We start from the raw sequence: 60,948 nt of genomic DNA, 5'->3' as shown, positions 1-60,948 counted from the left end.
ATTTTAATATATATGTCATATGCATATATTACTTAAATAAATTTTACAATGCGATAACGTCGACAAATTTTAGAAACCAAGAACTCATTACAGCACTCTTACGCCCAAATATACTTCGAATGAGCTGGAAATGTTTCTGATAAAAATTCAATGAGTCCTCAGTCTCCTTTGGGAATCAACTGTATTTTTGACCAAAGAGACGCTCACTGCTGTAGAACATTAGAATGCAGAACATTACATCGACGCGCTGAGATAGCGGAGAGTTTGAAGATATGAAAGGACGGTAATAAATCTTTAGCTGGGACTTAAGTTCCGGAGTAAATCTTACCACGTTTTAGCAGTAAGTCCAGAGCTCACTGCGAAAAAGGATCAAGCATACCGACTTGCCGGATAACGTCCTGCATGGCGTCCTCACCGCTGCTACCGGCAGCTGCGTAGCCCACGAAAGGTGCTAAATCCACTTGCGACAAGTTTAAAATCGACTCCTCCGCCCATACTGATGTGTTTCGGTTTAATCCGCAAAAAAGCTGCAGCGAGCGATTCGTCAGAGATTAATGCAAATTTCGATGATCAAGTTCATTTATTTTTGCACGGTTGATTCATTTCTGTTGTGTCGTTATATTAAGCTTATTTTATGATACATCTTTATAATACATTAGTTTTTTCCTTTTTTTGTACTTTTTAAATTATGTTTTTAAATGAGATTTGAAATGGCATATATTTTAGCTACACGTTTTGAGCTACATTTTGTATTTAAAAATTATAAAAAATTACAGCTATATACATATATAATTTCCTAAATTCTTATAATGTATGTATTTAAAAATTCTCGAGTGAATTCGTGGCATTATATTGTTATGGCAAATAGTCGGCAAAAAAGATGCGTAAAATATACTCAATAGAAAGTTGCGTGGGAGTTTCTGGTGGACGGAGGGAAACTTTGACCGGACTAGGAGAGAGAACAGCATGATTTAGATATCGCCTTCTTGTGGTAATCAATTTCCATTAACAAAGTCTCAGCACAGTTAGAGAGAAAGAGGACTGCAGGTAAGGGGATTCGAGGAGCAGAACCTGAAAACGGAGGGAAAGAAAGCACAGAAATAAAAGGCGGATCTTAGAAGACACCGTGCTGTAATGAGATCTTGTAAATTTTTATCTTAAGAAATCATTGCCGCCCGGGAAACGGAAATTCTTTTCTTTAAATGCCCTGTCAGTTTCAGTAATTGCAAACCGTAACGAAGCAATCGCGCATTTGTGCTCCATAAACGAAGGACAAGAGTAGAATAGAGTAGGGCAAATGTGTGACAATATTTTTCAAAACAAATAACTAAGAAATATAACAATTAACGTGTTATAAAATGCATTTTATATGCATTTAATTATTGCAGTGAATTTTACGTAACTACTTGTGGGGAATAAATGCAATAGACTTAATGCTTTGTCACGTTAACTAATATTATAAAATATTTAGGGCATATTTTTTGTTAATATTTTATCAAACATACACACACACACACACACACGCGCGCGCGCGCGCGCGCACGCACACACACACAAATCATATCCGATTTTTCGGAATAGCAATAAACAAATCTTGAGTAAAGAGGAAAGTGTCGACGCGTCCCCAAGTTTTCCAGATAAGTTTGTGAGCCGAGAAAATTGAAAAACTTCTCGGTAAAATTGTCCCGCCACTACGACTTGCACTAAACTTAACCACCTCGTGCTCAATACATTCTAAAAACTAATTAAACTTTAGACATACACACAAAGAGTCCTCCCTAGAACAAGTTTCTCTTGACCAATTCTGCGAGGTGGATTGAGCAGCAGCAGCAGCTTTCAAAACTAAATGTATGAAAAAAGTACATAAAAGAACATTAAGAAAAAGTGAGATATTAAATAACCTAGTATATATAAATTTTTTATTTGATCTAAAATTTTAATTAAAGTAATTTGCTGCTCTATTAAATTCTTAAATACAATCTTCCTTTACTTTAAGATATTTATGATATAGAATTCATCGATTTTATATTTTATTCGGCACCGGAAAATAACAGTGAATACATAATGAATAAGTATAGATTAATCTGATGAAGTCAACTAATTCATATATATATATATATATATAATCCGTGTTTACTTTAATAAATCCATCAATTATCGAGTTTAAATCGCCCTAGAATATAAATTCTGTTGGGCATTCTAAAAAATATTTATAAACTTTACTTATCTCGTAAACGGGATATATATCTCTTGCGAACGAGACTAAACGAGACAATGCGAGAAACACATCACTCTTATGGATGAAGAAGCGAGGCAGACGCGATAAATCGGCCGAAATTCGCGGATCGCTTCGCTTCGCCGGTCCGGCAATTAAGCGAAAGCCGACGGTATCGAGTGGCAAAATATTTGCAGAAATGTGGTGGCATCGCCGATAACGGTCGGTAACTCGTTGGTAGCCGTACTAGGAATGTGAGATATGGGTGGAACTCGATCGACGTCCAAATGAAGCATGCTACAGAGTCGGCAAGTGCCTGGCTGGATATTATAGACCTGTGAACGAGGCTGAGGGGTGGTTTCGCGCTAAATTGAAACGCTCGAAGGTAACGTCTAATGAAAGCACAAGCGCGGGAGCTAATATCCACCCCACTAGAATGTAATAATTTCAGAATGGTACTTCAGAGAGAGCTATACTTGTACAACAAAGGTTAACCACGCGAACAGCTATTCGCGATCGCGTAGCGAGAAATCGTCGAGTCTAGCGCGAAAAAGTACCGGACCAGGTGCGCGATTTATTACGAGTTATTGAAGCGAATGATCCGCATGATCCGAGAATGAGAATCATTGAGATGGGATCGAAAGATAAACCTGCATGACTCTTGATATGGGCTCGCAGACTCTCGAAAGTCAGATCTGGTTTTCGGATCTGTTAGAAAGTAAACGATAAGATAGTCAATTGTGTATTTGCTCAGCTATTTGACATTAGGTAAAGACTGCGATGTATCTATTCGAAAAGATTTAAATTTATATTGAAGTATTGGAGATTTTTTACATTTATTAAAACACACGATGTACGATTAAACAAGTAGAATAAAAAATTTTATTTTTATTGCGATTTGCTACAATTAATTTAAAAGGGAAGAATAATTATTTAAGAAATAATATTAGAAGATTCTAAATTTCTAATGATTCAATATATATTTTGTGCAACACAGCTATTTACAATAAGCAAGACAATTTTGTCAAGATTTTATTTAAAACAAATAAGTTTACAAGTTTTATCGACAAGTTGATAATTATTTTATTGGAATATAGTTTTATTGCTTATTCAGAAAGAATGGAAACGTCTCTAAAGCATTGAGTTTCATTGGCTCGGAAGAATAAGCAAGTTATATGATGTAACTCAATGTGATTTTCAAGAAGGTACTTCTTTAAATTAGAGATGTACTGAAATATCAAGATATATTTCTGAGATATATCTCGCCACACCTATGACATTTTCCTAGGCGCAAGTGATTTGTCTCAAGATATCGTTGAAACTTAAATGATCAACATACGCACTGTATTTATTTATAGATATAAAATTCATTCTTACGGTGCGCATATGTATATAATTTAATTAGCTCGAAAAATATTACAATTTTTAATTATTTATGTAATTTATCGAAAGAGAAATTTAAAAAGCACTTCCTCTATTACGAGCAACAAATTTTAACAAATTAGATTATTTTTCTAATCAAGTAAGTTGATTGTCAAAAATGATTCTATTAACTGCAAACACAAAATATTGAATATTAGTGATAGTCATTACGATCAAATAAAGCTTAATTTTTTTCGCATCGTAATATATATTTTTATTGCAGCTAGCAATGAAGTTTTACGCGAGTAGCTGCCGGATAAACCTTGATAACTGACAATAATCTACTCTAGACGGATCGATAGTTACGAAAGCCCGGTATAAAAATAATATCGAAGAGTCCGGCATGTGTAAGTGCATCCGTAAAATGAATTTTGTTGGAGGACCATCTCTCTCGTAAGCGTAAGCGCTCGCGCGTGCGTACGCCAACGGGGCGGAGGGGACGTGAGAGCATGTAGGTGCTGTAAGCACAAATTGCCACAAATTGGAGAAAATTGAATGAAGCTTACAGCTTAACGAAGGCACTAAACCCTTGCGGAACGACCTATCTCAACATGCAGCCCATTTTCGTGATAAGTGAGGAGATGTCGTGCGTTTAAAACACTCTAAACAGAACACTGCTGTGACATTATCGTTGATATTTGTACCGCGAGTATTTCCAAAGATTTCCGTATTTGTCGTAACGATGAATTCATTGCAACACGTTGTCGATCGTGTACGCATTTGAAACATGGTATTGAAAGAGAGTTATATTTTCACGTGCTATATTATTCATATTATGTTATAGATAAAAATGAAATTTTATGTCGCACTAACAATTTCGCCTTATAATTGATACATGGATGTATAAAAAAATTTCATTTTTATTCATTTGAACTTATTACTACATATTATTATTCCGCCTAGCAGTTCATTTACGGCACTTTGGTTTGAGGTTTCATTTTGACGAAAATATGTTAATGGAGTGCCTGAAAATTATTCACATTTCATTGTTCATTATATATGAAATAGTTGCGCGTAAGTGAACGCTTACTATGAATTTCTTGTCCAAATATAATTTTATTTCAAACTTTCCGGTGCGTCCAAACTTCAATTTAGATGTTTATATTAATTATGAAATAGGATAACAATTCCTTTGCACCATAATTCCAATAAATTTTTGCATTAAGTATAATGCTGCTTGCTAAAAAAGTATGTTATATTTGCGGACAATATGTTTCAACATTATTGTCGAGACTTTTGCAATTAGTATATTATAAAGAGCTTCAATCCGAAAAGCGAACACTTGTCTCAAACGACAAAAGGTTTTGATTTTCCAATAGAAAAAGGTCGTTATTGAAGTACTTTGCCGTTACTGAAGAACTCCGAAACGACCGTAACCAGTGGAAACTGGGAGAGAGGGTTCGAACACAGAACAAAGAGAGGAAGAGAGAGCAAGGGAGAGAGAGAAAGAGAGAGAGAGAGAAGCGGGAAGAGAAAGGTAGGAAGAGAGGGATAGAGGACGAAGTTGAAGGAAAAAAAAAAGAAAAGAAGATGGGTGGCATGGCGGTTTGTAACAAAGGGGGGAGACACTGACTAGAGTGAGAGGCGTGCGAGACGTGGAATATGTCTGGCGTATGTGGAGAACCTTGTACACTCCCCCGGGATCGTTATGGGGGCATTCCGGCTTCTGGTATGTAATATCAGAAATTCCTGTCTACCTGTGTGTCGCCTGTTGCCGGTGCGCGATGTTCCAATTGGAGCGGGCGAAACGCGCATCCGTGCGATGCGAAAGTGGTATTACTTGTGTCGGCGGGGCTGGAGGGTGGAACGAAGGGCTGGATCATCAACGTTCAGAAGGATAAAATTATCCTGCACGACGAAAGTTGGTTGCGAGAGATTCGCTTAAATTACTACTTCCACTTGATGCTTATCGAGAAAGAAACACGTCACGCGTGATATGCATTTAGTTATTTTGACATGGTGAAACGCCTCGCATTAGAAAAACTAATAAAAGGGCCTCGCGGGGTGTGTTGCAATCTTTCGAGGCAATGCAGCGAATAATATATATAGAGAGGACTTTGGTTTCGTCGCATGGTAGGGTAGTTTTAGCCAGAGGCATCGGTTGTCTGCATTCGACACATTGTCAATTTGCCGCTGCTCGTCTCGTCTGTTTAAAATCGATCGTGCCAGAGCACACATACCTGCCTACCGAATACATTTTCGGTTTACGAGTGCTGTAGACGTCATTCTCGTTCCCTAACAATGCGCTAAAAAAATAGTCGCTTTGTTCAATTTCTGTCCATCGCCAGCATATGTTGGGTCATTCATATTAATGCCTTCGAGGATTTTTGAAACTGCACATTTTAGAATTTCAATAGAAGCTATTTTTATTAGCTTTTATATTTTCCTTGATATTTAGTGAATGAGATCAAACTTTGCAAAAATAAGCTTCTCCATTCGTGAGTTTCTCCATTTCTTGAGCATATTTTCCATCGAATGAATAAATGTGTATTTGTTTTTTAAAAGGAATACAAAACAAAATTAATTAAAAGAGATAATTATGATTATAATATTTAGCTTTAAAAAATTTTATTTTTATTATCAATTTTATTTTGAAATTATCAAAGAATGTATCAAAAGAATAAAATAACATTTTTCTTATTTTTATATTTTTTTAATAATATAATAAATCGGAATTTACTTGCCATTTATTTCACAATCTATGAATTTTTTTTCGAAAAAATTCAGGCAGTAATTTTATGTGATATAAAGAGAAAAAGTAAAAATTCAAAGTCAATTCAGCCGTTATCAATTGCCAGCGATCTTGCTATCCTGACTATCGCAATCACTGAAAATGAGAACCGCAAACGCGATGCATTTGAAGTATCATGTGACTGAGAATTCCGCACGGGTGAGCGACGCATTCCGCGTGATATCTATTTCATTATAGGGGAGATTCCACAGTATTTTTGCAATTATATGCTGTGATCATCGCCACTGGTTACACATGTTATACCGTTCATATTGTGTTTGCGAATATTGTCGCAATATGGTCGAAATTTCTCGGGGACGGCCCGTGATCGAATACTCGGACCAGCGACGTTAATTATCTTTAATCCAATTAGTTATGTATTTGCATATGCCGACTACGATGTTTTCGAGCGTTCGTGTCTGCGCTCATTAGCGCCGTGGATATGATGCAAATGAACGAAAAATAAGTTTGCAGATGTGACGCGTTCCCTGTAAAGCATAATTAAAAATGCTATCCCTGTTACTCGTTGCATACTTTAGATACACGAAAGGTGGTTCCGTACATAAGACCATTATTATGTACGGTTTTTCATACATTTACGATTATTTTATTGCATTTTTTTCAATTATCCCACAGATTGAATGCAAAATAAAAATAAATTACACAAAAATATCATAGAGAGCGAGATAAAAAATTGAACAATGATTCAGTAAGGAGATCGTATTTTCCCTTAATGAACGTCATGAATAATATTAATAAAAAAAATGCAAAGCATACACGTGGAAAATATTAACTTTGTCAATTAAAATCATCGTCAATTATTTCTAAATGAGCAAAAGAATGTATAAAACTGGGACGGTGCAGCTATTTCATCATGTTTATTAAATTTCTTTGACATCCTCTTGTCTCCTTCGCGCAAGAAGCAATATGACTGTGTGGTACGCACGTTCATTAGAAACTGTATGACATAAGCGTACTATCACTTTTTGCAACTCTTTTTTGTATTTTTAAGTGCTTAAAAGAATATCTTCAATCATATAAATTTTTGACGAGATATATTGTATATAACTCTAATATACATATATATATATATATAAGATATATACATAACTCTATTGTAAATATGGTAGATTATAACATTAAAAATTTTAATGTTAAAAATTTTTAATGTTATAAAATATTTTTAATGTTTTAAAATCTACCATATATATATATATTTACAATAGAGTTATGGAATATGAATTATCCATTTATTTCGGAAAGAGAAAAAAGTTTACAAAAGCATTTAATGTAAAATTTGTTACCATGTCCACACACAACTCATATACCTATATGTATTTATGTAGGTATATACGAGTATACTAAAAAGATAAAAAATTTTGATAAACTTTTGATACTATTTTTTTTTTAATCTATTGTAAAAGTTATCGATATTTATTATCCATATTAGCTTTAATATCATTTGTGTATAATGTAGGTTTGTTAGAATAATATAATTCTCGTAGAAGTGTTAAATTTTACAAGTAACACGTTGCATGAAAAGATGGTTAATAAATTTACGCGAATTAATAATTAGAATTACTATTGAAAAGCAAATAAAAATGGCTGTTTGAATGTTGAATCTGTCATTTTTAAGCAAATCTTAGATTTTAATGCACTAGTACAATATTTGATGTAACTATAAAATTAATGTTACATGCATCCTTTATGTTGAAATAGAATGGAATGCTGTTCATGTAGGATCCGCGCCGGCGGGTCAGCAAGCGTTGGGAGCTATCGTGACTTCCGTTCTCGCTGCACGAGCTCCCGCGTTATAAAAAGGGGTAGCTATTGAATTAAAAGGACGTAGCGAATAAGGCGGGCTGCAATGAGAAAGCGAGATCGCGACCGAGCGAGATTTCAGCGTGAGCGTGAGCACGCGCGCGAGGGAGGAAGCGTAGCGAGAGGATGTGAAATGCCGCGATGCGAAGTAGGAAGGGTGACGGGGACAGCGATAGAGTGACGGGGATCGGGAGGAGGGAAGAAAGGCGGAGGAAATGAGAAGAAGAGGGCTCTCTCTTCTCCTTCGGCCGGTCGTCTGCTCGCATCCCTTCTCTTTCCCCGCACTCGCCGACGAGCGTCCGCCGTGCGCGCTCTTGCCGGCCATAAAAATAAAATTTCAATAAATCTCCACCGTGCGAAAACTAGTGGGGTATTCAGAGGGCGGGCTGCTCCCTCATTGGAGCTGCGTTCGCGGCGGTAACCGCCTACCGCAAAGCGGAGACGACGAAAGAGACCGTAGCCTGGATAGAGTTTACCTCGGGATATGGGCAGCCCTCGCAGGTTACTAGCTATTGCGACGCAGGGACTGAAAATTCGGCGACAGTATCTTCGGATTTAAAGCTCTTCGTCGCTTCCTTTGTTCAACTCTATCCGCTCCACTGTATTCGTTTTATTTTGATTCTTTCATTGTTTAGCGAAATCTCGGCCTATCGTACTGTCTCTGTCCTCTTCAAGCGTGCACTTACTTAGCTTCACCAAGGTTAAGATGGATTATCGTCCAATTAAGCTTAAACATTGCGCTCTCGTTGGTGTAATCAGAGCAATTTTCGGTAATAATATAATTAAATTCTTCTGTAAAAAAAATTTACAAATGCAGAAAAAAAATCTAAAAATATAATATATATATTTTTCGCAAATATAAACTCATTATATAATATCAGAATTTTAAATTCTGAATTTTAAATTCTGTCTCATCGCGATCACTATTTTAATATTCTATTATCAATGAATAGGTAATAATTTTTGAATAAAGAAATTGGTATTTTTATTCTTCTAAAGAGAAAATAAAATGTTGATTGCAAGGATTTTTGGAGGAAGGCATTGCCATGGCTAGCTACCTTCCTGAATCCTGTACCTATCGTTGAATCTGAAGGATAGGAGCGATTTAATATCACGCCCACCAGCGAAGAGCACGAGAGGGTAGGGTTTGCACAAGGGGTGAGCGCAAGCGAGAGATCGGCGGTGCGCTCGTTCACACGAGCAAGACGCCTATATCCCCGCCAAGCCAGCGTGAGTGGGGGTGTTCGGATATGGCAGTCGACCAGTTCGCTGTTTGCCTTCCTGGGGCACGGGCCGGTCTTCAGGCTCGTTTGTACACCCAAATATTCATCCAGGAAGATCGTGTGTCGCGCCACCAGTCATAGTTTTTTTTTCGTCCGTAGTTTCTTGAGTTGAGGGTGAGGTGTTCGCGGTGTCGCGCGGATTTCCATTTCCGCGTGCTGTATCGGAGCTACGCTCCTAGGGAGCGGCATGCTCAACAATATCACCGCCGGCGGTTCCGTACATGGTATCTCCGGTAAGTATCATACGTACTAAGCCAGAGATCTGTCGAATTAATCCGCACCGAGATAATATTTGGGTATATTTAACGGTTTCGTTAGTATTACATAATCGTCCGCGAATAATCCGCTGTGTGCCGGGGTTAATTTTCTCGCCTGAACCCTTTTTGGAATCCTGAAGCTGGCCGAGATTCGCAATAATCATTCATTTCTGTTGTTTTCTTGTATATTGTGGTTTAAATATCATCGTGAGAATAGGAACACAATTGAATATATTTTGGCTTACTTTCAAAATAAGAAAAATTCAATAAAAAATTATTAATTTAACAAATCAAATGATAGATTGTTTATTGCGACTCACTGAGTGCAATATATCATTATTATATATTTTATTTTACTGTTACATTATTATATCATCAAGTATAAGCTTATTTCGATCAGAATTCTTGGGGAGTCGTCGATCTCTCGCCGACGGTACCATGCGCGTTGCTTCTGATTTGTATCAGCATTCCGTATATCGCGTTAAAAGATTCTAATCGGCGTGAAAATTTTGTGAAGTGGCAATTTGATTGGATTAAGTATAAAAAGTCTCCAGATTAAACTCAGTGTCAATCGCAGATTCCATTAATCTTGATAATATAGCAACTTTTATCAATGTCAGTGGGTAAAACCATTGAAAGATCTAAATTTTGATTTCTAATTTGTAATAAAAGTGTTGCGGGAGATCGAACAATATTAATAATAATATATTTAATTTTGTTACCCCGATTTTGCAACAAGCATATCATTAAACAATTATTGGTGCCTATTGTGCGATTGCTGTGCATTGTGTGAGGAAGTAGAAATTGATACTAAATTATTTTTACGAATCTCCAGTTTTTATACTTTTATGTGTGACGTAGAATGTAACGAGAGAAAACAGTGACAGTATGATACTGATGTAATAATAGTGTCAATTCTCTGATACGCGAGAATCTCAAATTTACAGTGCGGCGCGCAAAGTATCGTCATAGCATCAGGTGTCTCGTAAGAAACGTATTTCTTCATCATTTTTATAGCGCCAGCTAGTTTTACCACATTTGAACTCTAATCTTAACTTTTTAACCTAATTTACATTGATCTTTTGCTTAAGTAACGTGGCATTATTATATTAATGCATTACAATTAAAAGTCAAGTGATTTTATTAATTAATCAAACACTATTACGAATATTATTGATCTAATTATAAGTATTATTAATACTCATAATTAGATTAGTACAAAGTGTAAGTTTAGAGAGTTAAAATCCATTGGAAAGAAAGTTGACCGTTAAACAGTTAGCCAAACAGTTGTGTAAGTAATTAATTCATTCACAAGTTATAATTTATTTATAAATTTGATTACAAATAATTCTGAACTTCAAAATCTTTTATATGCAATACTTTCTCTTTCTCTCTTTTTTTTTATAAAATATATAGTTTTATTAAAATTAATGACCATGCCATAGCTAATTAATGCCATAGCTAAACTTATAACAAAAATATTAGTATATTTTGTCGCAAGATGACAATTACGTTCAGTTAAATATGTAGAAGTTGCGGTTAAACTGTAACTATTACCGTCGATAGTGAGTCGGTGATTTTCCATGAGACGAGAGTCATTTCCTGTGCAAAGCAGTGGATTAATAAACTGGATATGTGATACTATTACGACTTGCTGCCGAATAATTATTACCACAATTTGATTATTGGGTTTTAAACTTTTTATCAATCAAGAATTTTATGAAATTATTTTTTTAGATTTATTTTAACGTTTACGTTATTAATATTACTGTAATTCTATATTTTTTGCCATTTATAAAAAAAAAAGTAAATCCTGAATAATTTCGAATTTCGTTTAAACAATTTGACTTTTGCATATTATCCGTCGGCTGATGTAGAGACTTTTGCTCAATTAATCTACTATGAATAATTTCATCAAAACCATGAATTATAGTTACAATATTTATTGTATTAGTAGAGATATTTATAGATTCACATTTTCTACATAAATTTTTTTTACTTATGTATGTTGAAAATTCTTCAATGCGTAAAAAGTTCTTCAATATTTTCTTTCTATAAAAAATTAAAGATATTTATTATTTTTATTTATTAAAAATATTTGCAATATATATAAAATTATAATGCACGTAACACTTATAAATTTTTTAAAACATATTAATATTTGAAATAATTAATAAAATGACTAGACTTTTATTATATTCATATAATTCTTGATACCGATCATATTTTCTTTGTATCCAGTAAGGTTGTAGATTACATTAAATTATGGCATTTTGAGTTAGGAGAATCTTTTATTCACGATTAAGTTTCTATTATCAAAATCGAGAAAAAAAGACAAAATTTGCATGAAAAGTTACATGGAAGAAGAGTGTGATGCACCGGCAACACGTGATGCGCACGTCTTCGTTCTCCTTCGTCTCAAGAAAGCCGCTTCTCGAGTTTGATGATCTTAATTACCTCAACACTGATTACATTACGCGAGAAGTTGAGGAACGATTTAGAGAGTTAGAATGTTGCAGGTGGCGAGAACTGAGTAAAGCGTTACACATTAACCGGATTAAAAGAAAGTCATTGTTTAAGTTTTTTTATTAAACGTCAAGCGCTAAGTGTTAATTTTTCTGTGATATTTACTCCGTCACCATGCAGCTTATACATTTGTTTTTTATTTTATTTTTAAATAACATTGTTACGATTATTGAGTGAATTAAACATCAACAATGTGTCAATATAGAAGAACGTCGAGGAATTTTCTTTTGAAATTATTAAATTTTAATTTTGTTCAAACGATTGCAATCATCATATATCGTACAGTAATTATAGTCGAATTTGCAGCAGATTATTAGCCGTCGGCTTTGCATTCTAATAAATCGCAAATTGCTTATCGCAAAATGAGATCAAACATATACTTATTAACGACAGTTTGATTCGCGACTGCATCGATACGTCTTCAATTACCTGCCTTCAACTTACGCGATACGGAAAATGAAATTTGGCCCTCGGAAACGTGTACGCATTTCGCGTTCGCCATACTTAAAGTATGTCCGTTAAAATTTTTTATGATATACGTTAATTGCATTTGGGTTATCCATTGAGTCAAGGTGGGCACAGTTCGCGGGTGTGACATGCGAATAAATACGTCTGTCACGACATTTCCAAATAGTAATGTGATTTATGACTTTATTATTCAGACGTTTCTGCACACGGAACGCGGTTGTCAATCATTAAACTTTTGAAACGTCGATAAATGCGCGACCAAGCGCGTTATAAAATTTCTTTTTCTACAGTCACTTCATGTATTCTGAATAACGGCGGTACCATTGTATATGAGTGTAGTTAAAAACACACGTGTACCACGGATACTTAGCTGCATCGCAAGCGAACCTTTGGTGATTAGCGTCTTAATTCGATTACAACGTTCGATAATCCGATCGATTAATGCGGGATTAAATAATCATTCTCAATCATTAATAAGCGAGAAATTATCTCGAATTACGCAAATATTAGCGGATAAATTTTTCTTTTTCCATTAGGAAGTACAATATAATTTATATGGCATTGTAATTGTGCTGCGTAAATTTTACACATTAGCAGTTTTGCCATTGTTGTTCACGGAGAATCACAATAAAGACATCAAAAGAATCCACCGAATTCTGGCCGAATAAAGGGGCTCGTAAATACCGAAACTGCTACTAAAATCTGAATAAAATCATTAAGGTCCATAAAAACACAAATAAAGACCTATCATAAAGTTCATTCATACAAGGTGTTCATTCAATGAAGCCTCACTACACGGTGGTCCGACAGTTTGACATTAATTCGCCACATTTCTATAATTTTTTATACTTACGGCTATAAATATAAATCAAATAAAAACTTCTCTTTATTCTGCATTTTTTTTTACTATTAAGAGTTTATATGATTAAACGGTATTATTAAGTAACACAGTATTGAATATGGAATGATACAGAATCATATGAAAATAATTAAATGATATCAATAATGAATTTGAGTAAAACTTGCAATGAAAAGGTTCTTCAGAGAAGCTTTTTTGCGCCAATCTAATTGGAAATAATAATAATGTTTATAGTTTTTTGTTTCAAATCAATATCTGATTATAGAAATTTACGAAAAATCAGATTTCAAGATGCTTCCGCGATGACGAAAGCTTCGAATGCTTAATTTTATGATGAAAAATTCCACACGCTTACAAATGTACATAATTAATGACAGCAGTTTCAGATGAGTTATTTCATTGTTTTAAATCTTCTATATTTTTCACGGCGCTTTATTGCATTGTCATTCACGAGCGGAAATTTTTAACGAGCGCTCTTTTTCTCGCGCGCAACGCAAAAGATGCGCTTACGTCGCCTACCTGACTAAACTAGTTTACCTCATTACGTAAGCATCTTTGACAATGCACAACGATGTGCAATACCCGCGATCTGACACACGGTCCGCACTGATCTCAGATAGACATCCTCCGCGACACAGCACACGCTCACATATACATAATATATGCACAGAGCCGTGCTATTCGTACACATATGCCGCGCACACGTACGCGTCTATGCATGTGGTCGTGTATGTATGTGTGGAGTATCGGGGCATGTGTTTGCTCGCCTAGAAGCCAGAGTACGGTGACGATTCTCGCACCTCCTCGCTAAGTGGTTCGTACGCCCCTCGGCCAGCTTCTGCTCCTATACAAATTTAAACTACGTAGAACGGGCGCGTGGGGCGGGCGAGCGAGAGGCATGTGTGGAGCACGAGGAAGCACGGTGGAAAGAAAAAAAATGGAAGAAAACTGAAGCGGCTCGTCTTCTTTTTTCTGCTTCTTACCTTCCTTGCTGCTGCACGCTCGTAGGAGCGAAGGATGCGCAAGATCTGAAGCGGTACGAGAAGGAGCACGGTGTGCTGGGAGTGAATTTGGGCTCCGGTCTGTCCGCGGGTGGTGGTCTCACGCTTCATCAGGAATTGATCATGACTATGCCCGGCACAGGTGAGCTTACCGTCGCGTCCATCCTGCGAAATATCCATCTTTGTTAATCAGGAATCGATTGAAAGAGATTCGCTGAGAATGATTCGCAAATTAATCGCGCAAGTCACAAATTTACTCTTCTAATTAGCAGTTTTAATCATTAAAATATACACTCTACGAAATTAATAAATGAATCAATAAACCAAAATACTCGTAAAAGAAGTTTTGGCATAAAGTTCGACTTTATTTGACTTTATGCCTTTCATTCACGTTTTGAGACTGTGGAAGTAATTATGAGCGATTTGGGATTAAAAATGAATGGCTATCCATTAAATAAACGGAGTGATCATGGTAAACGGGAAGATGAGTAGCATCGCTTTTCCACGAATGCTTCGTAAGCAGCCATAATAAGCGGATGAAATTTTCAGAACGGATTGCGCGATGTTTGCATCATGAATTAGAAGACAGAACCATTTTTCTGAATATCTTTAATATAATAGCGTGTTTTTCAAAGATTGTTTAAGGGATGTGTTTAAGTATGTTGAAAAGATTACGCGAGGCAAATATTTGTCTCAAGTATCGTCGTAGTTCACAATCATTGAATTTAAACAGTATAAAATACAAAACTTATAAAATAAATTTAATCCTAATTTAGTTAATGTAACAATTAGAATCGTAATATATAGTTGAAATAATTGATATGTGAGGAATCGGCATTTAATGCTACACAATATTTATTTTTACATCTTTCCGTATTTTAGGAAGTGCGGCGGGGATCGGACAAAGCGATGACAAGCCCGCGAAACAGAAGCGACATCGAACGCGTTTCACACCGGCTCAACTCAACGAACTGGAAAGGTGTTTCACCAAAACTCACTACCCGGATATCTTCCTGAGAGAGGAAATAGCTCTAAGGATCGGCCTCACGGAAAGTCGCGTTCAGGTAGGTGTGGTCAAAATGTACATAGTGCCGTTCACACGAAATGATTAATCCAGCGTGCGTTAGACTCTATCGCGTGACTTCACACATCTACCGTTGCGGTGGAATTACATGCAAATCTCTGTGTCATGCATATTAAAATAGATGTAATATCCAGCATCATGTATTTGGACGTTTAAATCGGTAACTGCAAAAGAAAACATTACACGGGCAAACGTTTTTGCAATTAGGATAAAAAAGAATTTATCACTCTTTCCCCAGAAAATCAGATTTCACTTTTTATAACATGCACTTTTTATATAATGGCCGATTAATTTATATAAACGTTTTAATTATTGCGTTGTCATATATTTTATCACGCGATATTAATTTAAATATTTTATAAATGTCAGATGATTTCTGATTCAAATATATAATAATAAAAAAATATAATAATAACATGTTGGACATAATGCTCTGTAAGCACGTATTAATAAGTTTTCTAAGAGTCTGAATGTTTAGAAAAAAAAAAAAAAAAAATTAATTACACGAACATAGTGCAGTTGAGTGACATCAATGTTAGAGGGTTATAAGGTAGCATAAATTGTCGTGTGGTGACTTCGCGGTTATCCTCAGAAACGTATATCTAGACAGTACCGGAACTCCGGCGGAATCAATTGTGCCGGCCTACCGTGGCTTTTTGGATTAAAGTGAAACTTGGAGTAGCAGCTAAGCTCTCACCCTGCAGGGTTCCGAATTTTGGTGGGTTTCACTTGGTTGCGAGGCGACCGCGAAACTTCGCGAAAGCTTGCGAGTCCTGCATCTGCATCGGGAATTCCAAGATCAAAGATCGAGAAATTTCAAACGCGGTTTCCGCCGTTTTCTCTCGTGCTGCTTAATTACAATATTTTTTTATGCGAAGATATATACATACATATGTACAAGATATATTTATCGGGCCAATTGTCAGGATTATTAACTTAAATTTATTTTTGCTCAATCTATAATTAAAAACAAGGGATTATATTTTACAAAGTTAAATTTTTAGAGAAATCATTTAGTGATGGCTTTGCATCAACTCAGAGAAACTCAAAAATAATACACGTTAATAAGGAGCATTAAAAATAGACGCATCAACAATAAACGTCAAATTAAATTAAAAAAAGACACGATAAATCGAAGCATCTTCCGCATTATAATATAACGGGCATAATGTGTTTTTGACAGCAAATACACTCGTGATTTCCGCTTTATTCATTTAAATACGAGTTTATTTAAATACGGAAGATGCCGCACGCGACAGATATCTACGATATCTCAAAATTTATAAAACCAAAATTCTTGAATATGTTTATTTAAAAGTTTATCAACCTTTTTATTTATCGTCGACGGCCTCTTATCAATGTGCATTTTATTAAATATCAGGAAATAAAATTGGCGTATATATTTTATTTTTAAACGAAAAATTTCAGGCCAACTAATTACAAGTAATAAAAAGTGATCTTTAAAATTAATCTAAATAAAGAACTTTTAAAATAAAGCTTCTGATTCATTGTATATAATGTATTTAGTGTTGTATTAATCTTATTTTACGTGTGGCAGAAGAATACGAATTTTAATGCTGGGAATTCTGCCATCAGGTGGAATTACTATGCGCTATATTGGAAATAATTTTAAACGTTTAGCAGAAAAATATGTTAAATATTAATTAAAATAGAAGATGCTTATTTTACTGTGATGCAAACTCGTCTTTGCATGAAGAAAGTAACTCCGTTTGATGGTAATTTGACATTTTTAATAGATTTCAAAGCAATTTCACGCTAAATAAACATTTTTTCACTCGATTGCATTTGACCATCGTGTGAGAGTGGTTCGGTCTCTCCACGGGCTATCAGCTGATAGACTCTTTTAAGTCTCCGGGGCACGTCTAGAAAAACGGAGTTAATAGAAATTCATGAAAATTTTATTCGCAACTTGGAGGCGTCAGTCAAGCCGGGCGTTGTGCCGCATATCAAACAGCCGTGCTCCGTCCCTTTCGCGCTCGCATATATAAATTCGCATATGCGAGTGTTGCCGAATATATCGCCTTACCCTCGTGCTTGTTTACTACATAATCAGATAGCTGTCTGCACGATGCACATAGTTGTTTAAATAGATATTGTTGGAATAATTTATTTCTGTAAGGTAATCTTAGCACTACGATGAAAGAAATTGCTAAAATTGGCCGGTGTTTTACTCGTCTGAGACAGCAATTTCTAAATTTTTAATTGTGTAGATTGTTGATTATTATCCATTTTTTTAAATGTTAGTTACATGTTTGACAATTATTTTTTTGATACCGTGTAAAGATAATTGTCCAGTACTGTATTGCTTTTAAGAGATTTGAACAGGGATACATTCAATGTAGTTGCTTCAATCGTTCCGCAATCACGATTCGATTTCCATCGCGCGACACATTGACCGTAGTATATACATTTACGAAATGTCTTACGAATTAGTGGTTTTGAAGTCACCTGAGGGATCCGGACTTCCTTAGGCTCCGGAGTAGCGCGTGTTCGTTCCGGCGAACGGGAAATGTCAGGCGAAGGGGATGGAAAAAAAAAGGAAGAGAAAAAGAGAGAAAGCAGACCGGGATTCGTAGATCTGTCGGGCGGCAGGCTGCCTAATTGAAAGAGGTTTTCTGTGGGCGAGGGTAGACATCAGCGTGAACGAAGCGTTTCCAAGGAAACCCGGCGGCGGGCACTCGTGTGGAGAGGGCCTTCGGCACCAATGGGGCTGCGAGGGAAAGGCGCCGGCGCTCAGCATCGCTATACTATCGAGCGTTGCTATCAAAGGTTTCTTGACTTGCCATGGCGGATCCATCGGCTATTTTAAAGATAGTTAATTTTTTTGAGTTTTTGTTTTCAATTATACTTGCTATTTGTGGTCGTATATCGCTATGATAATGGACTTTCTAAAATATTTCGATGCATCATATAACACGTCGTCTTCGTTATTCAATAATCTTTTTGTTCAGAAATTAAAAAAGCAAACTGTTTTTTTTTTTTTTTTTATTGTTAGTGTAAAGAAGGTAATCATATCTGGATATTCCAAAAATATCGCACATACTAAATTGTTTAAGGATTAAAGAATCTTTCTTCTGCAAGCGCACCTTCTGTTCTTGTATTTACAAAAATTATCGCACGATAAATCGTCTCTGTGAAATATTAACTTTAAAATTAGCGATGGGGGAATCCATATTCGCAGGTGATACTGCTCGTTTCCGTGACCCATGCACATCGTATGCAGCATAAGTTGTGACACTTCGCATCATTGATACAGTAAACGTAATAGCTCTGTTGTATAATCGTTGCATTAATGGGTAGAAAATTGCTCGTTACGAGTGCGTTGCACATAATAGCGCGGCAGCTCTTTCCCTCCCTATCTCTTTGATAACTGCGATAGGTGCATGATAGTTACACAACAATTGTCCCGTTTACGTGTAGGTATTGCTTATCCAATCATCCTTTACATGCGATCGCTTCTTTTTAAACTTTATCGAGTAATTTTTACATGCGATCGCAAACACCGCTCGATATATCACTTGTTAGAATCGACGCTTGCATTCTAAAAGTTTGAATCGTGTATACATTACATGTGTTATTTTATCGTTATAAAATTTAATTAAAGAATAGAAATTAGAACGTATTTTTTTTTTTAGGAATATATACTGATAGTATTTCACAATGTTGTGTACTCAGCACAGAATGAACTTGAGATCAACTTTTAAAATATTTTTTATTTTTGCCATTATTTCTCAGTACATTCAAAATTGATCGAAGCGATGTGATAGAGATATCCGAATACAATCGGCAAACACGCGCTGCCGGCGGAGCGAATGGTCGCGCGCGGAGAGATTAATCAGTCACCATTTTTCCCATCGGGCGCAACGCCGCGCGGCGGAACAATGGGAGGCATCCCTGATTAGCAATGAAATACTTGAAATAGTGTAATGAAATATTACGGTTCATCGATTTGTAGTAATTTATTACCGTTCGAAGAGAGGCGTAATTGCTGCTCCATCTCTAATTCCCGTTAATGAACAACAATTAAATTGCACGATAACGCATCATGAGAACTGCTGTACAAACAACAATTACTTCGAAGTGGCATTATGCAGCTATTTGAAATTATGTGTAACATTTAATTAACGTCTTAATGCGATTATTGCTGCGTTGCGAACTCGTTAGCGCGATGATACGTATTGTCTGAGATATATGCTGCGGAGATACGCGCACTCTTGTATCAGCATTACGAGATTTGACATATATGTATAGAATATACGAAATTACGGTCTGCGTTCGCTCAAAATAAAATAATTAAGAGCTGCCGACTTTATTGCTGAAAAATGCACGAGCTTTTGGTGAGCGTTCGTTCTGCTTAATTAGCTGTAATGGATATAATGAATTTTACATTAGACCGAGTTTTATCATTTTCGAATAAAAAAAAAGATATAACTTATATTCTCATAAATTCGATGCAGTGGGTTGCAAAGTGCAATCAATTCCCATTGCATTGAAGTAATCGTGCGAAGTTGCTGCATTTGATGTGCATACGACGAGCACTTTTGCTAAACGCGAAAAACAATTTACCAAATCGGCATTCTAGTATCTTAATGGAATAATTTTTTGAAGACGACAGCAAGAGCACAATGTCAGCGACGCGTTGAATGTTTTTACAATATGTATTTATTAAAAAAATATATATATTGCCGAAGAGTTTTCAACGAAATATTATTTTGCAAGATTTCTCAGCATCTGAGGTTACGTTTTCATCAATTCCAGTATAAATAACTTTCTAAATTTAAACGGCTTGACAGATTATTCACGGAAATCACGCAGGTGTCCGCTTATTAGACTAGCTACAGAATTTCGGAAACTATTTTCTCAATGAAAACGCTGTTTGATTGCCATACATTATTTCGCATGATGGTAACGTGAAATTGCGAGACGCCACATGCCGCTCGCATGTCGCGGCGCGAATTCACGATTGACACACGGGGTCAACGGCTTTTTTTCATGCGGTATGTACGTTTTTAAAACGTTCGCGCGCGCGCGGCATTATTCCTTACCGTCAATCATATCCCGAATATTAATTCGCCGCGTTCGATGCTTCAAATAAAGTTCAATCATCCGAGACCGGTATGAGAGTTTGAGACAAAAGCTTTTTTCAGCCGGACATTTATTACTAAGCCGACAGTTTATTTCGGGCGGCGTATCGGCACTTTACGGTTTTAATTACGCGTATTTTAATCCGCCCAGGAGACATTTTCTGTTTCGAGAGAGCGGTGCCGGGTAGAACGAGCTTTATTAGACTGCACACGGTCGATTTAAATTTAATCATAATGAAGAGGCGATTAAAATTGCAATCGTCCACGGAATAGAACCCATAGCGCCGGGCAGTTAACGTCTGCTAACAGGCATTTAACTTAACTGCCTCAGGTAACTGCTCGTTTCTAGGCTGAAGGGTCCTTTCGATTGTTACTGCCGGAAATTTTATGGGACACGACCTTTCGCCGATGAACGTGAACTTTCGGCGACGAAAAAGAGGGAACTGTTTTCGCGCACGATCGTTTTGCGGATTATCGTTGTTCGCCGCATTGTAACATGGACGAACTTTGATCAGTCGCTTGAATTCCGACTCGGTGTAAAATTATTAACTCTTTTGGCAGAGCACAAGAGCGCGAAACATTTGCTCGTTGCGCGTCGAATCTACGAATATTAGGATGATTATTATATAAGATTGCGTCTCGCGTCGCTCGAGCGTTGTTCCGACAGTATGTAATGTACGCTCTACATTCACATCGAGCATTGTTTAGGGAGCGTATTTATGTACCTTCTGTGCCGAGTTAATATAGAGTTAATATAAAAATAGTCACTATTTTTAAAATATTTTTTCAATAATGCCGCTTTATTTATAACAACAGAAGTCATAGTCAAAGTAAAATTATTTTTACGACTCTTCGGTGTGCCACAAAAATTCTATAAAAATTGCGAGATTCGGACTGAAATCGAGCTGAAATCTCATCTCTATTATTTTAAAAAAGCGATATCAGTCGTACGCTTTTGAATTACAAGATAAAATGTAAAAAAGCCACGTTATTATTTGAGGATCCTAAAATCTCGTGGAAGAGTCAAAAGCTAAATGCGCTACTCTTCTCGCCTCGATATGTCGCGAGTTCCAGAAGTCACATATGCCACGAGAAATGGTAGCTTGTCCATGATAGCGGGTGCCGGAGTATTGCTTTCAAAGTATCCCTCGGGAGCCGGATGAATGGCGATGTCATTCGGCCGTCCTTTGGGAATAAGCAAGTGACTGCAGTGAGGATAAATGTAGTTCGTTATTGTCTTGGCTCGAGAAATGGGAAATGATTTTGTTGTTCGCGGCAAAAGAATTCACTGTGGTTGAAAAATACTTTTTCCAATTTAAAAGTGACATTTGCTACAAAAAAACTTTATAATCATATTAATTTTTCAATTATTATTGTATAATTATAATAAATTGTGATTAATTAATAATTGCATGAAAATTAATATAATTATTTCGTCTATTTTGTTCAAACGCGTGATTTAAATAAGAAATGTTTCGATAAACTGATATTTCTGAAGTTGATAGCGCGGTTAGAAAATGTTAATTATTTATCAGAATAGACCACTCTTCGTGTCATATCGCGCGTCATTAAGTTTTATGAACGGGAAATTACACGTCAGAGTGCTCGATTCGAATAAAATCGCTCCGCAAAGAGTCGATAATTTCACTGGTGGACTGTGCGCAAAGAAAGCGCGAGTCCAAGGACGTTTATTGCAAAATCAATACCTTTAACGTGGAGTTACGGTATCGCGCGCACCGTATCGAAGTCAAATATGATCGAGATGTGATATTGAGCTGTAAAATTTTCGTACGATAAACTATCACCGGTCATTCGCGAATAGATATACACCCAGCATGTAGTACGGACATGTGTACGCGGCAATCGAATGTTTTATGACAGTGCATCAAACAAGTTACTAAGCCGCGAATCACTCTCGATCATGAATGTACCGTCACGTTAAATCATCGTCGCGTTGCGTCGCACAGTTGGTTATCTCTTCTTTTGATTATCTATTTCTAGTTTCCCTTCTATCTCTGTAAAAGACTTAATAAATATATTAGAAACAGAAATAGACACTGTGACAAAAATCCTTGCAATGGATAAATAGATTATTATGTACATTAATTAAACAGATAATAATTCGTTTTTTATTTGACATAAATACGGTATAATTATTGATGTCATTAGAATGATTGAAGAATTTTAAGTGAAGAAATTCGCAGTGCAATCTATTTTTGTTATTAATAGTGAAATTTGTAATTATTTTAGAGTAGCTAGCTGGCATTTTCAAAGTATCCAAATGCTGCTACGTTGAAATAAAATATGAAAATGTTGTTTTAAGTTCAGTTCTCGTTAGCATTGTCAAATTTACGATTAAAATTTATCAGTGCGGTGACGTTCGTAAAATTTGCACTGATAAATCAATTTGTTATTTCTTGTGTAAAATGGAACTTCGGCAAGCGAGGGAAAGCGTAAAACGCGTGCGCGAATCTCGCATCGCCTCTGCCGCTTCTGCGTCGCTCTGCGAAGATCCAACGCCTCTGCTATGCAGTGGTCTATGCATTTTAAGGGAGGGGCGATTTTTAATGCCGTATAAATATGCATAGGCCGCGATATTAGCTCTTACGTGTCGCCGCCCGAAAAAATATCACGTGTAGGGTACGATGCGAGCGCGTTACACGCATACGGGTGAACGCGTGTGTAGTAACGCGCGTGCAAGGCCGGAGAGAAAAGCATCCCCGTGTAGATGCACGAAGTAACAGGGTCGTGGAAGCGCATTAGGGTCCTCGATGGATAAATTGTGTCGCCGCGATGACCCCAGGGAGAATCATCTAACGCCCATTTTGTTATGACGTCTGCTGTACTGAATAATTTCGAAGCGATGAAAATCCATAGGTTGGCTCGGTTAATTGATGGAATGAGAACTATATATATTTAAGCAGCGAAAAGAGCAAATTCTAAGGACAATTAAGACAGAATGAATAACGATATAACACGAATAAATAATTTACACTGTTATTAGTTAGTAATATAAAATAGTATGATAGACAAAATATTTAAAAGTTTAATGCAAGACTTGATAATAATGATAATTAATAATTTACGGTAACACAATTTTAAGAGAAGATATCTCGTGGTTGCTAAATTTTGAAACAACTAGACTTGGTTAAATAAACAACAGTGTACAATCCAAGTAACATTATTTGACGGTGTTCTGTTATAGTTATATGAATTATTTCTAATGATTAATGTAAAACTGAAAACTAGATTGCGGTTTATACACGTATCTATGCACTATACGCGGGGAAAAAAACGATATATATTGAGAGTACATTTTGAAGAACACATTATTAGAGTCGCGTCACTAATTATCCCAATATAAGAACAAAACGAAAAAAATTAGACGAAAGTTATTACGAAGCTGCTCGCGAAAGATATGATCTAGAAAAAGAAACGTCGATACGTGTCGTTTACCCGCAAACGTATAGTGCTACACAGACTTTTGCGAGCGAGCTTATTCCAACGTGTAAATCCAGTTCCATGAGCAATTCGAGCTAATTTGACGACAGGTATCGTAAGCCGACGATATTGCGCCCGTGAAATAATAATAAAGTATAAATGGATCAAGTTTATGGTCGAAGTGCATGTGAGAACACCAAGTATGCATTTTATCGCCGTGTTCCGCGTCAAACTCTTTATGAGATTATGTGCTCTAGAGGAAATCACCTTCGTTTCTCTTCTTGCCATAATAATTTTCCGAATCTTTTATTAAAATTATGTCACTCACTTTCTTACATACCGTTTTATATGTCAAATACTAGACATATAATAGCCGTATTATATAATAGATTGTGATCATATAATGTATTATAATGATGCATTAAAGGGGCCAATTTTTAATTCTCGTGACATTAGAAGTCAGGCGATTCACTAGCGGTGCGGCGAAAATCTCTCTCCTGACGGCGCAACGCAACGTGAAACAGTGGGCGGTCTGGGTAATGCGTCTTGCCACCCTTAGACTGTCTCCCGACCCATCATCAATCAGGGTCACATCCTACAAACTTATGTAGTATTTATTTTCATTAGATTTATCCACCTGGTCCAGCGAGCATCCTTTCGTTGACTCACAAAAATTCGGATTAACATTTATAAAGAATATACAGTTATAAATATATACAAAATAATATGAAAAATAGTAATTAAAGTTTAATTAATAATATAACATTTTTATCTGTAACTTTATTCATATGTGTGTGAAAAATTTAAATAGATAATATAATAGAATATACTTAAAATGTTAATATATTGTTGACAGTTTTATTTCATATTACTTTCAATTCATTGAGATTTTAAAGCGTGTGTTTGTCGTGTGTGATCATTAATGTATAACAATTTTTTTTATATCTATTTTTGACATAAAATTAAAAAATTCTCAGATCTAACGAATATGTTTATATGAAAATAATTTGATTGTGCATATTAAAAAGAATTAATATCAAATTCTAAATTATACATACATACATACATATAAATTAACATTTATTTAATGCTCGAATATGCGAGCATGTAAATTTATCGTATTGTCAGTTCAAGAACTATTAGCTTTTCGTACTCTGCTGCAAAACATTAATCTCATAAACTGACTGTTTGAAACAGTGAATCAAGATTTCATCGCAGAAAGCTTCTCCCATCCGGAGCGGAATCACGAAAGAGAAACGTTATCTCGTTTCGTGGCGATTTGAGGCGTTTTTCCGCGAAGTGAGTCGGACTATTCTTCAATGGCGTGCTGAAAGCTACTCCTATATATCTTGGGGCCTCGGGCAGATCCCGCCGCTTGCCTTGATGGCAAGCTCAATTTATATCAGCGCCTGCTGAAACCCCCTTTACGAGGTCTCGCCACCCCTTCCCCACCCCCTAAAACCTCACCCTAGCCTCAAACTACCCTTGCCTGGCCAATACTCGCTTCTTGCCACCTATGGCCTCCCCTTGAGGGCTCGAGGGCTCCTTCGGAGTTAAACTAAGCCATTCGCGATCGGCGAGAAGAAATAGAAAAAGTCGCTTCTTGAAAGTCGCGATCCTCGCCATCTTCTATGATCCTTTGTCGTTGCGGAAATGCTTCCGAGCAGCGTTATAGTTTAGTTTGATAAAAGTAATTCTAGCGGAGATGTGTGTATGAACTTTATAGTTTTGCACAATATGGAATTTATTAAATACGCACACGCGCAATCAGAGATAGAAATCTATAAAAAATTTCATTGAAGATTACTAAAATCTTGTTGATTAAACGTCAATGGATTAATTTTTTAGATTTATTTAAACATTGTCAACTCTGCAACATATTAAATAAAATAGAGTATTGAAAAGATTATCAATTTGAAATATAAATAAAGTCTTCTTTATTAAAATTGAAAAGCTTATTAGCAAAGAGAGCGATAAAAGATCATTCATAACAAATAAAAACTCGCAACTTTTTCTTTACATTTTGTAGCACTATTGAAAAGAGATATACGTGATTTAATAATACGTTATTGAAATATCGATCGTGCGCACTACACCGTCGCGTTACAAATGCGCCTAGCGATGGAAAATAACTCATTTAACGGAGATGGAATTACTTGAATCAGGAATTAATAAATAGCAAATTACAAATGTAAATAATCTCTCTTCATGCAAATCTTGTGTAAGCCTCTCGTTTAAAAAATATCAGCAGATAAATTTATAGCGATTTTTATGATGGCAGGAAAATGCCAAACTCGCACTAAATATAAATAAACATATTATATTCTCGATTCACGTTTTTCATACAAATATTAATAGATATATTCATAACAAACAGATCTCATAACATTATCATGATAATACATGGAAGAATTTTAGATTTAAAATTGTTACTGATATAATTAACGTTAAGTAATAAAATAAAATGATTAAAGATAGCAATTATGTAAAGAAATGGTTTCCTTTTTTCTAGTAAAAATTGATTTTCGATTAAGCAGAAAAACTGAATCTTTTTTTTACTATTTTTAACATTAACTAAAAATACAAACTTGACGTTTGATAAAAAATTATTTAGTGAGCATATGCCGCGTATTCTATTTTTTTTTTGCATTACTGGAATGCATGTCAAGAATTTTAAAATAGTTCGAGGAGCTAAAGAAAGTCAAAATGAGCCCCAATCGTCTCGAGCAGTCGGATTGTACAAATATATCGGAGTCAATGTCGATTATATAAAACCAGCAATTCGCATCCACCCTCATCCTGATCCCAGGTGCTTCCTGGGAACAGCTGCCACGGCGCACGCGCCCCCGCGCCAACGAAGCAGTGATTGATCAATTTTTAAAAAGCAATGTTCCTAATTGACCCGCCGCGCCGGTTGCTCCGAGCCAGAGCGCTTATATCTTACGAAAAGGCGTCAGTCAGGGCATCTTAGTCATCGAAAGGTGTGTTCCAGCGCGATTCATGCCAGTTGTTCCTCTTCGAACACCTTTTCGAATCCATGCTCTAACAATGAAACACTGATATCGACTGTGATTCATGAGAGAGGGAGAGAGAACTGAACGTTTTTTATTAGTAGATTAATAACTGGTGCAAGAATATAAAATCGTTCGATGCTACGAAATTGATACGATCGCGGAATTTCGATAAGTTCTTTGTTATTGATAATATCTTTTATTATTTACCACGTCTTACACGTTATATCTATTAAAAATACCTTTAATGAAAAAGTAAAAAGACGCCAAGTACGCGTGCTTGTTGAAACATTATTATACAGATGCAAAACAGTGTTGTTTTAATATATTTCTACAAGAGATGTAAAGAAACTAGCGTCAACTAAAAATGTATACATATACATAAAATTTAATTTTTCCATTTAATACGAATTCTTTTTACGCGATACACAGTTGTCGTTCTCTGTTTCAATAAAACTTACTTTTTATTCTACTCTATTGGCATAAAAACAGTGCATTTTGAAGTACTAAATTGCGACAATAGCTGTGCAAAGTCATTCTCGTTTGTGAATCATCGTGCTTTGTCTTAATAAGTCCTCCATCTACTGTATTTCATTGCCGTTGTTAAGAAATCTCGCGCATCTCTCTCTCTTTTTCTCTTTCTCGAATTGAAGACGTCTCACTATCCAATCGTTTCCTAAACAGGACTTCCTTCTATCCCACTACTGGCGATATAAAGAAAATGACGCGTCTATCCAATTCGTTTTCTAATCAAAACAAATTAAAACCTTCTATCTCACTATTGGCGATATAAGAAAAGCATCTCGGACCATTCAAGTTGCAATACCCCACCATCCTTCCGCGAGAATCGTCGTTTAATCTAAACGGAACCTCCTTCTATCCCACTATAGCGTCAAGAAAATGACGGCCTCAGATCACTCCAGTTGTAGTGTTCCACTATCCTTTTGCGTGAATTGTCGCTTGATCTAAACGAGACTTTTCTTCTGTAGTATTACGGACGTTATCAAAAGAACGACGCGTCTCGGATCATTCCGGTTGCAGTGCCCCACCTTACGCGCAATATCCTTTTGCGTGAATCGCAGTTTAATCTAAACAAGACCTTTCTTTCCGCCCCACTATAGGCGTCGTCAAGAAATCGACGCGTCTCGGGCTATTCCAGTTGCGGTACCTCACCTTTCGCGCATTATCCTTTCGCATGAACCGCCGTTTAATCTAAACGAAACTTTCCTTCTAATTTTCTATTGGCGTTGTCAACAAGCTGATCTGTCCTTTATGCTGCATATTTCTTTAACATTGTTCTGCGAATGTAATTATTATTTTATTATATTGACGTTTTTGAGAAGTTAATGACATTTATTGTCGCTTAAATACGCGAAATTATGTATTAAGCTTCATGTTTAATTAATGACATTATATAATGAATAAAAAAATCGCATTCCTATGGCGCTGACATTCTGTACTGAATTAATTAAAAGTATCGATACTACGATCGGAGAATTCATAGAATTTCTAAAGATATAAAGCCCTTTCGGGCATAGACCTATCGATTTCGTTCTATGTATGACAATGATTATCAGATGAACCAAAGTAGTGCATTGTTTCACATGTAACGCAATAAATATGCAATGTATGCTAATTTTATCGTGTCATACTTTATCTCACATTATTAAAACTACGATATACCTTTGAACGATAATGTGTGAAACGATCATAATTTTCTTTACTTGTATATTTTACTTTACTTAAAAAGCTGCTGCGATTCGTGAAAGTTATACGATAGTATTAACATTAATAATAAATTGCATTCTTTAAAATAAAATGTTTCTTCACAGAGTAATATTCGAACATTTTAAGCGAAAGATTACAGACGAAATTAATAATTATACCTACTTATTGATACAAATAAGATTTTATAACTAATAGCTGTTAAAATTTATCGAAATTGTATCGTGAAATGTGAAATAATGCATTACTTTGGTTCATCGTGTATGCAGAAATGCTTGTTAAAATATTGATCGGTTCTAAAAGGAAACTATCATGTACATTGCACATCACACTATTCACATGCTTGGAGCATGAACATTAAATTTGTTATAATTATAGAAATTTTATCTATTTTTAGTTGTAATAACGTTTTCTCTCCTCGTTAAATATTATTTTTAACGATCGTATTATTCAAAATTATACAAGACAAAGTTATTAATATATGCTTCACTATATCTTTGCATGCACTGTATCAAAGTTTTAATTTATCGATAACATTATCGTAGTGCGAATTAGTGGAAGTATGTATTTTATTTGTTTTGCACGACTAATTTTATTGCAAATTTCTCAAATTAATTATTTAACTTTTAAATTGAAATTTTTAGCATGCATTGAAATGTATAGCATAATTGTGTTCTGTATGTGATACTCCTAGTCGTTCTGTAATGTAAATCTTTGATTCAAACCAATGAAGAACTCGCTGCTACTTTCCTGTATCGGGTACGCATGTCGAAAGCACACGTTTGTGCGTTATTTCGTAACACAAGTCATTAGCATCTGCCCGCGTTAATTAACGGAAGTTCTGCCATACGTGTATAGGCTCGATGCACTTGTACGCGGGGTATGTGATAATGCGCGATTTGCGCGTAGGCAGTCTCTCCCGTGCTTTTTCCCTCTTCTCGACTGTATCAGCATGTAACGGCGAATTATCCACGGGCTTTTAGTCGTGGTTTCATCGTAGTTCTACCGTGAAATCGACACGTCTGCGACCGGGAGACGATATGTCGGCAGGGAAGATGATATGTACTAAAAAAAAAAAAGACAAACAAAAATCTGAAAGATACTGTTATCTGAAAAAATTATATACATATAGAATTGAAAATAGAAGAATATATAGACAACCTGAAGTTTTAATCATAAAGAAAAAATGCTCTAAACATACAAAAATAGAAGAATAGTAATGCTAATATACAGTAGTGATTAGCAGACATAAATTTGAATATTTGAATTCTAACGAGTCCAAATGACAATAGTCAACCATTAAATATTAACGGTAGTAAAATTCGATAGGCGATTTGAATAAGCGATCAAATATTTGTTAACATATAGTAGACAAATATCTCTGGACACAATTCTGCAAAAAACACATAAACCTGAATGTCTTGCATACATAATCAGTTTACTATGAAGTTTTTATCAACTCATTATATTTGCATTAGAAGCTGTGGAGATGCAGCGTCTGTCAAGAAAAATGCGATGTCATAGATATATTTGCTTTTATAAAGATGTAGTGAATTTTATGGAGATGGAGGAAAGCTGTGTTCGATTCTACGCCACTGACTGATATATAGACGCTGATTCGGTCCCAATGCACTTAACACCACCCAGCTCTAATGCCATTCTCTCGTCACGAGCGTCCATCCTTGAGAGTCAAGAGACCCGCCAGCTGTTACGAGCCTCCGACAAATATCACGGGATGATAAACATTAACTTAGCCAAAAATGACATCATTACTCAGTGCTGAGTTAGGAATTAAATGTATGGAAAATTATGACAAAGGATTGAATATCTTATGTCGAGTTACTTCAAATACCTTTAAAATCATAATAAATTTCACGCAATTTATTATACCATATTATTGAATGGTTATCTCTCACATATATACACACACGTAAAATTTTCAAACGATAACAAACGACGAATTAAAAATTGACATCCGTTTTATGGCTCGTTTCATCTGGAGAGGAGACTTCCAAATCGTGTGACATTTAAGCGTCTTCAGAATAAGAGTGCAACGATTGCTTCATAGCAATAGCTGAGGTATACTGGAGCATGTAAATCCCATATATCCAATTAGATTCGTATAATCCTCGTATGTTTGCGGGGAGGGTATTTCCACCCCTCGAACCGCCACCCCTCTCGGTCTTCTCGCCGTGCTGGCTTCTCTCCATACGTGTCCTGTTGTCACGCGCGTGTGTGATCGTACACGCGGGCGTATGCGGTGGCGCAAGCGCGCATCCTGCGCTCTAATACTAAAGTACTAATTTATGGGCACATATGAGATAGCTATAGTGTGCGCTACCGTGCCAGAAAAGGGACTGTAGTCTGCGGAGAAGGACGGGAGTGAGAGAGAGAGAGACGATAATGGTGGTGGTGGTGCTGGTGTTGGTGGTGGTCGCGAGATAGGGCGAGGGTAGGTAGGTATATCGGAGAACACAGAGGCGGGCTTTGCATGCGATATCAATAAATCAAGTCCCCGGGACCCCGGCAGCTTAGGGGGCCACTACGTGGCCAGAATCAACAGCTCATAACGTCGGCTAATAGCTACCCGCGGTGGGGTCGAAGATATTGTCGTAACACCTAGGGACATCTTACCGTCGCAATGGTTGGATTTGGTTGCGTCCTATTGAGCAAAAAAAAATGTTATCGCGGAAAGGAGGAGCGGACAAAGGAATTGTCATCATCGAAAATGCGATTTTCGATTACGTCAGACTAAAACAGTGATTCGTTGAAAGAGTTACAGTCAACTCACAATTAATGATTTTTTTTCTCAATTTCGTTGATAAATTGAGTGAAACTCATTAACTTTTAACGTGCTATTGAAATCGATTGGTTGGTAGAATTATTTGTAAGCCAAAACCAATATTGTGAGCAAAAATGCAAGAATGCTTATGTTATTTATGAACAAACATAATAAGGAATGTTTTTTTGTGTGGAATTCTTAAAAAATGAGAGAATTTGTTTAGACTACGACAATAATAACTAATATGTTTTGTTTGCATGCTGTTTTCCGTATGCATAGGTGTGGTTTCAAAACCGACGGGCGAAATGGAAGAAGCGCAAGAAGACGACCAATGTGTTTCGGTCTTCGGGATCGCTGCTACCATCACACGGCTTGCCTCCCTTCGGGCCGATGAGCTCTGACTTGTGCAGCGGAATGTTCCATACTCCTGCGGACAGATGGGGAATGGGGACAGGTCAGATATTAATATCTTTTATTATACAAGAAATTCGAAGAGAAAAAAAATATCCATCTGTTAATATTGGTCAGAAAAAACTCTTTCGATCGCTTGCATTATTACTTATAAGGACCGGATATTTATCTTTGTGCAATAAATACTTATAAATGTGAATTTATATAAGTTTTCTGAAGTGTTAAAAAAACTGTTTATACTTTGACAGTTATTTCCGGAGTATCAGTTACGTGTGTTACGTCATTAGTCGGATCATTGATGAAATATTGATATAGTAATGAAGTATTTCATAGTGTATAACAATATTTTTATTACAAATTCAATATCGCGACTTTATTACAAAATCATTCAATTTATGCTTGTCTATTTTATTACTGATTTTTACTTTACTTTATTCGATAAATCTAAAAATTAGATGATGCATTACATAAGTTTCGGATTTCAATGTGAAGCACAAATTTAATATTTTATTTTCAGAACATCTTTCTCATTTTTTCATTAATATTCAAGTTAGATATTTTGAATCCACTGTCCACTGCCTTATGAAATATTTAGACAATCTATTTTGATAATGTGGAGAGAATTGACAGAAATCTAATAAATCTTATATTTTTATAATGATTTTTCTTGTATTTACAAAGATATAAATATTAAGAATTTGCATAAATAAATAAATTGCAAAAAGTTTTATTCCATTAAATAATTTAATTTTTTAATTAAAGTACTTATTAAAATATTAACGACATAATTCGGAGTTTTTTATATACCTTTTTAATTTATCCGAATTATATATGGAATTTCTTTATTTTTTGAAATAAAATTAATTTTGAAAAGAAAACACACATACACAGATATATTTCAAAAGCTAAAACGTACCATTACAGTAAAAGTAACGTTCGCAAATGTAATGAAAACGAAAGAACTCGTAGACATAGGCACTTTTGTCCGCGATTTAATAAAAACACATTATCCACATCTGTGCAAATTGCATACAATTCGTCATGTCATTTAATATGCGATATAATTAGCATCTCGCACGTTTGCCAGCGGGAGAAGAAACAACATGAGAAGGAAAGACCAATTTTCGTAGACGAAGTCGCGACGATGCTCGCTTCCTAATTTAATTTCGCCCGTCCACTGGCTGAGACAACTGAAATTACTTACGTGTATTATCGGTCTCACCGGTTGTTCACCGACGTTGTACCGACACCGATAACCAACCAATCCTTTTCATTTCTTTGCACATTCCACGTCACCACGCACGTAAACTCGTATTAATTACTTCTTGTGCATTCAGTTGTGTGCACCTGTTCCGCAGGTCTCGGACAATTGCAGGGTGGCATGGCGATGGGTAGTTTTGGACAACTCGGTCAACAGAGCACAGGAAGTCTAGGTTCCAGTCTGAGTCTCGGCAACTCTGGACTCCCGATTAATAGTCCGTCGCAATCCGTTTACCATACCAATTATGGACTCAATTCTATCGGTAAGTCACGGTAAATTCAAAATCTGTTGCAAAATTTTGATACGTGAGAGACAAAATATCCTTCTTTTTATGCTACAAAAGAACTCATTATCATAATTTATGAAATTAAGATAACAAATGCTGCCAACTTTATTTTGCTTATTTTTATTATCATTTAAAGTTCATTTGAAAATAGATTTAGAATATAATCATAGATTACTTAGAGATAAAAAGTATTATACACGCGCGATTATATTTTCCTACTACGGATAACTTGAGCGAATGTAACATTTCACGCGCCACATTTTTCTCATTGCTTATTCAAGTAGCATGAATTGTTGCTAAGTTGGCGACATGCTCAAACGTGAGCAGACACACCCAGGAGAATCTTAACGTTCGCGTCAACCCGACCGCTTATATGTATGCCGATAATCGTCTTGCCAAACTTTTGGACCGTGGTCCTCTAAAAGACGACGTGCAAACAGCGCCGTGGAAGTCTCTTTGACGAAGTCGTTAAATGTTACGGTGCATTAAGGTTCGAAGGGGTTATGCGGCTGCACGTAAGGAATTTGAGACAGAAACATAAACTCCGTCCTCCCGTCTGTTTACGCAGGCAAACTCCAAGCCCGATCTCGCACCTAGGTGCGAGATCTTTCGCTGTATGTTTACCATAACATCTCGATGCAACCTGTCTTGGTTGAGTTACGCTTTACCTCACCCGGGGACCTTGTATTCTCAATGATGCTTTGGGGGATAAATCCGCGTGTGAAATTCCTTCTTTCACAAAATTGCTTTCTAGTATTCCTTGACTGCAACTTTTACATTGAGTGTGAAAACGAGATATTTGCTTATGCAGAAACACTTGTATTCTTTGCGAAGTGATATGATTTTGGCGTTTCATGAAAACTTCGAGATAGAAATATTGAATGTTAACGTTAAGATCGAAAAATGCTAAGATGATGGCCATTAAATTATTGGATCATTTGTTAACGTAAAGTATTATTGCCTTCCTTTCAGTTGCACGAAGTCGAACTTTAACGCTTATAAACTGTGAATAATAATGGATTGGCGAGATGTATGTAATAGGAAAACCGATAAAAAGATTCCATCTTCTCACGCAGAGTATTCTTTTTTATTTCAGTATATTCTCGGCAATCAGTAAACCGTATTTAAAAAGAGATCTCTTAAGTGAGCGCTGTTTTTGTGAAATGCATGGGACACTTAAAACTTTATTTTCATTGGTATATCTTTGCTGCAATGTTGACGCGGGTCATCAACCCTGTAGATGAACTTGTCAATGCAATACGAATTCTATTCATAAGCTTATCAAATGCTTCTATCAAGTAGGAAATGTGTATGAGAAGGAAGTGTCAAGTATTCAGGTTTAGCAGTGGTAATCGTGTTACCGTGAAGTTAAACTCCTTTTTCGTATAAAAAATAAAAATAACTAAATCGGATATATAAATCATTGTTGAATATAGGATCGCAAAGACGTGATAGTCTAAATGCTGCGTCATGTCGGGCTTTCCTAAATTAAGCTCACGGTGAAAACTCGGTGTAACACAATTTTGCAATGCTGCCTGCAGCATACATCTGTGTCGCGCACATATGTGTATGCACGAGCACGTAACGCTTATACGGTGCCAATTACCGAGCGTTATCGCCGGGTAGCGTCACTAGAGAGGAGGAAAAATCGGTATTCCATGAGCGTGTATGTGCGAACACAGCTTTAAAGTGAACACGCTCTGCCTGAGCCTGTAGCCGGCCGTACGCCTTTATCCGCGGATAATACTTAGAGCAAATAGCTTTTAGAGTAGAGCGTTATTTTTCGGTTACCAATGATGATTAGCACCGCAATGTAACCCGACGGCATGGCCGTCGACTTCCTAGCCGATCGGAGAGTTCCATTTGGTATTTCTCTTCCACAACCACATCGGACCGGCGCAAACCTCTATAATGCGTAAATTAATGTGTTTCAAAACGCTCGATTTTTAGATACCGCGTGTAGTGCAAAGATCATGTATTTTATACGGAAATGGAAGTCGACGCAATTTCTATAAATTAGATTTCAATGTTGCAAAACGCATGCAAATAATCTCGATGTTTGTTAATGAAACATGCGCACCGAATTTCACGTGTCTTGCTTTATTTACGTTCAATTTAGTCATGCGTTTGCCTTGTATATTTCTAAGTTTCATCAACCTCGTATAAACGCAGCAAATCCACTGATGCGCTTCTCCGCAGCAACGCTTCAAATCGTCGAGTCGGCCGACAGAAATCATAAAATCACGTACATTAGGCGCCCATTCTTTCATATGGCTTTTCAAAAGCGGCCGCTACCATAGTCCTCTGCAAACTTGTGTTCGGCGCAATGCTGTCATAAAATGGTCCCTTTTCCCCGTTGTTCTTCGAGCCCACCAGCGTGGCGCGCGAGGAGGCGGAAACGACTTTATGACAGCCGGTAGCACACCCCACGCTTTGTCAGCCTACCGTATTAATATCTTCTGCGGGAGAATGAAACGTTCGTGCACCTGCAATATCGTACCTATAAATTGCTTCTACCTGAATCGTCTTCAGGATGCACCATCTCGTCCGTAGTGATAAAGTCGTGTTTGACTGTTGACTAACCAATATTTATCATCGCCTGTTTACAAAAAATATTTCTTACTTATTAATAATCGCAAACTATTAAGAAACATAGTTACGAAGTCACAGTTTGAGGATCATTCGGCTCAGTAATCAGAAGTTCTAAGCGATCGCTGAAGAAGCCGCTTGCCCGTAAATTCACAGTGACATGAAGAAGAACCGAACGAAGAGAAGCGCTTATTTGCTGTTCTCCTCTGCTTGGCAGGTGGTGTTCACGTGTCCGCGTCTCGAGGCTCGCCACCGGGTAGCTCCTCGGTGAGTGGTCAGGCCGGAATGGGTTCCGGCCTGAACTGCGGCCAGGGCTCGCCGGGCACGACTTCCGGCAGCGGTGGCAGCGGCGGTGCCGGTGGTGGAGGCGGCGGCGTCTCCTGCGTCGGTGCCGACGTGAGCGCGAACGAGGCGTCCGACTGGAGAGGCGCCCACAGCATCGCTGCGCTTAGAGCGCACCGCCGCGCTTCGGACACCTCGCAACAATACAGTCCACAGCCGCCACCGCCGCCTCCAGGGCCGCCTCATCAGTACAGCCACGATTTGGAGTACAGTTCCGTTTATTGAGGCGTCGTATGCACGCCTTCTGATATTCAGTTCTACGGAGGAAAAACTGCCGGCCGGTAGGAATTTACTGTAATCCATGGAACGAGTACTCCTCTCTGTTCTGTCAAGGGACCGTAAGATCAACTGTGTTTCCGTCACTGAATCTTTTGACAGAAGAGCGAGGCCACGGAAAAAGCGCAATCGGAGATATTTATCTAGTTGGTCGTAAATTTAACGTCAAGACAGCGCGGCGAGGTCAAGATCAGAGCGATATTTGAATGATTATTCTCAATTCGACTGGCGGAGGTCGAAAATAATTCGCTTAAATTCGTTTTAAATTTAAACGTAAAGCCAGCAAATATAGAAAATGATGAAATTAGAATGATTAGACTGATGGAGGAGAATAATTGGCAAGGAGTCATGATAGCTTGATAATCACCGAAATTTAACGCAACGTGTTGGATTTCTATATTCTTGAGGTTTACATAAATTTGTCGTCTTGCCAGAAGAAACAGCTACAACGATGACACGAAGACTCGATGAAAGGAGTACTCTTCTATAAATTAGAGTGATGGTAAAATCAGGGTAGAGGATCGAAATTGCTGGCAGTATCGACAGCGACAATTTGCGCAATACAGATTCTCATTATCATAGCCTTCCTAGGACCATCGCGGCATATAGAACATAAACTACAGTTTCTGCAAATGTATCTTGCTAATACTGCGCTAACCATCGACTCGATGCCATAAATGTAAGAAAGAGTGATTGATTGATGTAGCATGGAAGTTGTTGCAATAATTAACATCGTTTGTTTCTTGTAATTGGGAAATGTAACGGGTAAACATTTCTGGCAAGTAGTATCTAGTCAAATATTTTTTGAATTGTGACAGGTATAAGAGCTTTATTTAATATTTTGTGGAGAAAACTGAACTATCGGGTCTACATGAATCTTTCAACTGCATGTCATCCATTTTCTCTATTTTGATAATTTAATGGAATCTCTTTTTTTGAATGAAAATTCTATGTTTTGTGGCAATGAAAATGCAAAATTATTCGATAAAATACCAATAGAGTTTGTTCAGTGTTACAAAAAATTCGTTCTTATTACAGCTCCAAATATTGAATAATGTGATCAATGTTTTCCATATGATTAGTTTTATTATAACATCAAGCATCCTGCCGCTGTAATTATAATGTATCCAAATATTTCTGATGATTCTATATGAGAATATCAATGATTAGATGTACGATGGTCAAAAATTGGAGTGATCACTTCGAATCTATGTATATTAATATGATCACTGAATGTTCGCATCAGACAATTTGGTCGGCTCCATGTATTCATGTACGCATTATTTTTTCCAAATAATCATGAAAACTCGATTGTCGTACAGAATGATACGATTTGTTGAGGCTGTTATTAAATTCTACTCGTTTTGCTCTCGTTAGAGACATTTCGAGTGTTTGCGTCGTGCTAAAGAAATGTCGATGAGATTAAGACCTCGCTAATTGTAAATTACTTAACTACGCTCCGAAGAATAAGTAAGTGACAAACTGATTACGGCGTAGGACAAGTGCTTTTTATTTTATACTTGTTTTTTCTCTTGTAAACACTTCCCGCTCGACGGTTAAACGCAGCGAAAAAAAATACATATTACATCTCCAAATTATGGAGATTAAAGCGGAAGGCGTGGCGAGGTGCAATGAGACGTATACGACAAGTTATCTTAGTATTATATATACACAACATTGTAAATATAGTAAAAATATCGACGTGATAGGGCATATTATTCTGAATTATTACTGCAATTATCATTACTCGATTCGCGCAGATGCGATAGAGCTATCGGCTGCTCTTGTTCACAGATTGTTCGGCTTTTAACGATGCTTGCAACGCATCGCAATAACATTTAACGAGACTGTACGCGCAAGTTTGTGATCTTGCTTTCAAAATGATATTTTTAATGAAATTTCGGCATTCGTTATTGTTTTAGTTTGAAGAATCTTATATTTGCGCGAAAACCAATTTCTGAAAGCTCTTATTTGTTGTGACAGAATCTTTGAATGTTTTCATCTGCATTAAAACAGCCGAGACAGAATTTTATATTTAAAAAAGTGATTTGTGTAGAAATAAAAATTGCTTTCTAAATAAACATAAGTGCAAATCTTTATTGCAATGTGCATCGTTGATATTAATTACAAACTCGCGAAAAATTTATTCATAGCTGAAAATCATTATTCCGGCTCTTTTAATGTTAAGATGATGGCAAAACTCTTCTATGATTCTGCTATTGAGAAAAGAGCGATATATTAATATGCGCAACGAGAAACTAGTCTTTCTTGTCTTTGCGTTTAAGACGGAGATCACACAGGATCGCGTTTGCAGATGCAGACACTTATGATATAATAATTTCTTTCCCAGAAGGGCATTGAGCAATTTACTTTATTATTTCTTTTTTTAATAAATCTGAGATAAAACAAGGAGCATCGTTCGTCGCGCTTCGAGATGCAACTTGATTCTCTCAGAGATGAATGTTTCAATGATGAATGCAAGAAGTCAGCGTACATTTTCATATATTACATTCTTGAAGAATTTTACGGCACGCTACAACTATACATTGTTCTGTTGTTGTCATCGAAACGTAAGTTTTGTAAATAAAGTATACGTCTAATAACAATAATAACAATAATAATATTAATAACAACAACAATAATGATAGTAATAATAATTATTATACAACGATAACAATAATATTAATATTAATAATAACAATAATAATGTAATAAGTATAATGACGTCAACATTACGATTGAACGCGACTATACATGGACATTGTGATATATTTCGGGCTGGCCGTTGATTTTTCCGATGGCGACATTGACCCGCACAAGATATTCCCCAAGCGGTACCAGTGGATTGCAAGCGTCTGCGAAAAACCGACTATTCTAGTTACGAATTTACGGTAGATCTAGGTAAACCTAACGATAAATATGAAATAACAGATAGGCAATTGTCAGTGTATCACTACGAACGTATACGATTTTTAATGTACAAAAAATACGAGCGCGGTGTGGAGGCGTCCTTTCTCGATTTCGTCCTGTCGTCCTAGGATGAAAACAAGACCTTACGATATTCACCGGAGTATTTATTGTTCCTTATTTTCGAATGCTTCGTGCAATACCTCGTCGTTGAGCATACATTCCTTTAGCGCGTAAAGCGAGAACTATTCTATTCAGTGAACTACATCTTGTTGCACGATTAAATTGACATATTGCTAATACTAGGAGAAATCAAAAAGTAAAGGGTCTTTTTTTGATTTTCAAATCAATTAAAAATGTCCTGTTATTTTTTAACTTTTCCTTGTAATTATTAAAGTTTTTGCAGGGATAAATATATATATATATATATATATACTCTAATGGAAAACTAATTTTTTGAAGAATTTTGATTTTTGAGTGTTTGGGTATTCTTACATGAATGTTATTAGGTGGAAACATGAGATAGAATAGAAAATTGGTTTTATATCTCTTCAGATGGATAAAAATTTGAAATATATGATAGTAATGTGTAATTTATACATTTTATGTATATAATTAAATATATATAAAGTTCAAAATCAAATATGCTTAATGAATTTGACGTGTGGAATCAAGCATCTATATTAAAAACTGGATATTTCATATATCTATCTTCTCCGCTAGCAATGTGTCAATTTATGTGCGTGCAACCAACTGAACTCGTTTCTGTTTTTAACTCGTGTTTGGATGATACGAGAGCTCCGATCGGTGTCCTTGGTGATCGTGATACCTCCTCTTAAACAAAGAGTGATTCCTGTATTTATTTAATTTATCATGCGTGTGTAGATAGATTTCAGCGAATGGAGATTGACGTCCATTAATGGCAGGTACGGGCGTCATTATTTACAGGAGATTTGTAACATATGGACTCTGCTGATCGTACGTTTAAGTGTTTCGTGTAAAAGTCAACTCGAATCGTACAGTCTGCAGACGTCACCCGATTCTTCAGATTCACGTGAATCGGAAGAGAATCGACTGACTTTATCACATCTCTATCACAAATCATTATCGTCGATGACTTTAATTAGCGGTAAATAGACAGAATTTTAATTTTCATCGTTGTATAATTGTGTATAGAGGTCAACTAAGTGTGTAAAATAAATCATTATCAAGATATGTCAATCGGTTTTGTCTCGCTCCTATCTGCCTTGATTATTCCTGCTGAGATATTCTGAAATAAATTTTAATACACGCTATAATAATTATTGACGTATATTGCAGGTTAATACAAACATTCACTTTTATTTCAAAATATACATTTTTATATTTATGCAGATATATGGATTATACATATACATATGTCTTCACATTGTATAGTGAATGTATTGTTACATTGTTACAAAGGAAAGTCTATATTAAAAGTTAAAGATATATTACAATATTGATTTAAATTTGCACTCATTTATATCACTATCAAATGAAAGTAGAATTATATTTAATATATATTTACTAGAGAAAGTAAGAAAGTAAAGAGACTTTTTTATTTTTAAATCAATTGAAAATGTGTCTTTACCTTTTGACTTTCTCTCGTATGTATTTTATTCGGCTTATAAATAATATTATAATAAATAATGTACTAATAAAAAAGAAATCAATTTGATTTTGTAAAGTAAAATATACTATATATACAGTTTTTTACAGATTAATAATATAAATATTGGCAATACATTGTATATAGATAAATCTATATAATATGTTAGACAGAGTTAGATAAAAAATAATTTTTGTATAAGCTTCTATCAGAACATTTATGTTTTTATACATTATATTAATGTTCATTTTGTAATGATATGTTGATACAACGTATTAAAATTAAAATTTACGTGATAGAAGTTAGTGAATAATTTAATCATACCGCATTGCATATGCACGTATGTATTTTGTCTACTATTGTCCGCAAGGCCTTCACAATGTTATGTAAAAGAGTAATCTATGTTGTATATTTTTTCTCATATCAATTTTGTAAATTTAAAGAGATGTGCTCATTGATTTTTTTGTTTAGTAGAAAGTGTTACATTGAGTTAAGAATCAATATTTTGTGAAATTAAATTTATATCTTATATTGATTATTTAGCTTAAAATAGTATTGAGTTTTTGTGCTGAGTTTAAATTTAGTATTGTTCTTATAATTTTATAAACAGACTAAATAAAAGTTTTTTTACAAAGATTTCAATAAACACACATTTAACATATGTAGAAAATTAAAAAAAATAACAAGTATCTTTTAAAATGTGATTTTAAATGATTTGTTAAGTGATTGTTTATTAAACAATTTTGCTTTAAATTTATTTTTTATCTGAAGGAAATATTCACTCTAAATAACCAAAAATATTTTTTATACATTTATAACTTTTTATACGGATTAATTATGTAACGAGTTATTAATTATTAATTTTATATACACATATATATAATATATACACACACACATATATAGGTATATATAGGTATATATATATATATATAATTAATAATTAAAATTAAATTAAATCTTTCAAGAAAGATTTAATTTAATTAAGTTATGTCAAATTTTTTCAGATGTCTTGAAAAAATTTGATATAACTTAATTTAAATTTGAATTTTTATTACAGGTCATAATTTTTTTAAGTATATTAAAAATATATATGTAATTAAAACTTAAATATATTTTATATATATATATATATATATATATATATATATGATAGTAAAATTAACTTAGTGTGATAACCCTCAAAAGTGAATTTCATTATAATTCGATTTACATATGTAGTTTTAGTTTATGCAATTTATTGTTAATTTATCAAGGAGCATTTTTTCCTTGTTTTTGTTTCATCAAGTTCTTCACACAATATTAGATATATTATAATGTAATAATAATATAATTATAAATAGCAATGCTAACAAGCATGCTTCTAAATCATCCTGTATTATCGGTAGTCGTAAAGTAGGAATGTCATGAACGCTGCGTATCAATACTACTTTATCTACTGATACTATCAATCACTTCAGGTTGATTCCATCATTTATTGGTGGAAATATTCAAACATTCTAACGAACGCACATTTCACGTCTATCTCTTAATTGCGTCGGACGTCGATGGCGACCGTGTGCAAATTTTCATCTCGGTTTGGTAATAGTAATGCACGATATTTCGACATTATTTAGTACTGTCTTAAATAACCTTTGCGATACTGTTTTCAGGACGTTCATCTTCCGAAGTTTCCGGCTCTGTATTTAATTTACTGAAATCGCGAGTGTTTGGCCGCTTCTCCAGAAACTTGAAACTTCTCCCACGACGATTCTCCAACAGGCTGGATAGTTTGAAATTCTCCCGTCTCTCGGCTTCCCAACGCATTCTCTTACGCATCGTAAGTAAACATCCTGTACAATCAAAGAATAATTTACTTTACATGCGAAAAGTATTATAGGTATCTATCATAATTCGTATGATGTAAGTCTATTCGAGTCGTCAAAATTTAATACAGAGATCCATGCATGAAATTCAAATTAATGTGATATTTCGTTTAAGTTGTACTGCATTGCCTTTAAACTGCACTTTTTACACATTTGATGATAATAATACTTATGTCTGATATCGACAATTCTTGTCTTACTTTGTTGGACAAAAACATAATGTATAAATTTATTAATATTGTATTTATTATAAATCCTCTTTTGACTTTTAAGTTGATTTGATTTAAAAAAAGAAAATTTGATACTTGTAACAATATGATAAGAATGCTTATTAATACAAAAGTTTGCTCTAATATAATATTTAGAAGAAATTTTAATGATTAGAAGAGAAATAGATATTTGAACTCTTTGATGGAATAAAAAACTTCTAAAAAAATTTAACAGTAGCTAAAAAATTTATAAGCAACTGACATACTCATACAAGATTTGAAAAAGATATAGCTAGAGATATAAATAGAGAAAGAAATATGAAAGGAAAAAAATTGAGAAACATAATACAATTCACACAGTAATATAGCATAGAGATCTGCAGAGATAAAAAATTTCAAGACACATACATATATCTAACACATAAATTTTAAATAATATATTTGCAGGATACATAAGTACATAAAATGCATAGCATAGCATAGCACTTTAAAGTATTACTAGTGTAAAAACATATAAATCAGTAAAATTGTTTTAAATAAGCCAACATATATTTCAAATATATAAAAATAAAAACAATATAATTTTGTTGCTATAAATTTTTGTATAATTGAAATTTCAGGATGGTAATTGTTGACATAGTGATTGCAACTTAAATAATAATTAAATAAAAATAAAATCTTTAAACACAGCTGCAAATATAAGCAGACGCATAATTCCTTTTTTCCTGTTGCATTAAATGTTGCGCTTGTCATCTTGCTATGTTATAATCTTGTTAAATATAACATATTTAGAATATAATATATTTACAATGTATATAATACATTGTAAAGTTTATAAGATAAATCTTATTAAACAAGAAAAAAGGAGCAAACTTAAAATAAACAGATCATCGCATTATCATAAATATTGCTAGCTATATAATAACATTTATCACATAATGTTTAGGAAATAAATAAAACATAAATGTGCATGACAAAAATTCTACAAATGATATCTACAAAAATTATCTACAAAAAGTACCAAGTCAAACAAATATTTTTTTCTAATTCATTAATTTAGAGAATTCAACTTTTGGTTCGTCAAAATTATATCTTGTTCCTCTACCTCTTTTTTGGTATCTTGCTACAATGGCAGCAATCACGACGCATATTGTAATAAACGAAATTGCCGCTGAGCCAAGGCCTAGAATCAATTTTATCATGTCAGTTTTTTCAATATCAGTATCTTTAGTATCAGGATGTATTAAGATCTTGGGTCGACGTTGTTTAGTAGATTGTGAATCCTCAAAATACATTGAATCATTTACATCTAAAAAGAAAAAAAATTATATTTAAATATAGATAGATTTGAAGGAATTATAAATCATACTCATTATTTAACAATATTGTGTACCTTGTAGAAATCTATAAATTACTTGACTGTTTAATTCTACTACATATATCTCAGAACCATTTTCCGTCACATAGAGATCATGTGGATTATTCATGCCTTTCTTGGGTCCAAACATTGATAGCATCTTTCCGGAATAAATATCAAGCGCAAAGCCTTGCACGGTTACTGGATTGTTTGTATACGGATCAGGTCCATTAACTAGATATAATTTTTCTCGAGCGTAAGCAACACTGTAAATTTTTGTACCAATGGCAGGATGCCTGTACTCTTTATGGAATGTGCCATTGCTAGCAAAGAAACATAATATTCTGCCGTTTTCTCTGTCAGCTACGTAAATATAGTTTAACTCACTCGCGAGTGCTAAAGCATGTGGAACGAGAAATGCATTTGGTGGAGGCAACTGCGAATAAACAGGCTCTAAAATAAAGCAAAGTATAGAATTAAATTAGATATTGCACATCGTTATCGGCATAAGTATTATTCTTATCATTTATTCTTACCTCCAGCACCCCAATGTCGTCCCCAATGTAAAATCCGTTCCCCGTTTTTGTTAAACTTAATTATCCTAGAATTACAATACCCATCACTGACAAAGAAATCACCATTATTATGTACAGCAACAGCAGTCGGTTTACAAAATCTTCTTTCGTCATTACCAGGAACAAAAGCCTCTCCCAAAATTATGGATGGCTTCAGTATGCTATTTTTGAATAATGCACTAGTTTGATAGTTAGGCACATCTGTCTCTGAACTAAACTGTGCACGTTTCAACTCATCCATATTTTTCTCAATATCTTGAGCGTCAAACTTGAATACCTGATGCATCGCTACATCAGTAATCCAATAATTTCCAGATTGATCAATAGTCAAACCATGTGGGAGATAAAACATGTTCCTTCCCCATTCTAATACTATGTTTCCATTTTTGTCCAAGAGGACAATTGTATTTTTTGTTATTGGCCCATTATTTGGATTAAACTTATTTTCAGTATTGAAAGTATAAGGTCCCCAGATACGATCTGCTCTATGAAATATAGCAACATTGCCTTTTCTATCCATAGAAACTGCTGATATTTGATTAAGTTTCAATTGTGAAGCCCATTGTGCATCCCACACTATGTCTGATAAAAATATAACAAATTAAAGAAAGTATTACTCATAGAAACTTCTAAATAAGTGAGTAAATACATACTTTTGTCCAAGGCATCTGTAGTTGTTGATTTCTCTTTATCTAGATGGTTATTAACTTGCAAATATGAATTATCTTTTATATATTGTTTTTCATCTGGTTGTGTCAAGGATCCTCTATCTCTATCCTCATTCTCAAGATATTCAGAATATTCATTAGAATTAAACTTGATATCGGGTAATAAATGCTATAATACAAAAGAAATTTCTTACATATTTACATGTAATTTGACCAAATAATTTTTATTGTTTTAGAAAAATTAATAATTTATATAAAATCTAATTTGAAAATATACAGAGAATGTTGATCCAACAGAAAATAACAAATTTAGAACGTATATAATAGAACCTTTTATTTTTTTAAATATTACTTTTTCTCTTTAGCCCATAAAATACTTATTCATGAAATTACCTGAACATCCTGCTGTTCTGCCGTGGCACGTATTAAAATAAAAAATAAAACTAAAACAGAACAGATGTCATATCGAAGATTCATTTTGCAAAATCGACATTAGGAGTTTCGTGTTTTTAATTTATGTTATCAATATCCAAAATATTGATGACATTTGCGATACAATGCAAACAATCTTCATAATTTTATAACATCACAGAAATATTTCGGCGAATGCGTCAAATTTTTGGAAACGTTGCGTCTATGTCACACTTTGGTATGTTCGATAACACACGACGAACGAATAACTTCTATCGAGAATAGTGTCATTCAAAATGACTTATCGTGATGAATGTTATCTAGAGCTACGATCCATTTATATCATCTGTTATTCTTGTAAAACAATTGCGAAGCACAAATGTCGACGTGTCAAGAGAACGCACATTTCCAACAAGTGGCGTTAGACATGACGCCATAATGTTTTGGAATAGATTTTACCGACGAATCTGCTGTGTATTCTTAACTTCGATCGATAGCACAGGCTTGAAATAGAAAAAATCTAAGAATGGTCATCCTTTTTTTGTGACGCTACTGATCCCTGCTCAGTGCTGCAATCTGCAGGTTTTAGGTTGCAACTATATAGCTATTCCTTTTCTGATGTTGTCGGTAAATTGACACTGACATTTGGTGCATGTCTACAATTGCAAATTGTTTAGAAGTCTGTTGAATAGATTCCATTATATAATGATCTATATTGTAATTTTAACTCTAAAATGTAAATACTAATTTTTTAAATGATAAATATGGATGGATAGTTTAAAGAAAATTAGGATAAATTATCGTATTGTTGATTATATTTTATTTTCTTATATAATTCTCGTTCTTTATATAGATTTTTTAATTTGTTCAATTTGATAGTATATATTTAACATAATTTATTTAGGTCTGTTAATTTAGAATAGAAAAAAAAACGATAATTTGTTCTTGGTTCATTGATATCAACAATATGCAATAGCAGAATTGTAATCTATTTGTAAGCAAAACTTTTCTGCGGTTCTTCTTAACAAAAGGAAATCCGAATCTTTCCTTTTTTTATTAGTTTTCATATAAATTTGCTGCTGTAATTTAGCTCCCGTGCTCCCGTACGCTAATCCTTCTACGAATGAAAAGCTTTGCTGTTCGAATGTTCCGCAATCCAATACAGTCTGTATCCGTCAGACGACATTGCTGGAATTCGTCACGAGAATTTCCCGGTATGATTTCATCTGGAAGGGTTGAGTTTATACTGGAATCAATGCAGTCTCGTTCGATCATGATTTGCATTCCTTGTCCAACCTTGCTTCCTTGCATTCCCCGTCGCTAGAATACTGAAACATTATCTTATGCGTATAAGGCATTTATTTTCGCGGTACATGAGCTTAAGCTCGCGATTAAACTTTTTGTTTTTAATGTGCCACAAGTTGAAAAAGAAACTTCTCGAGTATGATTAGAGCAAAATTTTCAAATTACCAAGGAGTTCATAAATGAGAAAAAGCATTTGCAACATGATCCAAATTATCCGAACTAATTAGAAAACATAAGTTTTGCAAAATTTTTACAATAATCATGCACTTTATGATAAAATTTTTAACGATTAAATTAGGCGCATCGGGCAAAGCGATATTGTTACATTGTGAAAATCCATTGATATAATCCACAAAACAATAAATATGCATTGTTTGCCCAAATTATTTCGCAAACAATACGGTTATCACTGATGGGTAGTGCCCCATTATATTCATTGTATTATCCCTGTCATTTCGTGAAGTATACGCAAGACGCGTTGAAGTGCTATCGAGGCTTAACAATAGCGGTGTTCATCCTTTCGTTAGACCGAAAATGTCGATTACGCATTCATTCGTGTTGTCTGCGTCGACGCCGAGTTTTCACCTTAAACTGCAGACGACAGTGAGTTCTTTATTATAGTAGGAAAAAGCGCGATTGTCAGCTGCAAATAAGCATAAAGAGATGTAGGACCTTTAGTGTTCCGCTGAAAAACCACGTTTGACGAGCGACATTACGAGCCCTTCTCGTCGTAGAACAACGAAAGGATTTGACAATCGTTTTACTTCTTTTTTTTTGCTTTATCCCTTCTCGCTTTTCGTCTCCTTCCTGTCCGCGATTCATTTATCTTCTTTTGGATAATGCACTACAACGGGACAGAGGCTCAGCATGTAAGTCCATTTAGCGCAATCCTCCAAAAATAAAGAAATTTGTTTTTATTTCTATGTGTTGAGTAAGTTGGACGTTGCAGTACAAATGTATTTGTAACAAATTTATATTTTTACACGGACTTTATACTAGGACTGCTTTTCAAATTTTTGTTGTTTTTTTACATCTTATATTTCTTATTTATGTTGTGTAATTTTTTGATAAAATATTAATTTTTATCGATGCAGATGGAATACTAAACCTCATATTTTATTGAATATAGATAACAAATCACATGAAAATTTTCCAACGCGGTACATATAAATATAAAAAAAGCAAAAATGAAATAAATTTTAACGTGAAATACATATTTTTCCTTGACAGATGAAGACTAATTATTGTATGTTTTTTTTTTATTTTATTTTAGTTAGATTTGGAACTGTATAACAATTCAAAATTGATCTTCTTTCAGCTGCATGTCAGAGAATCTCGTTAACCATTTTTCGAGAAAAGCTTTTAATTGTTTGTTTTATGCATTGCGTATATATATAATATTGTCTTCCTATTTTTGCACTGTTATATTTGTATAATCAAAACAATTGTACATTTATGAAAACAATTGTACATTTATGAAAACCACCAAACAGATGTACAATCAATATTTTGTAAAGAAATTAAATTTTTTTATTATTATTTATTAGTGCATGTGCTCTATTTTATGTTTACTAGGACATACATGCGCGCGTTACACGCGCGCCTTTTTTTCTTTTCTTTCTTTCCTTGGTTCAAGTAAATATTTATTTAAATCAAATAAATATTTACTTGAATAAAAAAATCATTTACTTGAATTAAAAAAATTATTTACTTAAATAAAAAATTATTTATTTGAATAAAAAAAATCATTTACTTGAATCAAATAAATATTTACTTGATTTGTAATGATTGAGCATCATGAAATTGGTTACAGTCGTGTTACGGTCGGTTAGTCGTGGTCAGTCGCGTCGAGGTGCCGATTGTTGTTTGTGAATCGCGGTGTTTTCGCGTCTTTGTGTCTTTTTTGGTTGTTTTGTGCGAACTCCGTGTGAAGATGAGTATCCGGAATACCGAATCTAATTATGAAAAATCATCTCGAGGCATTAATATGCTTGATAGCGTTCAACTCGTTTCTCGGCATTCGTAATCTCAGTCCATCGTTTTGCGTTCCGTCGGGAGATTTTATCTTTTTATACGTATCTTTCGTGTGTATTTCATGCTATTTATTATTCCAATGATCATCGTATATGCGATCCATTATCTACAGCAGTAATAGGATCATCGCTGCGATAGATCGCTCGTTTGAGATATTGAGATATTCGCCGCGTAATTGTGTGATATTAGCCATGTAATATGGCGACATGTTGAATTGCTTGCGGACGACCGGCTTAGTTCGCGTCGGACATCGTAATGTCGCGGTTGAATTGTGATCGTTCCGTGTCTTTACGTCTGTTTTATCCGTCTCGAGTGAATTTCGCATACTTACAAAGGAGTGTGGCAAGCGTCGAATTTGGCGACGGGTAATTATTTCGTAGTATTATTTTGTTTACGCAATCGCGACTAATGTTTTTCGTCGTTCGAGATCGCCAAGCTCATTACTTTGTTTTCTGTTGCAGAATGGCGCTTTTTATGTGTACGTTGCGTTAGTCACTCGTTGCTTCGAACATAACAAGTGCCATTCACCATCCGTAGCATCAAAGAGCATTAATGGTAATATCGAGAGATCATCGTGATACATTCATTGAAGCGACTGAGACACCGAAGCAAGTAAGCTCTGTGTGCGAAAACCGGCGTGCCAAATTTGACGGTGAGTTATTATTTTGAGGTTATTTTGCTCATGCGTTTCTTGTTATTCAAAATCGTCTAGCCCATCGCTAGACGATTTTGCTACGCATTCTGTCGTAGAACTTATTTTTTAATATTTCTCATGCTTATTTCGTTCGACGAACGTCGCGTATAGGTTATGCAACTTATCTTCTCTCTCCCCCTCCTCTCGCTCTTCCCCCGCTCTCTACCCCATAAAACCGGGTCTATATGTAATGTAATTATCCAATTGAAAAGTACATTTGTAAAAATCTATAAATAATTGGGCTAAGTCGGGAAATCTTTGATAATGTGTTATCGAATATCGTTATTGCGTTCTTAAATATCACAGATGATCTGCGAATATGGATTTTATCGGTTAACAAGAAAAATCGACAGCAAAATGCAAACGTGCTCGTGCAGGCAATCAGCGGAGATTCTTTAATCTTGCCTGCCGCACGAATAGCCGTTCGCTCAGATACAGCTACCGTGTATCGAATTCGGTTTCACGCGCTTTAGCGTTTAAATTGCGGAATCGCCGCCTGCCTTTGATAGTCGCGGGATAAACGGAGCGCGTACATATGCACGAGAAAAGGCGGATAAAAAATAGTGGAATGCGTTTCTATACGTCATGCAGTCTGCTGGCGTCCATTAAAACATATATGAGTGAATTTCTGCGAAATTAGCAATTTATTTTCGAAATTTTGATATTATTGATGGAATTCTGATTCCGTCTCAAAAATTGTAATGTATTTGGTATTTTTTAAAAGAATTATAGCGATAAACTATAAAAAATAAGTGTGGTTGATCCTAAAATATTATGGGATATAACTTTTATTTAATTAGAATTAATTTAGTCGTGATATTTTTTGAAGTGTTGTATCCAAAGCTTCTAAATAAAATGCCAGATTTTTGAAATGGGAGTTTAACCACAGAAATTTAGACATTTTCTATCAAAAATCGAAAAATCGCTGAAATTTTATTTGTTTTTTTTATTATTTGAAGTGTTAATCATTAAATCAACATAGTCGAATGCTTTTAGATTTTCTAGTTGTAAAAAACACTTTTTATTAAAAACAAATTTTACTTTATTAACAGCGCTTAAACAAAATTACCAACAAAGGTTTTTTATAACAGTAATTATATTTGCTTTCTCTACATTTTTTACTCTATTGTATATGTATAATAGAATAACACGTTCTCGAAAATTGAGCTAACAAAGAGCATGAAAATATTTGTTGGATATGTGTTCTATTGCATTATAAATGATGTATCATCAAATGATGCTGTCTATTGTAGAATTTATATAATATAAATTGCTATTATACACAGAATAAGAGAAGAAATATCTGCGCAATCTTTTTCAAATAATTTTAAGTTTGAGATACTTTATTTGCCTACAAAATAGCATCTTACAATTAGCAATATATTAGCATTATTCTATTTGTTTAATAGTTTTTTACTAATAATTTGCGGATAGTTAGAATAAAATCTTATAATAGAGAGAGATTAGAATTTTTTCTACACTTTTATTAAAAATAAATATCAAAATGTAAATTTATTTATAACGTTGCTCAAAATATAAAAAAACTATTATTACGCGTTTTGGATCTGTTTTTATTAGTCTTTTGAACAAATACTTATTTAAAATATTATACAAATTTTCAAAAGATTTTACATATATAAATTTTATAAAACGTTCAATAAATCAATAAGAATCTAATTTTCTTATATAAATATTAGAAATAATTACAGATTCTTAACATATGAACAATATTTAACGTTTTCAAATTAAATAATGTAAATATCTCACTGACTATTCTAAGCATTTTAAAGTAATTTATTTTGTATGTATTATGTATATTACAGAACGATATGAAATATCACTTGACTACTGTAGGGATAAACATTTAACATTAATATTTCACAAGTAAGAAATAATAAATAAATGATAAATTAGTTATTTCAAAATTGCTCCGCCGATGCTGGATATCTCCTGGGCTTCTCAATAGTCTATCGATACTGCTTTTTCACTCGCGAAAATACAATTAATTGTAGTCACGCGAGCAATAATCGTTACTCACGATCTCTTCGATACTGGCGTAGAAAACAGACATTAACAACGGAGGAAAATCGCTAATTGTACAGCCAACTTTGCACGTCATCTAAATTATTTTCGTATGCCTGTGTTTTTCGCGCGTGTATTATATGTTTGAGTGTTGGCAAATTAAAAATATTTTATATTATAATGTGAATAAGTACACAAGTTAAAATAAGAAAAAGATTTGCAGAATTATAAATATTAATAACAGGAGCTGATTAATAGCGCAAATTAGTAATCTATAATCTATAATCTACAATATAATCACTCGTAGAGTATAATATCAATACTTATTGCTAATGCGATTTGGCAGCTAGTTATACGATACAGAGCATTTTCCGTTGTGTTCTGTCTGTGAATATATCCGTATGAATGATATTAAAGTGAGATAACGCGCAGATAACAGCATCCATACGCCGTAATAACAAAAATAAAAAAATAAACGTAAAAGCAAACAGTATGCCGCGAGCTAGCATTGAAACATTTGGCACGGAAATATTTTACGAGATAATGTACATATATTTTGTGTCTTGCATTTTATATTTTAATTTTGATAAATTAGTTATCGTATCTTATCGCAAATATCGTATCTTTTGCATCTTTGTTTTGCAAACTCATTAGCCTAAGAATTAATTTCAGTATATTAAAATTCTTTTTTCGATGCATGTTATTTTTACTTCAACTTTTTTACTGTTTGAGTTACTTAAATTTTTAGATAATACGAATTAATATTACATTGATTGGTTACATTTGAACTATCTGAATTATTCGAGATCTCCAAACTCGAATCTCTTATTTTTTTGCTCTGAATTATTCAAACATAGAAATGTTAGAATCTTTTGTCTGAGTTTTAATATAATTGTATATACACACACATCTATATGTATATGTAAATGTTGGAGGGCGTTGAAATCTCTCAGTCGACAAATTTCACTGTCGATCTTCTGTCAAGAAAATAAGCTCGCCAGTGGAGTTCTAGCCGGCACCGTTAAAAGCATCGTCGATCGATAACGCATAGAGCGTTCGTAATAATAAATTACCTAGACGCGAAGATCGAAGTAGCGATTCGACTGGATAACGTTAGCGAGTTAGAACATTAGGATTGTCAGACGATTTCTACTTGGTCTTTTTTTTTTAATGTTTCCTTTCATTAATTTTGTGCGTGAAGCTAAAGCATATACATATGTAATTTTTTGTTATTTGTCTCTTAAGCAAGAATTGAGATATTTTGCACAATTTTTTGGCCAATTTTTTAAGCATTTAATTACATTGAAATTTTGTATCTATTATTTACGTTTGCTAAATAGAAAGGTTTATATTTTTAGTGAATTAAACATCACAAATTTCTCGTACATTTGAATAACTTCTTGAGATTTTTTTCAGTGTTCGCAATCGAGAACCCATGATATATAACATTCGCCATACCAAGATTTGCGAGTACAAAAGAAAGAGACAAATCTGGGAATTACCGGGGATAATCCACTAAATGTATCGTCGCGCATAAGCGTTAACGCGGGTAATAAAATGTAAGCAAGGACAAAGAGTAGTACGAACCCAAGCTAGCGTGATAACCGTGAATATCAGAATTTCTTCCCCGTAGGGAGATTAACAGGGTGCGCTCTTATAGTAGCGGAAAGGGCGGTTATTATGCTGTGCCGTGCCGCGAAAATTAATTACAAACTCTGCCATGTTCCGCAAGGGCATGCAAAAGTGGTGAGGCGGAAGGCAGAAAAAAAATTGTTGCGCACGAGAAACTCTTTGGATCTGCATATGCGCGCGCGCATCGGAAACACCGTGGCGTTGGCATTGAAGTGTATTTACGGAGAAGGCCAAAGGCTTCGCTACAACTTTTACAGCCTCATTTTACTCTATAACTTGTATCATTCCCTGGCGCAGTGCTGGGATTTTGATAAATAATTTGCTGACATCTTTTTTTGGTAGATTTCACGGCTATAAATATGTGACAGACTTGCAATACGAATAAAAGCTTTGCCACGTTTACTTGACTTCTGACCATTTAAATATTGTAATTAAATAAAAAAATAATGTAATTATTGTAAAATGTTGTAATTAAGTAAAAAAATAATCTAATTAAATAGTTTATTTAATTACATTATTTTTTAATTACGTTTCTGCATTATAATGATGTATGAAATGATCAGTCAGAAGTATGAAAGAGCGTTTGCACGCTATTTGCAGTGGAAGTCACACTTTATGAATATGTGATAAGATTTATAAAATATGAATTATTAGACACGTATTAATTTTATGATCTAATATGATGATGTGTAACTTGTTCTAAAAAAAGAAGGATATAGGGATTATTCGGAAAATTTGTTTTTTGGAAAGCTAGATATTTATTTTGTAAGAGGTGCTTTTGCTACAGTCGTCTGCCTCATGGAATATTTTTTCACTCGAGTATTTTAAGTCTAGACTGGAATTAAGGCAAAACTGAGATCCATTTAGCTTGTTGTTTATTAATAATCTTCTTATTTTTTTCATTTTTTTTGTTGCTAATAAATCGGAGTGATCATTTATGATCACGGGATTATTTTGATCAAACAAATGTCAGAGCTAAATTTAGTTAAAAATGATCCATCCATTTATTATACCTTTATACTGTCGCTGATCGTGTGAAGTGACCATACACTGATGCATAATAGTCCTTTTCTCTTTTGATCAGAATAGCCTCGTGATGAAAATAGCCCTCGATTTATCATACATTTCTCCGTATACTTCGTATTGTTTTGCATCAAAAACAATTAACAATTTTTTCTTTGGCATCTGTACAATTTTTATTGAGCAATCATAAGATAATACATTGAAAAATTGTTTTTATATATTTTTCATGCTGCATAATCGCAGAGAAAGAGAGAAAGAGTGACAGATACGACGAATAGATGCGAAAATTCTTAGCAAGGGATGCATTCTTTGTTAAATAGCGTAACTATGAAATTGTATTCTGTCCTGAAACAAATCGTGGTGAAGAGATAAATCGCAATTACTCGGCACATTCACCTCTGCGTTTAACATCTCATTTAACTCTCAAATGTACTTGCGGGACTTTGAAAATAACTCCAGTGTAGGAAAGGCAGCACGAATGCATTTTCTTCGCATCAATAATAACGACAAATCTATTTTTCTGCTGTAATTTGAAGAGATAACGTATTTGTGTGAAAATTAGTAAATTGATATTTGATGATTGATCAGAAATTGAGTTGGAATTTGTGAGTACATATATCTATTAATATTGAGAAGATAAATCCACCGATAAAAAGTTTTTTTCCCCCCTAAGATTTTCGATGTTGCAGCGAGGATTTTCGACGAATTCGTGTATGAAATAAACGGAACTAAGCCGCGCACTTCTAATCATCCTTGTGATGTCCTCTGTAACTAGATGTTACTAGGCGAGATAACATTGAACGCGCCTTACGAAAGACACCCACGCCGGGCCGAGACGTTCGAGGAAGATGTAACATTTCGGAATGTGGGTTACATCCTATTCCCAACGCGTCTTCTCTCGGCGCGCTGCAGACGTAATAGAGAGTGGCCAGGCTCGGATGAAACTGCAGATCGTATTCACTCGTCGTCACTTGGAGACGAATCCACACGGCGATCACGTTTCCGCGAACCAACCGGCATGAGTAATATTAGATCAAATTATATATATATGTATTGAAACATATATATATATATATATATATATCGGCTTAGTAAAAACAATACATTACAACGATCGAACGTCAGTGCATTACAGCGGGTGATAAGGAGCATGACAATGCGATTAATTTCAGACAGCATCTTTGCTTTCAAGTTAACAATATTATAAGATTACAATGGAATTGTTCTATTCTCTTTCTTTCTCTTTCTCTCTCTCTCTCTCTCTCTCTCTCTCTCTCTCTTTCTCTCTGTTTATTAATTTTTTTATTAAAACATATTAATCTTCAAAAGGAACGTATTGTGTGATCATCAACTACATAGCGAATATTATTCGCATCCATAGTAGAATTTTATTTTTAAGACTCTTCACCCTAAAAATAAAAAGGGGAATGGGAGGCTAATAATGCTTCAATATTTAATGCGTAAAATATAATTTATGAAAATTTATAATATTTAATGTTATAGAAAGCACGGTTTTTAATCTGCAAAGTAACTTTATAACTTTTCTAATTTTTTTAACTTGTTTCAACTTTTGTTAATTATATTACAATGTTATAAAAGTGTAATTGTAACATTGTGTGATGTGAAAAATTGTTACAACTGCGCGAGTTTTTATTTTTCTTCTGAATTTTGCAGAACGTTGAAATTTATTATGTTTATGTGGATCTTTTTTGCTAGTCGAGCAGTTTAGTTTGTCGAGCAAATTTTATAATACGATTTATATACGATTATTTGTGTTCCAACAATAAGAAAAAGTTAGTCGATGGTAGTATAATTCTGGCAAGATATATATACTGCAATTCGAGAGCTTTGATCGATTCGAGACGCTTTCTAGCCAAACTTTTCTCGATATTACAAACTACAATGGCTTTCTTCTTGATGCGCTTCGCTAAACGAGAGATCCTCAAGTACCTTATATAAAAGGCCTCTGTACAAATAGTAATAAATCAAGCCGTGCAAAACACAGTGCATTCGAAATTTATGCTTTGTCGTACAAGACGTATTCTAGATGCACCTATTCGGAGTGTGTTTTTCTTGGCTTTTTTCATTTTAACTTTTAATATTTATTATTCACTCATATCTCAGCATTCATAATACTTATTTCAGTCACATATGACACTCCAATTAAGAATGAATATTTGTGACATATGACTGAAAAATATGTCATTTTATAACATTCCTTGTTATTTTACATTCATTATAAGTATTATTATTAAATTAAGCGTTATAGTATAACTTATATAACTATAATGTTGTTTCGGATGTCATTATAATGTAAATTTTTTACATATTATTATTTCAACTAATTAAACTTTTCTTTATTCAAAAAATATATTTTTGAAAACTTTAATTCTTTGTTTAGACGTGTGCGTAAATAGACGAATATAAAGTTTAATGTGCGCAGTAATTATTTTATAAATATGAATTATTTCAAACACTAATCTGCATTTATTTTTTTATTTTACAGATCAACTTTGTGCGCGTAATCGGTGCTACGAAATATATTCGTTCCGTCGTATAGTATAACAAAATGCGCGTTGGGAGTGCCGTTAATGCCGAGAGTTATAGCGAATCTATAGATGAACGCATTTTTGTTGTATGACAAATATTGGGACACGATTTTTTTTGACTTTAGGCTTGGCTCGGGGGAGGGAAAGGTCGGTTTCAATCATAAAATCTCGACTACGGCAGGGCAATCTTCGGTTCTACGTGCAGCGCGCTAGTTGTACAGATAGCCGGACTGTCGAAGGTAGTCGAGGACGGCTACCGGAGTTAGTCAAACGCTACCGATTGCTTTTCAGATGCCTTGTATCTAGTCGGCTGATTGGATGACTAATCACCTCATCTTCTTCGAGCTTACCTTTGCCTTCTGTTTTGAGAGAATCGTGCCCCAATTGGTAAATGTGGTCGTCTGAAACGCGGACGGAATTCGCGCGTAACGTCACAGCTTGGACAATTCGGTTTGATTCGCCTGTGATGTCGGGAGTGCCGTTTAAGTATCGCGCGACTTTTGTATTCAGGTACGCATGCGAGCAATGCATGCGCCGCGAACGCGTGAGATTCAATGTGAGTGCTTCGAAGGACCACTGAGAGGAGGAGGAGGCTCAGGAGGAGCATCGGGCGCCGGCGGAGCAACTTTACGGTAAGCAATAATTCATTTATTTGTTATTCGCAAAATATTGTATATAAAATATTATATAATGTAGCGCATATAAAATATTTAAAATACTTTAAATATTTAGTAAAATATTTATAATAGTAAATTAATATTCACCATTTTTAGAAATTTTTTACATATTATTATTTCAACTAATTAAACTTTTTTCTTTATTCAAAAAATATATTTTTGAAAATTTTAATTCTTTGTTTAGACGTGTGCATAAATAGACGAATATAAAGTTTAATGTGCGCAGTAATTATTTTATAAATATTAATTATTTCAAACACTAATCTGCATTTATTTTGTTATTTTACAGATCAACTTTGTGCGCGTAATCGGTGCTACAAAATATATTCGTTCTGTCGTAATATAACAAAATGCGCGTCGGGAGTGCCGCAATAGTTTCACGCGAGTTCGAAACGTCAAATTATACCTTCTGCGAGTTTACTTTCCGTCCTCTATTATGAAAGAATTGTGCTCCAATTAGTAAATGCGGTTGTGTGTCTGAAACGCGAACGGAATTCGCACGTAACGTCGCAATGTTTGGTTCGATTCGCTTGCAACGTCGGGAGTGCCGTTTAAATCGCGTGATTTTTGCATTCGGGTACGCGTGTGAGTGTCTTTAAGGATCGCTGAGAGGAGGAGGAGGTCTAGGAGGCGTCGTGCGACAGCAGAGCAACGATACGGTGAGTAATTTATCATAAAAGATGCATTTTATAGGGCAGTGAAGAAGCTATATGTATACACTGATATTTGCTTGTTACAAAATGATAAAACTAAATTAATGAAGTTGTTTAAATTATTTGTGGATTATTAAATACATCTGTTTGGATGTACTAAATCATGTGTGAATTTCTGATATAATTACATAAAATAAAATTATGTATACTTTATTTTAATTACTCAGTCGCGAAAAACGAAGAATTTTCATAATGGTAAATAAAGGGAGAAGTGCGAAAATGGTAAATACGCTAGAACAAATTCATATATGCTATAATGTAGCTCATGTAATATATTACAATCGGACATCGATGCTAAAGCCAGTCTGCTCCGGTTTACGCTAGTAAACCCTTCCGCAGGCGAAATTATTCATTAGCCATTTGCATCCTGTGTCGAGATGGACTCAATGGCTTATGATAATCCTGTACATATTTTCTCAAAGATCTGCAAAACAATCCATGATTACTGTGTAAATTTTATTTCTCCAACAGCATAAAACGTCAAATATTTTTTGTGCTAAATAGCGCCAATAATAATACTAAAGCAAAAGTTAAATATTTAATACTAACTCTTTTACAACTTTTTAAAATGATTTTTTTATTTGCCACATACACGTGGTCGTTTATCACGCGAATCTAAACACATGAGCCATTTCTTATAATATATTTTTTCAACTGGAAGTAATATTTTGTGAAAATGTGGATTCCAGTCTCATAAGTACAGGCCATGAGGCTGTCGTATTAAAGCGCCCAGAGGCGAATGATGCAGGGAGTGTAGGGATGATGGGTAGGGATCGGAGAGGCCGCGAGGCCCGCGGGTAAAGGGGTGGTTTGTGAACAGGGACGAGGGTGGATGGTAGATGGGGATGAGGAGGAGATCGCAGGAATGGGAATGGCGATGGAGGAACGACGGTATGAAGCTGTGTACGTCCCTGTATATACATACGAAACGACGATGTCTGCCGCCGTGGCTGGAGCCACGCTGTCGCTGCTGTGGCATCGATCCACTACTCACAACGACTTTTTGTCGCGGCTCGCGCGCCGAACGAGATCTTTAACCTGAAAGCTGCTGCACGGTAACTGGCTTTCGATCCAGATCGACGAGAAATTATTTCGCTTAGATTATTTTCCGTTACTTTGGCGAGGCTCGGGGGCAGTTTTCGTCGTGGAAACGTGATGTACATCTGACGAGCTTAGCGGGGAGGGATTCGGGTATCCAATAAATATTTGATTTTACAATTTAAGATGTATTGCCTTGGCGACGGTATGTGTAGCGTGAATAGTGAAATATTGGAAGACGAAAATAACTTATTTCACTTACGACATTATCCCGTAATATAATTAATGTTACCGATATATAGTAAATAATACGAAATGAGAAATTATGCAAATGAAATTTATTTATAGTTGAGCAAATGTCAAGACACACGAGTTTCTTATATTTAGCATTTGGATTATTATCTATTAAATATATTATTATCTATCGTTTTAATAATATATAAAATATAATTATATTACAAATTTAAGCAACATAATGAATTTTAGTATAATGTAATTAACGTATAATAATCTATAGTTATATAATCTATAATTTTCAAAAAATTTTTGCAATATAATTTATTATATGTATGCAAGAAATTGATAAATGTAAAGTTAATGAGACTAATACAAAGTCAATTGGCACGGAACTCGTTTACGAAAATCAAATTATGGGAACATCGTCGTTGGCCCAAAACTCGATTCACTAGGTGCCATGATTGGTTCGTGCTTTGACTTCCGTCGACGCACGAGACAAGCCAGTG

At 34.8% G+C, this 60,948-nt stretch overlaps 2 protein-coding genes across 3 annotated transcripts; one reads left to right on the top strand and one right to left on the bottom strand.

Moving 5' to 3' along the window:
- The first annotated feature begins 6,681 nt into the window (after window positions 1–6,681).
- LOC105669319 (homeobox protein orthopedia) lies at window positions 6,682–41,018 on the top strand. Of its 2 annotated transcripts, none has more exons than XM_012362207.2 (6): window positions 6,682–9,705; window positions 14,591–14,725; window positions 15,466–15,647; window positions 32,011–32,185; window positions 33,480–33,665; window positions 36,496–41,018. In XM_012362207.2, exons 1-6 carry the CDS (start codon window positions 9,660–9,662, stop codon window positions 36,843–36,845), a joined length of 1,074 nt encoding a protein of 357 aa, XP_012217630.1. In that variant the 5' UTR covers window positions 6,682–9,659; the 3' UTR covers window positions 36,846–41,018. The 2 variants fall into 2 exon arrangements, with proteins under 2 accessions (XP_012217630.1, XP_012217631.1); XM_012362208.2 differs by having other exon boundaries at window positions 7,758–9,705; window positions 33,501–33,665.
- Window positions 41,019–41,117: 99 nt separating this feature from the next.
- Window positions 41,118–47,031, bottom strand: Pal1 (Peptidyl-alpha-hydroxyglycine-alpha-amidating lyase 1). The gene is made up of 6 exons (XM_012362203.2): window positions 46,501–47,031; window positions 46,093–46,276; window positions 45,401–46,021; window positions 44,901–45,317; window positions 44,613–44,816; window positions 41,118–43,265 (listed from the first exon to the last, which is right to left on the bottom strand). The coding sequence occupies exons 1-6, from the start codon at window positions 46,582–46,584 to the stop codon at window positions 43,057–43,059; spliced, it is 1,719 nt and encodes a 572-aa protein (XP_012217626.2). The 5' UTR covers window positions 46,585–47,031; the 3' UTR covers window positions 41,118–43,056.
- Window positions 47,032–60,948: the final 13,917 nt, after the last annotated feature.

This window comes from Linepithema humile, chromosome 5 (assembly GCF_040581485.1).
Source record: "Linepithema humile isolate Giens D197 chromosome 5, Lhum_UNIL_v1.0, whole genome shotgun sequence".
Classification (NCBI taxonomy): domain Eukaryota; kingdom Metazoa; phylum Arthropoda; class Insecta; order Hymenoptera; family Formicidae; genus Linepithema; species Linepithema humile.
This window is presented reverse-complemented; position numbering and strand designations above follow the sequence as displayed.

Excerpts from the sequence above, each read along its gene's own strand:
- LOC105669319 (XM_012362207.2), top strand. The coding sequence starts at position 9,660 with ATGCTCAACAATATCACCGCCGGCGGTTCCGTACATGGTATCTCCG. Across the intron at positions 14,726-15,465 it reads CATGACTATGCCCGGCACAG|GAAGTGCGGCGGGGATCGGA; the intron begins GTGAGCTTACCG and ends TCCGTATTTTAG. Across the intron at positions 15,648-32,010 it reads TCACGGAAAGTCGCGTTCAG|GTGTGGTTTCAAAACCGACG; the intron begins GTAGGTGTGGTC and ends CCGTATGCATAG.
- Pal1 (XM_012362203.2), bottom strand. The coding sequence starts at position 46,584 with ATGAATCTTCGATATGACATCTGTTCTGTTTTAGTTTTATTTTTTATT. Across the intron at positions 46,277-46,500 it reads CAGAACAGCAGGATGTTCAG|CATTTATTACCCGATATCAA; the intron begins GTAATTTCATGA and ends TTTGTATTATAG. Across the intron at positions 44,817-44,900 it reads AATTTATAGATTTCTACAAG|ATGTAAATGATTCAATGTAT; the intron begins GTACACAATATT and ends TTTTCTTTTTAG.